We start from the raw sequence: 72,089 nt of genomic DNA, 5'->3' as shown, positions 1-72,089 counted from the left end.
TTGGAAAGCTTCATGAGAACACTGGAGAAAACTTTGACCGCATCTCATCCGTTCCATGCAAAGCTGGTCTGCCATTGACCACAGATAAATTATCAAGAGTCTGGGAGAGAACAGATGTGGCCAACACCTAATTGGCTGCACCAACACTTTCTCCGTCTGCTGATCCTTTTTCCCCCTCCTGTTTCTCCTTGTTCTTCCTCTAACAGCAGCTTCTCTTTCTCCGCTGCACCAAGAAATCAGTGCAGTATCCATCACTGTTTTGTTGACCTTAACATGTGTCTTGCACATTACAAGCACTCGAAAGCTCTTTCCATCTTCTGCTGAGTGTTCCCTTGTGTCGCTGTACAAACTGTTCCTACCACCTGAAATGCATTCACATGGAATATCGAGGGTTCCTAACCAATCCCATTTTCTTCCCCTTATGAGTTGTGGAATTCGTGAAGCGTGGATGCATGTGTAGCAGTGAGTGCAGTGGCGGTTCTAGACCAGTTTTACTGTGGGGGCCAAGGAGGGGCCAGTGTTTAATCAGAGGGTCACATTAGCACATGAAAAAATGGCAAAGATGATATTTAAGCATTCAAAATCTTTGAATGTCTTGAAAAAGACACAAAATGACCAAAGAAAAGACACAAAATGACCAAAAAAAGACACAAAATAACCAAAAAAAGATACAAAATGAGAAGACAGAATAACCAAAAAAAAACCCACAGAAGACATAAAAATGACCAAAAATAGACACAAAATGACCAAAAAATAGACACAAAATGACCAAAAAAGACACAAAATAACTAAAACAGACACAAAAAGACAAATAAATGACACCAATGACAAAAAAGACACAAAATAACTAAAAAAGACACAACAGCAGACACAAAATGACCAAAAAAAAGACACAAAATGACCAAAAAAGACACAAAATGACCAAAAAAAGACACAAAATAACCAAAAAAAGACACAAAATGAGAAGACAGAATAACCAAAAAAAACCCCACAGAAGACATAAAAATGACCAAAAATAGACACAAAATGACCAAAAAAGACACAAAATAACTAAAACAGACACAAAAAAGACAAATAAATGACACCAATGACAAAAAAGACACAAAATAACTAAAAAAGACACAACAGCAGACACAAAATTACAAAAAAAAGACAAAAAAAAGACACAAAATTACCAAAAAGGACACCAAATGACCAAAAAAGACACAAAATGAGAAGACAGAATAACAAAAAAAATGACAGAAGACATAAAAATGACAAAAAAGACACAAAATGACCAAAAAAAGACACAAAATAACCAAAAAAAGAGACACAAAATAACCAAAAAAAGACACAAAATGAGAAGACAGAATAACCAAAAAAAACCCACAGAAGACATAAAAATGACCAAAAATAGACACAAAATGACCAAAAAAGACACAAAATAACTAAAACAGACACAAAAAAGACACATAAATGACACCAATGACAAAAAAGACACAAAATAACCAAAAAAAGACACAAAATGAGAAGACAGAATAACCAAAAAAAACCCACAGAAGACATAAAAATGACCAAAAATAGACACAAAATGACAAAAAAAAGACACAAAATAACTAAAACAGACACAAAAAAGACACAGAAATGACACCAATGACAAAAAAGACACAAAATAACTAAAAAAGACACAACAGCAGACACAAAATTACCCCAAAAAAAGACACAAAATGATTTACAAAGACACATAAAGACATGAAAAGGATTCAAAATGGAAATGGACAAAATAGCCCTTTAAGACTCCAGAGAGTTAAACTATTATACAATGTAACATTCTGGGTTCCTTTTGTGTACAATGAGATATTGTTAGAACAAAAAAAAGGTTAGAATTGTTCCATTGTTCATTGTTATAAATTGATCATTTTATTATTAATTTCACACAGGGAGGCCCCTGTGGAGAACCACCACTGAGTAAGTGAGATAGGATACGGATTCATAGTTGTGCTGTGATGTCACAGAGGAATTGGGAGTTAAAAGTAAGCACGCCGTATCGAATAAGGAAGACAGGGAAGGAAACGAATCCTTGCTCTTTCACCAAAATACACAAACTTTATTTCATTTTGTCAGTTCGCTGTGAAGAATGAACCAAAGATATAAATTGTATAAACAGAAGTCGCAAATAGCAAAGACAAGTGTCTCCTGTTTGTGTTTTTTTTTCACATAATGTTCTGTAACAAGTCTGCAGGTTTCTTACCACACACTCTGAAGAAATAAACTTAAAAGCTAAAAAGGGATGTTGGACTGCCTCTCCTCTGGCACACACAGTGATAAATGTGGATGAAACAGGAGAACATTTCTCAGGACACAAACAATGCCATCTGTCTGTCTTGCTGTCAGTCTGGCTGGAAAACAGCCTCCAACGTACACAAAGGAAGTGTTTGGTCTGGTGAGGAGAGTTACCCGGCACACTGGAAAAAAGGAAAAGTTGGGTGAACTCAAAATTTCAAGGCAACAAACTTCGATAAAATTTTAAGTTGGACAATTAAAGTAAATATTTTAAGTTTTGTTTTAGAGTTTGCTCAACTCTGAATTTCTCTGGCACGATTGTATAACGCTGCTATGAAATGTTAGCTAATGTTGCAACCACAATTTTGAGTTAGCATTGATACGCTAATGGCTACTCTTGTAGCTGTAACAAGCAGCGCCGCTAGCATCAGTTAGCCGCTAGCATCAGTTAGCCGCTAGCATCAGTTAGCCGCTAGCATCAGTTAGCTGTGAAATAATACAAAACCTTTTTTTCTTCATAAAGTAGCAGCTAACTGATGCTAGCGGCTAACTGATGCTAGCAGCTAACTCCTTGGCAAAGTAGCTTGCTAAGCTTCAGTTAGCCGCTAGCATCAGTTAGTCGCTAGCATCAGTTAGCTGCTAGCATCAGTTAGCTGCTAGCATCAGTTAGCTGCTAGCTTTCGCTAATGACCAAATTTCACAACAAAGAAATAAGAGTTATCAGAACATTATTTCCATTTTGCCTCTCATACTTTATGAAGAAAAAAAGGTTTTGTATTATTACACAGCTAACTACTTGGCAAAGTAGCTTGCTTAGCTTCAGTTAGCCGCTAGCATCAGTTAGCCGCTAGCATGAGTTAGCCGCTAGCTTTCGCTAATGACCAAATTTCCCAACAAAGAAATAAGAGTTATCAGAACTATTGTCCCTTGTTGTGAACCCCAACTTAAAGATATAAGTAACAACAACTCACCAACTTGTTTTTGAGCAGACAACTGGCTTCCTTTGTTGTGCTAACTTACATTATTGCCCTAAATGTCAGTAATTTATATTTCCAAGTTTTACCAACTTAAATCACTGTTTTAGGCCAAAAAATACAAGTTGGCTTTTTTGCAGTGCACTCCGTTCAGCTCCGATCAACGCTGGCACTTAAGACTCATCTGGCTTGGATTTGAAGAAAGATGGTTGACCTTCTATTCACCAAGAGCCCTGACACAAGCTGCTGCTGCTGCCAGTGCAGGGTGTGGACACATATGATGGCTTATGAAGGGCTACGTAGGCCAGATAAAACCACATCTAAGCATTTCGGTAAGTCTGAACAAGAGGCAGAAAAAGGTTCAAGAAAAGTTAAGATATAGTCATTTAAGTCACTGACAATTGAGAGCAACATTTGTCTGATATGAGCTTGTTTGTTGTTTTAATCCCTCCATCTGTGATCTGCCCGAACATGCCCGATTTTTTTTTTAAGGTCTATGAATAGATCAAGACAGGCTACACTGTACATGAATAATGGTTCAAGATGTTTGGTGAAAATTTTCCAGTGGATCTGCTCAGATTTTAGTCAAATGAAGCAAACTCTTTGCCAAGTTAGTGATTAAAATCAATAGAGACTGCAGTGGTCTGCTTGCAATAACCAGGCATGAACACACAGAAACCAGACTTCAAGGATCCCGCTGCAGCAGCAGATTTAAGGCCAGAAAACAGAAGGAATCTATAAAACCCCTGAATGCTCAGCTGATTTTAGCTGATCTGGAAATGCTGGTTGCTGTAGTGCTGATTTCTGAGATCCACTATAGCTACTTATGAGGGGAGAAGTGGAAAAATATAGGAATCCAAAAGCCAATTAAAAAGTATTGTGAATAAGTTGAAACCAATCGTGGTCAGTGTATGGGAAAGTTACTTTTAAGACTAATCACTTACTTTTCTCAGTTACTTACTACTTACATTACTAAGTTTCCCTTTATTCCCTTTATTATAAGTTTTGCATTACCTATTTAAGTGCTTAAATGCTGTGATGACTTCTGTTGTAAAGAAATATCCACATTACCAACCAATCTTATCAACAGAAAACATGGAAAGCACAAAAGCTTCAATTTAATGTATTTATCTATTGATCATACAAACCATGACCACAATATAAAAAAGTTAACTCTTTTAGAGTTACATTTTATATGTCCACTTTATTTACTCCTACACCAATTTACATTTGCTTTAACTCATTGTAGCTTAATAGCTAATCTCATCGGTTTATACTGTACGTTCAGTTCTGTTAGCCATTTAGCTCAGCAGCTAGCGTTAGCTTCTCGATAATTGTGCATGTAATAAGTGTAGCGTATTAGTCATGTTGGCGGCAAGGCTGAATAAGAAAAAGTACTGCGTTACGTTACTCGTTACAACAAAAAAGTAATCTGAGTACTCTAAGTTACCCCCAACACTGATCTTGATTGACTTTTTACATAACAGCAATAGTAACTTATATAATCGCAGTGGAAGACAAATAGAAATAGTTTAATTAATTTTGCTACAGCTGGTTGCAATCATTTTGGAAGTCAGCTCTGTCTCCACTGTGTCTTTTTAGTCTTTTTGGTCACTTAATGTCTTTTAAAAAAACACACAAAATGACCAAAAACTTATTTTGTGTCTTTTTTTGTCATTTTGTGTCTTTTTTTGGTCATTTTGTGTATTTTTTGATCATATTGTGGTCATTTTGTGTCTTTTTTTGTCATTTTGTATCTTTTTTGGTAATTTTGTTTCTTTCGCAGTTAGCCTAGCTTAGCAAAAACACTAGAAGCAGGAAAAAAAAACTGGTGGCCTGGATCTATCTAAAGAAAATAACAAAGTACACTTTTTTCCCATAGACTCTTTGTGAAAAAGACCAGGACACTTGAACACTCGAATAGCCCTTATTTAAATAATTGTGTCATTAAAGTTGTAAAATTGACTAATAGTTGAATCAGTTGTCAGCTCCGCCTACCTTCACCACTATCGCTCTTTCCCAGGAAAGCGCCACAGAAAACCAGTTTGTAATACTGCGAATGAAAGGGCTTTCTTAAAATGTTCAGGTTTTGGAGCTGTTTGTCAAAAACCAGCTTCATCTTTATCCAAGCTTATGTTTCTAATATATTAAACATTCAGTGCATGTCATGGAAATGATGAGACAGAAGAACCTGTCGTTGATTGTTGCTGTTATTTTCCATTTCTGATTCTTTGTTTATTTGCACAATCAGTGTTTTCCTCCTGCTGCGTTTGGTAGAATCCCCTCTCCAAACGGATAATAAAAACATGGCAGTTGCGTTTGCTGGAACATTGTGATCTCCTCTTGCTGACAGCTTGTTTACTGTCCATGTTCTCCGGCCATGTACTGTATTTTATGTAATGCTGCATTTGAAAAATACTAAAGATGTTTGAGATTTTAAGAAACTGGCTGGTCCTTCATATGAACATCTGCGCTGGCCAGACAGGACTTATCTCTGTTGGAACAGTGCATTAAATATTGCTTAATACTACAGTCCGTGTGTGGGTGTGTGTGATGTCAACACCTGTTTATCTCGTTATTTGGCGGGCGTTTCCTCCAAAATAAGAGCTCCAAATGGACACTAACTCACTACACTTGACTGATTTCATCGGATGTTTTAAAAGAAACATGCTTGGTGACTTCATTCATTCTCTCTTGCCATTTTTAACCCTTTGATGCATAACATGGGTCTCATTCATTTCCCATGTTATTTAATGCTGCTGTGTGTTTCTGTGCTCTATCTTTTGATATCAACTTATTTTATGATTGAATATTCCAAGTATTCTTCAAATATCTTGTTTTTGATAACAACAGATCATTATTTCCATTTTGCCTCTCATACTTTATGAAGAAAAAAAGGTTTTGTATTATTACACTGCTAACTACTTGGCAAAGTAGCTTGCTAAGCTAACTACTTAGCCAAGAAGTTAGCTAAGTAGTTAGCTTAGCAAGTTAATTAGCCAAAAAGTTAGCTAAATAGTTAGCTTAGCAAGCTACTAAGCTAAATACTTAGCCAATAAGTTAGCTTAGTAGTTAGCTTAACAAGCTGCTTAGCTAAATACTTAGCCGATAAGTTAGCTTAGTAGTTAGCTTAACAAGCTACTTAGCTAAAAAAAAATGGATATGGGTCATTTTTCACCCATGTTGTGCATTAGAACAGGAAAAAAAAGGGATTTTATTAAAAAATTAATAAAGGAAAACATAAAATTAGGATGTATGATGATAAAAAAAATAATTGAGGAAAACCTGGAATACTGAATGATGAAAATAATTTATTGCAAAGATATAGAACATAAAAACTCATACATATCGGGTCACTTTAGACCCATGTTGTGCATCAAAGGGTTAAAAGAAACATGCTTGGTGACTTAATTCATTCTCTCTTGCCATTTTTAAGCAATATTTTACATACTCTCTTCCCCTAATATCATCACCACATTAGCGCATAAACACTTCCTCGGACGTCCACAGTGGCACATCGGACACAAACCAGTCCTTGTTAGAGACGAGTGTCTCTGCCATGTTGAGCTGATGATGCCATGGTGAAGCTGAGCTGGTAATGTCTTTACCAGTCAGACACTCTCAGCCAAATGACACCCGAGAGCTTTGGATGGCCTGGTAAAGACATCACCCGTTTTACAGCCAGTCTGAATGTTTCCACTAAAGAACTCTTATATTCTCACCATATTCCACACTGCAAAAAAGCCAACTTGTATTTTTTGGCCTAAAACAGTTTTTTAAGTTGGTAAAACTTGGAAATATAAATTATTGATATTTAGGGCAATAATGTAAGTTAGCACAACAAAGGAAGCCAGTTGTCTGCTCAAAAACAAGTTGGTGAGTTGTTGTTACTTATATCTTTAAGTTGGGGTTCACAACAAGGGACAATAGTTCTGATAACTCTTATTTCTTTGTTGGGAAATGCGGGAAAGCGGTGAAATTCGTTCATTAGCGACAGCTAGCAGCTAACTGATGCTAGTGGCTAACTGATGCTAGCGGCTAACTGATGCTAGCGGCTAACTGACGCTAGCGGCGCTGCTTGTTACAGCTACAAGAGTAGCCATTAGCGTATCAATGCTAACTCAAAATTGTGGTCGCAACATTAGCTGACATTTCATAGCGGCGTTACAATCGTGCCAATTCAGCACATTGCAGAAGTTAGCAGAAGTAAGGATTAAAAGTTATTACAATGTAAAATTATAAGTTAGTACAACTTACAGTTGAGTTGACAAAAATCTGAATTCAGAGTTGAGCAAACTCAAAACAAAACTTAAAATATTTAGTTTAATTGTCCAACTTAAAATTTTATCGAAGTTTGTTGCCTTGAAATTTTGAGTTCACCCAACTTTTCTTTTTTTGCAGTGCAGAAGAACGTAAATCTGCGTTGAGTATAAATAAAACCAGCGTTCAAACAAAATGCATGTGAACAAATCTAAATGTATGAATTCTCTTAAAATCATTGTCCAACATCTGAAAAGGAGCTTTTTGAGGTTGAGGCTGATACAAATTTGGCATTTTCCTATTTTCATGTCAACTCCAAAGCCACTTGGTGCAAACACACCTGGGTGGGAATAAATCATGAATCTGTGAAGTCTTTTTGATCTCAAACCTGCTGCCTCTTGATATTCAACCTCGATTTAAGCCAAGCTTTGCAGAATAAATGTCATTCAACAATTTACTGCACCAACATTCCTTGAAATCATATCAAATCTTTTGCTCAACCCGTCACATGATGGCTGATAAATATTTTAAGACAAGACAATATGAATAGATGGAGCAGAAGGACTGGACACTCCCTTTAATTTGACTTGGTTAGACATTAAAATGTGTGTCCTCTACATTGGGTGTTGGCCTCCACATCTGTCGTCCCTTGTGACTGATTTTGTTTGCGATTTTCATTGACAGGATCTCAAGGCAAAGCCAGGGGAAGAGTGTGTCCGGTTTGGGGATCTCAGGATTCTCTCTCTGTTCTTTGCAGATGATGTGGTTCTGTTGGCTTCATCAAGCCTTCAGCAATCAGCACCAAGTCTGAGGGTGTAGCAAAATAATAGAAGCAGCTTGTTCACTGCAAAAAAGCCAACTTGTATTTTTTGGCCTAAAACAGTGATTTAAGTTGGTAAAACTTGGAAATATAAATTATTGACATTTAGGGCAATAATGTAAGTTAGCACAACAAAGGAAGCCAGTTGTCTGCTCAAAAACAAGTTGGTGAGTTGTTGTTACTTATATCTTTAAGTTGGGGTTCACAACAAGGGACAATAGTTCTGATAACTCTTATTTCTTTGTTGTGAAATTCGGTCATTAGCGAAAGCGAGCGGCTAACTGATGCTAGCGGCTAACTGATGCTAGCGGCTAACTGTCTCTTCTTGTCCACATTTTTTAATGGCTGTATTTTACTTAACTAACTCATTCAGTATATGGTTTATTAAAATTACTGAGGTTACAGTGAAGACAGCGCTTCATTCATAGTGACTGGTTTTCAGACAGTAATATGCTCTATTTACAAAAAAATGTCAGCATTATATAATGCAACAATATTGCAACTAGCTTCAGCACTATACTGTGTTTTAGTCGACTGTAAAAATAAATGAAATGCAGGATTTTACTGTAATTCAGTATGTGGTTTTATCACAGTACCATAGTGTAAAGTAGATAACAGTAAGGGAACATACTGGCAACCCTGCTGCCAGTATTTTACTGTTAATGTACAAGACAATTGTTTACAGTGTAGTGCAGGCATCGGATCAGGATGCTTTCTTGGCACATCCCATCAGAGGTGTTTTTTGGACACACCCACCTTGCAATATAAACTTAGGAAGTTATAGAGAGATTACATATCTTGTCTGATCTTAGAATGCTTCAGGGTTTTACAGGAAAAGCTGAAAATCATAGTTCGGGAGAGTAGCATCTGGAATATCCTGGCAAGCCTGCTGCTCCTAAAACCCGGCCCTGGAGAAGTGGAAGTGGATGGATGTTTAGATTGTTCAATGTGATATAAAGCACATTTTTAACCCATAAGAACACTTTAAATCTTCTATAATCTCCCATATTCACCTTTATTCTTTACATTAACTCATTAAATCCCGAACCGACGTATACTCAACACCCTGGTGTGGTGGTCATGTGACTGTGACAAGAAGTGACTTCTCCAAAATGTGAAAAAGTAACTAATTTCAAAAAGCCTATTTTTTGTTACGAGGCTAAATTTAAACCCATTTAACAATTCTAACCCTTTAATGTCCTGTATTTACATTAACTTTTGTTACTTCAAAACAAATCTGAAAAAAGTGTCTTAAACAGCACTATTAATGTCACAATTTTGATAAATGATGTGGAGATGCAAAGAAAAAGGCACATTTGTGTTTCTGTAAACAGAAAATGGTATTTATGTTTATGGTATTTCTTATTTTAAAATTTAAAAAACGCCCAATGTAGCGTATATATGTCACATCACAGATCTTTGACATTTAGGGGTAGAATTTAAAAAACAAACATTGTAAATGTGCTCTATGTGGTCCACTTGGTCTGTGGTATATCCCCCATAATTTTCCTAGGATAACTGGGTCTGGGTTCTTATGAGTTAAAGTACAAAGGTCACTAACAGGTCATGAAGAATTCATTTTGGCAGGATGCTCCAATTCACATAACACTACTATTAGCTTACTGCAACAACACTCTACCATCTTATTGTACAGATCTGGCAGCTTGTTTGAAGGCCTTCATGTTCATATTCACCATGTTTTCTTTGTTTACTGGCTCCTGCTGCTGCTGCTATCACTAAAAGCTTTTATACATCACGTTTGTGTCTCATGCTCACGTGCAGAGTTCCTGCAGCACGTCAAAGTGCATCGCCGTCTTTAATTTCATAATATGTGACGGGAGTGATTCTGACAGAATCTGTCCTGTTTCGGAGGATTCTCCACCCTCACAAAACGCTGACTAAGGTGGAGCCTTTGCTTCCCGTATATGCTCTGTCATGATGGATTAATGCAACTTCTCAATGGGGGGACCATCATTTAAGTCTGGACCATTAGAGATCATGTCCGCTTTGCTGACACTGGGGAAAATTTGTGTTTGAACACACCGTACAGAGGAAATACACATAAAAACTTTATGTAAGCAAGGAAATGAGCTGCAATGCAGAGTAAAATATACAAATGTGGACAAGATGGTCTGTGTTTTTCCCCAGGGTAGATTGAAACTGTAGAGGATACTGTTAATAAGCAGAAAACATATTAATAAAAACAAGATTAAAGGAATCTCAGGAAGGTTTTAATGTTGAGAAAACTGATTCTTTGCAGCTGGAAAATAAATTGCAGTCAGCTTCTCACTTGTAATGTTCCACAGTACACTGTAAAAAATAATCTGTTTAATTTACGGAAAAATACCGGCAGCTGTGGTTGCCAGAACTTCACCGTAAAAATTACAGTGAGTGGGTTTTCTATTCTAAATTTAAATGTAAATATCAGCAAAAACAGTAATTTAGACTGAATATTCCCGTTATTTTTAGGGTAATTGTCTCATTCATTCACACATCATGGTATTTCTCCATAAATTTAGCATGAAAATATTATATTTTTACAGCAAAACTGTGTGTTTCTTCCAGTTTATGACAGAAAAAAGTAAAAGTTTTGTGCTATTCTTCGATTTACGGTAATTAAAAGTGTCCAATACGGTGAATTTTTGATTTTACGCTCTATTTCTGATGTATTTGACATTGTTATTTCTACAAACATTTTTTATAGTGTAGGTTTGCCTTGATGCTGAGTGCTTTGATGGTTTCTGAATCCAGCAGCTTCCTTTAACACAGAAGGTACAATTACAAAACATGTGTCTGATGTTGGGTAACAGTAGAGAACCACAAACTGAAAAGTCTGAATAATTTCCACCACAGATCTGTAAAGAATCAGTTGTGCCTCATGAATATACAATGTGAAACTTTTCCAAAGCCCTATAGGCTTTAGATGCCTATTTTTCCATTCCTGTGTTATTAATAACGGCTCTGGCAGGCTATAAAACCGTCATAAGACATATAGCGTAGCATTCTGGCAGGTACACAGTTTTGGGGGGACGTTTAACACTACACTTTGTTTTGTTTCCATGACTTCTAATTATAAGATCGAGGAGAAAATGAAGATATAAAGATCTCAAAGTTCTTTTCATTTAAAAACCTGGCAGCTAGCGGAGTTGCTGTTTCAACCCAAACGTCTCTGGGAGGGTCGCAAAGCTCGCTTTGTTGGCAGACAAGAGAGCTGCTTGGCTGCTCACCTCAGCCCAGTAAATGAGAAACAGACTGAAATGGAAAAAGAAAAAGAAAAATGCCCACCAAACACATCCAGACCCATGCAAGAGATTAATGAAGTCCCCTGAACGCCCCGTGAACACTTGTACTTGGTGCAGGGCTTCACTAACTCTGGATTGCTGCAGATTTGTGGACATGAGTAATGAGAAAATTATGTTCCGCCACAATGAGAGGATTATTTGGCAGCAGCACAGATTCCACACCAAATGTTTATGTGTTCGTCTTATAAAAAAAAGGGCTAACTGGCAGCTGGGCTTATAGAGGAATAAAGCCGCTTTTGGTCAAGGTTACAATTAGAGTTGGGTACCTCAAACCACATTGGTTAGAATTAAAGTTAATGACGTAATTAAAGAAGAAAAACAGTTGGTCACTTTGACCTCCGTGCTAAATTTTGTGTCAATTTACTGACTTTCCTTTAATTATGCGTCTTCGATATAAGCCTTTTGTGGTGTAATATGTTATAAAATCTATTCATTCTTACTGGAATAACTGCTTGAGGTTGTGAGAATTGAAAGCGTGGCTTTTTTCTTGTTAATCTATGGTTTCATCAAGCTAACACCTACCAATAGATGTCTGTCTGTTCCTCTAATAAGCCTTAAATTCTGATTTAATTTCAGTTTTCGTCCTGGATGAAGTCCCAATAGAACACAATGGGCCCTTACTTCAGTTCCACATCCTTCATCTAATGTTTAGGTAGTATGTAGAAATATTAAAATATGATAAAGCGGAAATAACACATTTTATTGCATGAGAAAAAATGTGGTCTTTCCCTTAAACTGCATGTTATCAGCATGTAAGTAAAGAAGAGTCATTTTTTATTCAGATATCTTAAAATCAGAGGGCCGCTTTGAAAATGGTTGTGATTTTCACTGGAAAATGTAGAAAATGTAAAATGTAAAAATTCAAGCACTGCTTTAAAGACGGTCCTCATCCTTAACCCTTTATCAGGCAAAGAACTATATTTGGTAGTTAGAGTCAGGTAATATTTTGAGAAAAAAGTTGCAAATTTACTAGATTAAAGTGGCAAATCTGCGTGAAAAAAATCGCAGATTTACGAGAAAAAAAGTGGGGGAAAAGCAACTTTTTTCTCCCAGATTCACCACTTTAAATCTCATAAATCTGCACATTTTTTTTCTCGTAGATTTGCCACTTTAATCTCATAGACTTTTTGTATTATTACAAATTTTATTTTATTATTTATTATTATTTTGTATGTAATATCCTCCAATATTCTCTAGGGTTGAAATTTGGAATTTGCAAGTATTTCAATGAGTGTCCTATTAAGGGTTAAAGTGGTGAATCTGGGAGAAAAAAGTTGCTTTTTTCCCACTTTATTCTCGTAAATCTGCAACTTTTTTCTAGAAATATTACCTGAAGTTACCAAATATAGTTCTTTGCCTAATAAAGGGTTAAAACAAACTTTAAACTGAGTATTCATGCTCATCACTTCTCCTGAGGCCTTTTTCTGGCTCTTGTTTTACAGTAATTCCTCAACAGGTAGAACTACAAATTGAAAAATGCTTTCAAATACCCCAAAAAATAAACGTAACTGAGAAAGAAAACTGCACACTCCAAAGTGGAAAATTGCCTTCACTGCTGCACACGAACTGAACTGTAGAAGAGGTAGAGCAGATTCTTCCAGGTCCACATTTTTACAGGCAGGTTGCCTGTAAAAATGGCTCCAATTACAAAATGGCTTTGTTTTGAATTGCTGTCTGTAATAACAATTCCAGTCATTTGAGAGGATGGAGAGATTGTAAAAGAATCATCAAGAGTTTGGATGAAAAATCCAACAGCAGAGACACATCGAATCACAATCAAACGAAAGCAAACATTTCCTGAGATGTGGACTGAAAAATTCAATGGACTTCATCCACATCCTATTGATCCATGCTCATATCAAATTAACAAGATGTGATTTGGTTAATGACTTGATGCAAAGGAAGAATGCATTCCTTTTAAACATTTTTTAAAGACTTTAAAGATTTAAAGTGGCAAATCAGCGCGAAAAAAGTCGCAGATTTACGAGAAAAAAGTGGGAAAAAAACAGTTTTTTTCACAGATTCACCACTTTAACCCTTAATAGGACACTCATTGAAATACTTGCAAATTTAAAATTTCAACCCTAGAGAATATTGGAGGATATTACATACTGCCAGAATGTGTAAAAAAAAAACAACATACAATAATAACAATAATATTTTGAGCAAAAAATCTACGAGATTAAAGAAAAAATGTGCACATTTGTGAGATTTAAAGTGGTGAATCTGGGAGAAAAAAGTTGCTTTTTCCCCACTTTTTTCTCGTAAATCTGCGACTTTTTTCGCGCAGATTTGCCACTTTAATCTAGTAAATTTTTATATTTTCTCTAAATATTACCTGACTCTAACTACCAAATATAGTTCTTTGCCTGATAAAGGGTTAAGGATGAGGACTGTCTTTACAGCAGTGCTTTTTTTTTTTTTTACAGGCAGGTTGCCTGTAAAAATGGCTCCAATTACAAAATGGCTTTGTTTTGAATTGCTGTCTGTAATAACAATTCCAGTCATTTGAGAGGATGGAGAGATTGTAAAAGAATCATCAAGAGTTTGGATGAAAAATCCAACAGCAGAGACACATCGAATCACAATCAAACGAAAGCAAACATTTCCTGAGATGTGGACTGAAGAATTTAATGGACTTCATCCACATCCTATTGATCCATGCTCATATCAGATTAACAAGATGTGATTTGGTTAATGACTTGATGCAAAGGAAGAATGCATTCCTTTCTGGTCGTGCTAATAAGACGGCATGTGTGGACTGAAATTCCAGCCCAGCCTCGCAGCATATTTCGACTTTACGGACTGTACGCCCACTCATTCCCTGCAGATAAAGTTCAAAATGCATAAAGGTTTGAGCTGGCACAAAGAGCAGGGAATAGTCTGAATAAAAGAGTGGGGTTTGGTTGAAAATCATAAAAAATCCCTCTAATAATGAGGTAGTTAGAATTAATTTGTTTGCAAGCTTCCTTTTTAAAAATATAATGCTTTAGCAAATATTCCACAAAACTCCTCTTGTTGTTCATAAACCTAATCCCACTTCCACATTTTAAAACCATGCAATCACATTAAATCAGCACTCTAATGCCATAATAATCAGCTGCCAGGCAGCTGTGTTTGACTAGGTATTTATATTGAGACTATGTGAAAGATTTTATTATGTGAAGGTTGCAGTGGGCAGACAGAACAGCCTGAGGACCGCACATTAACTTATTAGTTCTTACTTTTCTACCTTTTATTCAACAGACGAGGTTTATAAATGCTCAGATGTGTATAATAACCCAGATATTTCCCGTTTCTTTTAAACCATGCAATCTAAATTAATCAGTTTTAATTCTAACGCTGCTCACCAGCCAGGCAGCTGTGTTTGCCTATTTCGAGGATGAAATGTATTAAATGAAACGTAATTAAAGCTGTCAGACAAATGTAGAGGATAAAAAAACTACATTATTTGTCTCCGAGATGTAGTGCAGCTATTCTCAACTCACTTAATGTCTTTTTTTGGTCATTTTGTGTTTGTTTTTTTGTCATTTTGTGTCTTTTTTGGTCATTTTCTGTCTTTTCTGGTCATTTTCTGTCTTTTTTGGTCATTTTGTTTCCTTTTTTTGGTCATTTTGTTTCTTTTTTGGGTGATATGAACTGTGCGTGTGAGATTGTGTTCGCGACTCAAAAAGGTTGAGAACTACTGATGTAGTGGAGTAGATGTTCAAGCATAAAAACGTACAGAACTTGAGACTTTTTTTGGTCATTTTGTGTTTGTTTTTTTGTCATTTTGTGTCTTTTGGTCATTTTGTTTCCTTTTTTTGGTCTGCCTGAGGACTGCACATTAACTTATTAGTTCTTATTTTTCTACCTTTTATTCACCAGACGAGGTTTATAAATGCTCAGATGTGTATAATAACCCAGATATTTCCCGTTTCTTTTAAACCATGCAATCACAATTAATCAGTTTTAATTCTAACGCTGCTCACCAGCCAGGCAGCTGTGTTTGCCTATTTCAACATATCCCTCTCCTTTATTACAGGGTGCGATGTAAAGTTGGCCAGTTGGGAAGTGTTCCCTCTTTCACTTTGCTTTCCGCCGAGCAGGAGTCTCTCACCATGGAGACAAAAAGTCCTGCCGGCACTGAATGGCCACGTTTATACCAAAACACCACTTGAGCGAGTGTTTCCGTCTCCTGTGTGCCCTTCTTTTTTTTTTTTTTTTTTTTTTTCTCGAGCCATGTGGGGCCGAGGGCTGAGTGAGGAGGAATAGTGAATGACAGAGTTGCCTCCCTGAAAAGGCTTTTCTTTGTGTGGGTGTACATTGTTATGACAATAGGTGATGACTGTTTCTTTGGGTTTATGGAGATGCTATTCAGGACTGTTGTCTTTCACCTTCTCACTCATTCAGCGGGGCTCATTTGGAGTAAATTCCTAAAAACACAAGGAACAGAGAGTGTATAAAAAGGAGATGTGGTGAACATCATTTGTGCTGATATAACATGGATCTCACTGTGTTTTCCACTGGTGGAATGTAACTAACTGCATTTACTCCAGTTCTGTATGTTTTTATGCTTGAACATCTACTCCACTACATCAGTAGTTCTCAACCTTTTTGAGTCGCAACCCCCAATTTAACATGCATGTTGTCCGCGACCCCCGTTCACTGAACACAATCTCACACGCACAGTTCGGATCACACAAAAAAGAAACAAAATGACCTAAAAAAGGAAACAAAATGACCAAAAAAGACAGAAAATTACCAGAAAAGACAGAAAATGACCCAAAAAGGAAACAAAATGACCAAAAAAGACACAAATTGACGACAAAATGATTAAAAAAAGACACAAAATGATTAAAAAAAGACACAAAATGGCCTAAAAAGACATAAAATGACCAAAAGACACAAAATGACCAAAAAAACAAACACAAAATGACCAAAAAAAGACATTAAGTGACCAAAAACACATCAACACATGAACACTTTAACACAGTGGAGACAGAGCTGACTTCCATAATGATTTGGCGACCTCCAGAAATCATCTCGCGACCCCAATTGGGGTCCCGACCCCAAGGTTGAGAATAGCTCCACTACATCTCGGAGACAAATAATGCAGTTTTTTATCCTCTACATTTGTCTGACAGCTTTAATTACATTTAATTTAACAAATTTCATCCTCTTCTTGTCCAGTTAATAGATTAAAGGACACTATTATATTATATTTATACAACATTTAAGCAACTTTTTTTCTCCCAGATTCACCACTTTAAATCTCATAAATCTGCGACTTTTTTTTCTCGTAGATTTGCTACTATTTTACTCTCTTACACATATCACTGCAGTATAATTGGCTCTGGTACAACTTCACAGTTAATACTTTTACTTTAAGTACTTTGAGGACATTTTGTTTGTATTAATTGCATGCTCTTACTTAAAAAGTGGTTTTGAATGCAGATCTTTCACTTATTATTATTATATTATATTATTATTATTATTGGAGATTTTTCCCAGTGTGGTATTATTTAGCCTTCATGTCTATATCCATTTTACTGCCCAAATGAACACTAAGGGTCAAGTATTGGATGAATAATGGTGCCGATGGGAACAACACGGCCTTCGATACTTTGACTCTCCAGTTAAAAATCTTCACTAGGCCACTAATGGCACAGGGACTGGTTTTATCCTGCAGTAGTGGTTTATCAGACTGGCACTCATCTCACCTCAAACATGAAAAATACCCTTTAAATCTGGCAGCTAGCTGGCTTAGCTTAGCGTGTGTGTGTTGGAGAGTGTGTTTGTGTGTGTGTGGCCCCTGGTGACTTAAAGGAAAGGCTGTAAACAGTGAAGCAAACCAAACCGACGGGATTCCACCAGTGTGATTATCATATGAATAAGTATCAACACACAGCCTCACTTTGATTGGTCCAAATAAGGTCATTTCCCACAGTACCCCTGGCACAAAACCCAATTGTCGGCCTGTCACTGGCATCATTGGTGCTTCTACTCTGAGTGTGTGTGTGTGTGTGCGTGTGCAGGGTCTGTTTTGTTCATCAAGGCTGAGACATCCCACCAGAGATGGGAATGACAGAGTCACTGCTGGTGAATTACTTAGAGTCTGGGATGGGATTAGTGCGTACTGTCCTGCATTCACTACTTTAAAGTCTTCCGCTAGTCTGACATTGGTCTGACAAGCATATGACGGACCAAACTGTCTCTTTGTGCAGGAATAACATAAAGATATAATGCAGGAAACAGGTAGATTAGGTATTTTAATGTTAACATCTGGAAGGATTATTAAAAAGAAGCATGCAAAATGCAAATTTTGTGGCTTTTTTTGCTGAAAAATCCAACTAATTGAACCATGCTTGGTCACTGGAGACTTCATTATGTGCCATCTGGCTTCACAGTTTCACACATGCAGCAATCCAGAGTCCATCACATAACCCTTCGCTGGCAAATAGAGCCACATCAAGGCTCCCCTTGCACCGACTCTCTAAATGAAACATCATTTTAGCTCGTTATGGTGAAGTGGAGCTAGCTGACCACAAACGGCATGCCGGGTCATTCTCGGTATATGAGAACATGACGAGGATTTTTTTCCCACAGTTGGTGACTCTGCTGGTTTTACGGTTGTCTTGTTACAGTATGTTAACTATACGGCTAAGGAGAAGAGGGCTTTTGATGGAAATGCCGCCCCTTTCTGTCCACAAGCAGCTGATATAATATTGGAAGGACAACACACGTCTGGCTGGCCTTCTCTTTAAGCAGGAGCTGCCATTAAGCAAGGCAGCAAGGCTGCACAGAGGCCACCACTTCTCTGCACTGCAAAAAAGCCAACTTGTATTTTTTTGGCCTAAAACAGTGATTTAAGGTGGTAAAACTTGGAAATATAAATTATTGACATTTAGGGCAATAATGTAAGTTAGCACAACAAAGGAAGCCAGTTGTCTGCTCAAAAACAAGTTGGTGAGTTGTTGTTACTTATATCTTTAAGTTGGGGTTCACAACAAGGGACAATAGTTCTGATAACTCTTATTTCTTTGTTGGGAAATTCGGGAAAGCGCTGAAATTCATTAGCGAAAGCTAGCGGCTAACTGACGCTAGCGGCTAACTGACACTGCTTGTTACAGCTACAAGAGTAGCCATTAGCGTATCAATGCTAACTCAAAATTGTGGTCGCAACATTAGCTGACATTTCATAGCAGCATATAAAGTTAGCATATAAAATTAGAAGTTAGTACAATTTACAGTTGAGTTGACAAAAATCTGAATTCAGAGTTGAGCAATCTTTATGTTAAGATATATGCATATCTTTAAGTTGGGGTTCACAACAAGGAACAATAGTTCTGCTAACTCTTATTTCTTTGTTGTGAAATTCGAATGCTGGCGGCTAACTGATGCTAGCGGCTAACTGATGCTAGCGGCTAACTGATGCTGGCGGCTAACTGATGCTAGCGGCTAACTGATGCTGGCGGCACTGCTTGTTACAGTTACAAGAGTAGCCATTAGCGTATCAATGCTAACTCAAAATTGCAGTCGTAACATTAGCTGACATTTCATAGCGGCGTTACAATCGTGCCAATTCAGCACATTGCAGAAGTTAGCAGAAGTAAGGATTAAAAGTTATTACAATGTAAAATTATAAGTTAGTACAACTTACAGTTGAGTTGACAAAAATCTGAATTCAGAGTTGAGCAAACTCAAAAACAAAACTTAAAATATTTAGTTTAATTGTCCAACTTAAAATTGTATCGAAGTTTGTTGCCTTGAAATTTTGAGTTCACCCAACTTTTCTTTTTTTTTTGCAGTGTGTCCAAATCATCACAAAGGCCATTGCAGTAGGATTACAATCAGTAAATGTTTTATGGATTAGTGGAAAATTTGAGCTTGCTTAATATTTCTTTGTGTTTCAGCTCGTCAAATGCCGAAAACTGAAAGTGCAAGGTGTTAAAACAAGATGTTTATCTAGACGCCCCCCGAGGCCACGTCTTTCATCTGAACCACACCCCAAACCACCGAGCTTCTATCATCAAACCTGTCCACACCTCAAGATATAACCCGTAATGGCATTTTTACATCAAAATAAATGTTTTGCCATTAACATTCTCATGCGTCATTTCACTTTAGGGCATCACTGACTGACTTTAATGACTCTAAAATGATTTTGTTTCTGCCCGATCATTCGTAACGCACTAGTAAGGACAGAGTTTGCGTGAGAGTGGTAGTAAGTGGTGTTCTGAATGGACCTGTAGTAGAGGTAGGCTTAAAAAAATTGTGAGGTTTAAATGAAAGCAAAGGAAAAAACGTTCTCTTTTACAGAAAAGAAAATGTATAAATGGTAGGCAGCGTGCCAAGACACAGAGAGATACAGTGGATATATCGAGGTTAAACAGAGCGTAGATGGAGCCTCCAGCTCTCTGGAGAAAATTGTGTATATGTGTGTTTGCATGTTGAGTGATGAGGCGATGAAGTCCTTACAGCATGTCTGCACAGGCAAACAGACCTGCGGAAGTTCCCATATGCCTCTATATGTTTTTCCTTTCATGCAGTAACTTATCACCAGTTATGTCTTCAATATAAGCCAATAACGGGGAAAAATGGTTGAGATTTGGGGAAATCCTGTTAAAAATCCTGTTATAAATTATCTTGACATGTATTAAAGCAACATTATGCCACTATTTAACCAAAAATCTAAATCATTTTGATGCTACACTGACTTTGAAATACGGAGAATGTTTCAATCCTTTGAGTCGGTACAAACTGCTGCAAGAAGTGGTTTTATGGCACTCACACACCACTAACTATGTCACTGATCTTTATTTTTATGGAGAAAATATTTTTGTTATTTGTTTTTTTTGGTCAGCTGATGAGCTCCTGCTCTACACTGCAAAAAAAGAAAAGTTGGGTTAACTCAAAATTTCAAGGCAACAAACTTCGATAAAATTTTAAGTTGGACAATTAAACTAAATATTTTAAGTTGGGTTTTTTTTGAGTTTGCATAACTCTGAATTCAGATTTTTGTCAACTCAACTGTAAGTTGTAGTAACTTATAATTTTACATTGTAATAACTTTTAATCCTTACTTCTGCTAACTTCTGCAATGTGCTGAATTGGCACGATTGTAACGCCGCTATGAAATGTCAGCTAATGTTGCAATTAGCAATTTTGAGTTAGCATTGATACGCTAATGGCTACTCTTGTAGCTGTAACAAGCAGTGCCGCTAGCATCAGTTAGCCGCTAGCTTTCGCTAATGACTGAATTTCACAACAAAAAAATAAGAGTTATCAGAACTATTGTCCCTTGTTGTGAACCCCAACTTAAAGATATAAGTAACAACAACTCACCAACTTGTTTTTGAGCAGACAACTGGCTTCCTTTGTTGTGCTAACTTACATTATTGCCCTAAATATCAATAATTTATATTTCCGAGTTTTAACAACTTAAATCACTGTTTTAGGTAAAAAAAAATACAAGTTGGCTTTTTTGCAGTGTAAGGATATCATGGCAGAGGCAAAGAGACTTAGAATAAAAAAGGAGAGAGTGACCGAGCACGAGGCCGCCAGACAGCCAAGACTGGCTTTTAGGGTTCAGCGAGAGCTCTGTGAAATTATAGGACAACAAGCCGGCCTTCTTGCTATTGGATTAGTTATTGATATTAGCTGTCATGCTATGTCATGTGTTGCTGCACTTGCTTGATATTTGGCTGTGTTAGCATCATATTTCTAACAGCGATGTAGAAGTGCATTGCACTGAAATTGTAGGGGTGGTAAATTGCAAAAAATCCCAATTCGATGTTGTTTTAAAGTCTATTTGAAATGGTATCCCCCTGATATGAAGCACACATTTCAAGCCTGTCACTTCTTAAGGCAATTTTCTGCCCAGAGAATCACAACTGTCAGCATCGACATCACTGCGTTGCCTTTTTGCTTTTGGCAAATCTTCTGGGATTTACAGCAAAACCCAGAGACACAGAGGACACACGTTGATATGGACCCTTTGACCTCCCTCTGAAACATATTTTCTTCAAAGCGCAGGTAATCAGAGTTGTGAACCTCTGCTCACATCTTTTCATTCTGTCTACTAGACACAGGATCAAGGACATTTACTTTTTTAAAGTGGGTTTTCAGGTAGACACACAAGGTTTAAAGTCTGCCTTTGATTCAAGTCTTTTTCTTTGATTTAATTCTTTCTCTTCAAACTTCTGTCCTTCTCTCCTTTTGTTTTTGCGGTGGGATATAAGGAACAACTGAGATCAAAGATGGCTGTGTAGCTCAAATTCACACATTTGTTAAATCACACTTTATTTCAATAAAGGTCTTCCACTTTTGTCTACCTGAGGAAGATCAGACGGATCAGTTTCAGCTACAAAGACTCTTCTGAGGCCACCCGGTAACCACACTGCAAAAAAAGCCAACTTGTATTTTTTTGGTCTAAAACAGTGATTTAAGTTGGTAAAACTTGGAAATATAAATTATTGATATTTAGGGCAATAATGTAAGTTAGCACAACAAAGGAAGCCAGTTGTCTGCTCAAAAACAAGTTGGTGAGTTGTTTTTACTTATATCTTTAAGTTGGGGTTCACAACAAGGGACAATAGTTCTGATAACTCTTATTTCTTTGTTGGGAAATTTGGTCATTAGCGAAAGCTAGCGGCTAGCTGATGCTAGCGGTACTGCTTGTTACAGCTACAAGAGTAGCCATTAGCGTATCAATGCTAACTCAAAATTGTGGTCACAACATTAGCTGACATTTCATACAATCGTGCCAATTCAGAGTTGAGCAAACTCAAAAACAAAACTTAAAATATTTAGTCTAATTGTCCAACTTCAAATTTTATCAAAGTTTGTTGCCTTGAAATTTTGAGTTCACCCAACTTCTCTTTTTTTGCAGTGCAGGAGGTCACAGGTTTACATCTCCACTATACGTCTTTGTCTCAAAAACAGCCACGTGTCACGGCAAAACCTCCTCCTCAATCTATTATAAAGAGGCCTGCTTTCCATCATCTGCAAGATATTGAAGGATGCAGTCACATTTCTCTCCTCTCTATCACATTTTTGGGAAAAAATGCCAGGTATGATCTCATGGTTTGTGTTGGACACCTGGTTTGTAATGTTGTAATCCTCCTGGCCTCTGACCTCTTTCCATGCTAGTATTTTCCTCTTCTCCTTCCTTCCATCTGTAGACTCAATTCAAGCTTCAGCTGAGTCTGTTAAGGATTATTTTGCACCCCAGGCAACAAAATGCGTGTCAGCTCGGGTCATTATTTTGTACAAAAACCTGAAAAAGCAAAGTGCTTATCCATCCAAAAGAGGAGTCTTATTGAGACAGAAACGGACAGTTTGGACACACTTGGGGCCTCCACTTGTGTGGTCTGCCCTTTGCCTTCTGCTGGGAAAGACCGTCAAGTTGAGGGAGGAAAAGCAAGACAGGATGAAACCTGCTCTTCTGCTATCTGATCCTCAGCTTTTTCTCTGTTTTCTCTAAAGAGGAGTCTTTCTTGTGTGCAAAATCATCCAGCTATTGTCCTCTTGATCTGAGCAGGGATCAAAGTCAAGAGTTCAAGAAGAGAAATGCTGAAAAACGGATTATTTTCGGAGCTTTTCCGATCATATATGATTGAGACAGATTGATTCAAATTGATCTCAGCTTGGGGCTGCACGGCAAGGTTATTATCGTTAACGAAAACTAACGAAATAACGAAAACTAGAATTGAAAAAACATTTTTGTTAACTGAAATAGAAATAGAAATGAGAGCTTTTTAAAAAATGATAACTAACTGAAATTGTATTTTGTGGTTACAAAACTAACTAAAACTAACTAAAATTATAGTGGAAATTCGTTTTCGTCTTTGTCAACATTTTTCATCCGTAAACCTTTTTGGTTGATAAGAAATCTATTTCATCTATCTGGTTTTATGACTTAATAAACTTATTGTGGCTGAGATGGATCAGACAAAAGAAATAAAGGAAACATTTATTGTGACTTTTTTTAATCTGGCACCCAACAAATACCCCATTACAAAAAAACTAAAACTAACACTAAAACTAACAAAAACTAAACTAAAACTAAGCATTTTCCAAAAAATAAAAACTAACTAAAACTAGCAAACTCACTCTAAAAACTAACTAAAACTAACTGAATTTGAAAACAAAAATTCACAACGAAATTAGAACTAAAACTAATGAAAAAAACAAAACTATTATAACCTTGCTGCACGGTCATTAACTTCAGTTTATGACACCAATCCAAGACTGCTGACTGTGTGGAAATTACAGACATTTTTAGAGGTATCAAAGCAGAACTAAGTCTGGATCGGACCAGGAATAGATATTACTGATATAAAAAATGCTTTATCCATGTATCATCATTTCCATCCAAGGTTGAATAGCTGGTTTAATGACCGAGAGGGAATTACAACTAGGAAGCAGATAGAAGCAAAGACTCGTTTGCCAAATCGACACATGGTTGATGATGGAGACATTGGCTAATGTAGAAGTTAAACTTGTGACCTTCCTGCAACAGCATGACACAGTCTCTCTAAACACTTAGCCATCCCGACGCCTTCCACTCAAGATAAGAAGAGGTTCACTTGGGGTTAAAAAACAGTCTCTCCCCCCCACCAATCCCCACCCGTGCTCTGATTAGAGCCAGCTTGGCAGGTCCAATCCAGACAAAACACTGTCCAGATTGTAAGGAATTCTGTTTATTAGAGCAGTAGTTCAACCTTTTTGAGTCGCGACCCCCAATTTAACATGCATGTTGTCCGTGACCCCCGCTCACTGAACACAATCTCACACGCACAGTTCAGATCACCCAAAAAAAGAAACAAAATGACAAAAAAAAGGAAACAAAATGAACAAAAAAGACTCAAAATGACCACAAAATGACCAAAAAAGACACTAAATGACGAGAAGACACAAAATGACAAGAAAAAAGACACAAAATGACCAAAAAAAGACACAAAATGACCAAAAAAAAGACTCAAAATGACCAAAAAAAGAAACAAAATGACCCAAAAAAGACACAAAATGACCCAAAAAACAAAACAAAATGACCCAAAACAGACACAAAATTACCCAAAAAAGACTCAAAATGACCAAAAAAGAACATTAAACACAGTGGAGACAGAGCAGACTTCCTAGAAATCATCTTGCGACCCCAATTGGGCTCCCGACCCCAAGGTTGAGAATAGCTGTATTAGAGAATGAAAATAGTACATTTTTAAAGAGTAGCAAACTATTGCAATTAATCCACGATTTACATCCACTGCTAATGTTCAAGGACAATGCAGGAAGTATTTATTAGGACTTTGGTTTCCCCATGAGTGCCATCTGTTGCCACCAGTGGGTCAAAGTTTTTGTTTAGCCAATGAAATATTTCAACATCTATTTAAAACTTCAGTGAAATGTGGTCAGGACAAAATGTAATGACTTTGATGATCTCCTGACTTTTCTTCTAGTGTTGCAATGAGGTTCACATTTATGGTTTTTAGTGAAATGTCTGGACATTATGAGGTAAAATTTAGTCCAATAGTTTAGTTTTGCAGGTATTTCTTCATAAACCAGTGACATTTCCATCAACCACAGATGTACTTTGTGTTAAGTTATAATTAGCAAATCACCATCTATAAGCTATTACACTAGCCTGGCTAACACCAGACTAATCTCAAATGAGATTTGGTCTGGAAACCAACAATGCATTTCTCCGTAGAGGAGGTGTGGTTTACGATCCAGTTCTCGCTTTCTGCAAGATTATTTATTTTCACGCTTTATTCCCCCTCATGTCATTCAGCCACACACATCCACTGATTTTATGGGCAATAAACAAGCTGCTGGGGGTCTCTGGGGGCTCCGCTGTCCCCCGGCTCGTAGCCAGATCACCACCGTTAGCGGCTAATAGCTAATAGCCCCACAACAGTAACGCCGTAACGGTAGCGTAACGCTACCGCTATTAGCCCCGCTACCGTAACGCCTGTGATCTGGCTACGAGCCGGGGGACAGCGGAGCCACCGAGAGACCTTTCACCTTTAAACTTTCGCTCTAAACTATTTAAAACACCATCTACAGCTAAAGAGAATATTGCGTCTGCTGCAGCCATGTTGGATCCGTAAGAAAACTACAAGCTTCCGTCTGCCGGGTAGTACGATATTATAGTCATCGTCTTGCCGTCCCTCCCCGCTCTGTGATTGGATCCCTAAAACAGGGCTAAGAAACCTCTCTGGTTTCCAGACCCCTTGGCAGTTCGAAATGAAATCGAGTGCGCAAGGCAGTCTGGGTATACCCAGGCTACTATTACACATGCACTGCAGCCCCAAACTAATCTAGACATTACCAGGGGAACTGTATGTAGGAACACCAATGTCAGAAACAGTTGCACACGTTAAACAGACTCTACCCAGCCAGCTCCCTAGTTAAAATCAGTGTTATGTCTGATTTAGCCCATGTGTGAATGGAGTCACACACCATCTGATGTGTCTTTACCTACAAATACGCCAACAAATGTCTAACTGAAGAAGCATTTGACAGTAGGTGCCAAAGTCGTCAGTCATAAACAAAGTCTCTTCCTGTATTTTGAATAAGACCAAATTACCAACAAGCTGCGTGCGTCATAGTTTTGCATTATTTCCTACTTCCTGGGCGCTCTTCCCAAGTACCAGCCTTCGCCTGAACTAAACGGAGTACTTCCAGTCTGACATGGACAGTCTCCTGTTGTGTGCTACATGTGTGAAAGGGAAACTATGGACAATGTCCAGGCCTGACTCTTTGGACATTGTCTGGGATTAATATGAGAGAACAGCTGGTGAATATGGTAAAAATTAGGGTGTTAGCATTGTCATTGTTAGCATGCTAACTGGGCTCAGTACACCGCTGTGACTACAGACTCACAGGGGAATATAGTTGTTACAGTTACAGCCATGCTAGTTGCTCTAATCTTAACTATATTATACACTGTAAAAAAAAAACCTGTTGTTTTTAAGGTAAGCTGTGGTTGCCAGAACTTTACCGTAATAAATACGGTGCAACTTTTTCTAATATTACGGTAAAATGATTGACAAGAAAATACTTTATAAATGCTGCATGAATTAAAGATTTTACCATTAAATATTACAGCATATTGTGTTTAGTACATGTAACAATTAGAAAAAGTATTTTCGCTAACTTCTGCAATGTGCTGAATTGGCACGATTGTAACGCCGCTATGAAATGTCAGCTAATGTTGTGTCCACAATTTTGAGTTAGCATTGATACGCTAATGGCTACTCTTGTAGCTGTAACAAGCAGCGCCGCTAGCATCAGTTAGCCGCTAGCTTTCGCTAATGACCGAATTTCATCGCTTTCCCGCATTTCCCAACAAAGAAATAAGAGTTATCAGAACTATTGTCCCTTGTTGTGAACCCCAACTTAAAGATATAAGTAACAACAACTCACCAACTTGTTTTTGAGCAGACAACTGGCTTCCTTTGTTGTGCTAACTTACATTATTACCAACTTAAATCACTGTTTTAGGCAAAAAAAAAAATACAAGTTGGCTTTTTTGCAGTGCACTGGTTAAAACGGAGCGAGGTTTACTGGGAGGAGGTGCCAATCTGAATAGATTAGACAAAAGTGTATGTGTGTGTGCTTGTTTTTTCCTGGGGGTAGTCAGTATAGAGGCTGAATGAAGATGAATGACAGAGTGTGAAAGAGGGAGAAAGAGTTTGTGTGCAGCGTTCTCCGGGACCTATCATTACCAGATGTCACAGTGAGGGTGGCTGCCAGCCGAATTACTGCTTATTGCTTTAAACTCCAACTCTCTGCCTCTTTCTCTTCTCCTTTATTCTTTTCCCTTTCCCTGTCTCCCTTCTCCTGCACTCTCTCTCTCTCTCTCTGCCGTTTTTTTTTTTTTTCTTATTCGTCCTCCCTTCTCCATTTCCAGCTGTTTTTGGAGCGCGCAGAGAGAAACGGGGGAAGTTTCTCCACCAATTGTTTCGGTCCTGAGAGGAGCTCAGCGGTCGGACCCTCCCTCCTTCTATCTCTCTCCCCTCTCTCTCCTCTGTCTCTCTTTCTCTCTCGCCCTCTCTCTCTCTCTCCTCCCCTTGTTGTGACAGAGCACACCTGCTTGATCTTGGCTGCACGCGCTCCGAGTCCAATTACCCCATAGGCCCTCGCAGCCACTTCAGTCTCATCCCCCCGACTCGACTGGATTTTTGGGAGTCAAGCTCATCTCGCACACTTCTACTCTCTTTGCCTTGCTTCTACTCAGAACAGGTAGGTTAATACTTTAACTCTGGAGAAAGGAGAAACGTGGGTAATTATAGGTGAAGTGAGGTTAGAAATAAAGAGTTGGGTTTCATTTTTAAAGACATAGAAAGCAATTCTTGTCTCTTTTTGCTGGATTGTAATTTTTTAACATGACAAACTGTGTTATTCATGATTTAAAAGTCACATTATATGCTGATGATGTAATGGTAATTTTATATCTATATAAGATTATATTATAAGATATAAGATTGTGTCTTTTGCAGTTTGTTAAACTCAATTTGAAATCTTTTCATTCACTCCTTCATACATTCATGTGTGTTGTGTATATTCCGGATATGTTGCCAGGTCTTGTTCCCACAGCTCTCTTGGCTTTGTGATGCGAGACCTTTAATCATTTCCAGTCCAATCTGCATTCAGCTCAGTGAAAAGAGCGGCGGCTAGGGAAGGGGGTGTGGTAGAGCAGTTGATGCTGGTACCTCACTCCTCTGCCAAAAAAACCCCGATTCTCCCGGCCCATCGTTAATCTCCGAGGTATCCACCGAGTGCCATGTGATGTTTTCAGCACTTTCTCAGTTTACAGTTTCAGCTTGCAGTTTTTTACTTTGTTGCTTTTCGTGGCAAGTGTTCCAACACTTGTTTGTTGATGGTTTGGATGCATCCCATATGGAAGTGCATTCCTCAAGCTAGTTTTGTGACTGTGTTAGTTTTATACATGGCAAGTGGATGAGATTTGTAATGCTTACATAAAAGACAAGAGGTTTAATGATGGGAAGGGCAGAAAATCTAGTTGTTTGCTTCTTCTTTTTGCTAACGTCAGTGGAAAATGGCTTTTGTTGCACTAATTTGTTCCTTTTCTTTGTCTTGTTTAGCTTTCTTTTAGTCTCTTTTGTTTCTTTCCCTGTGGCGTTTGGGCAGTCTACAAACAAATGAGGCAGGAATGAGAAGGGAAAAAAAGCTGAAACAACAATGATGATTTCTGTGTTGATTCAGCCCAGTATTGCTTGTCAGGACTTTGATTTGGAAAAGTTGTTTCTGCTGCTTGTCACACTTTCCATTCCAGCAGTTCATTTGAGAATGAAAGCAGAGCGTTTTAACCCCAATCTCTTATCTGTCTGCTGTGCGGCCCTGTTTCTTCTCAACGTGATCCTTCTCTGCCCACAGTGGCGTTTGCTGCTGGTGTTTTCACAGGAGCGGAACAGAAACCAAATTGCTAGGGGCAACTAAAAGAGAGAGGCTTTGAAGAGGAGATGAAAAAAAGCTGTACCTGGCAACACACAGTGTCATTAATCCCATAATGGTACAGCTTCCTCTATCAAAGAGAGGTCTAAAGTCTTCCCGGCAAGCCACCACACAACTCTCAGCTAACTCATTACATCCTTTTTGCCAGCAGGGAAAAAAACCTAATAAGGCTCAGCTGCAGTGAACTGCATTGAGTGGACTGGAGTGAAACTGAACAAGGGAAAAAGTGAGACAAACAAAACAGAATGAAAAGTGGGACTCTTAGAATAGAATGGAGGCTAAAAGAGGCATAAACAGTGTACAGAAATACACTCAGAAGAAGCAATAAAAAGTGCTTCAGCGTTCATACTTTTGAGTTCAGCTCGGCAGATGTTTAACATTTCAACCATAAATAAGTGAATGGAAGGTTAGGAGGAGACAAGGTCCAGATATGCACTCAGGGGCTGCATTTTTTCCATCTGGGCTTCAACTCTCTGGGTCAAAAAGAGCAAAAGAACAATGGAATTGAATGGACATCAGCCATGAAGACTTTTTCCCCCCTTTTTTTTTTTTTTTACTCAGTTCCACATGTCAATCCTGCTGGCCAAAGTTTTAAGGGTCAGACAGAGAAAGAGAAAGAAAATACCATAAGCTATGGGAGAGAAGCCGGGGAAAGGAAGGAAAAGAGCACAAAAAGGGAGGAGGAGATGGAAAGAGAAGAAAGGGAGAGAAGGTTGGGCAGTTCGTCCACGTCTGAGCAGCGCAGACTGTTGATAATGGGACTGAGGTTGATGGCAGGGGGACAGCTCTTCTCATGGAACAGCTGAAATGTGGTTTAACCGCTCGCTGGATGTCTCATGCCACGGCTCCAAACAACAGGCATGCTTTAAAGACCCTAAAATGATCTTTCAATAATACTTATAGCTCTGACACTTTTCCCTCCCATGCAAACATTCATAGACGGCTATTTTCCAACACTGATCTGGCGATATTACAACAGCGTTTTGGCTCAGGAATTGTTTGTTGGCTGTGTCTTTGCATATTTTCAGATACACATGTTCTCACTCACAAAATCCCCTGATATATCAGAAATATGTTGGAAATAATGACCACTGACTCCTCATACCACTGCTAAAGGAAGAGATAATGAAATCACTCTCACACAAATCATTTTTTTTCGTTTCAACATTATTATTGATCATGTAACTGCGTGGGAGGAGAACTCACATTCATTTGCTGATGGGTTAAAAGGGCCACACGTGTTTTAAACGTCCTGTGGCCTTGTAAATACCTTCCAGTGATTCATTGCTGACAGACGCTCTGCAGAGGCAGACGCAGGCCTGGTGAGAGTTAGAGGAGGAGGGAGGAGGGTGGAGGACAGGATGGTAGCTGGTGTTCTGCTTTATATTGTGTTCTTCATTGCAACATGGTTTGATTTGCTAAATAAGTTTCCCGTGGTGCTGGAGTCTGCTTGTCATGCTGCTGAAGTTTGAGTGAAACGTTTGTTGATATGCTAATGTTTCTGCGGGTTTCTTATTGATTTTCTGAGCTCGAGAGTTTCAGCGACAAAGAGGAGAAAGTGACAAAGCAAATGGAGGGAAAATTACTTTACTCCCTCATGCGAGCGCTGCTTCCTGTCTGGGAATCATTAGTAATGCTGGGGCCAGACTTGGGGGAGAGCAGAGGGAGGGAGGGAGGGAAGAGAGGGATGAGACAAAAGAGGGACACAGGAGAGTTGACAAGATGCCGCCGCTGCAGGAAATGTCAACCTCCAGCCCTTTTTTTTTTTCTTGGTCAGGCATGTGATGATGAATTGCAGACATGAGGAGAAGAAGATGGAGCTGATCGTTCACCTTTTATCTCATTTCATCTCCGTTTTCCGGGATGTGTAGATTGTAAATCTTTCGAAAATACAGTAAACTTTGTCACAGCTGCTTGTGCTCTTTATTCTATTTTTTTATCAATCTTTTCTCTTCCCTCAATACTTCCATGTGCAGTGCTTCAACAGGCATCTGCTGACCATTCAAAGACCTTTAAAGCTCTTGAACCATCATTTCAGTTGGGTTTGTTGTCCTAAGTTGCCAATTATTGAAGTCCAGCGTTAAATGGCATGACATATTAAATGTGAACTATTCTCATTTACAAATGAAAATGCCCAAACTCAAAAGACACCAGCCTTTTCATGCATTAGGTCAAACATAAAATGGTCTCACTTCATCAGAAGCATTTTTTTTGCATGGTTTTTAAAGGTCAATTCGTAGGAAACTACTGCCAAATGAGCTCTGATTAGTGTCAGTCTACTTCTTGTGAATAAAGCCTGTCCCATTTTCATCTAGTAAACAGGCAAACAGCCACACCACGATGTGAAACTGGCCACGTTCCCCCAATGAAACCACACCAAACTGATACGATGGAAAGAACCAAGGAGAAATTAGTTTAGAATGTAAATGTTTGGTATGAATATGTGGGCATTTGGTTTACCGGCTCCAGACTGTTTTAAAGGGACAAAATAACATTTAAAAAATGCAAATTTTCCTCTTAACATTAGATTCTTAGTGTCAAAGATATCACCTGTAGAGTTGTTTGACGTCTCTTGAATATAATAGAACTAAATGGAACTTCTTTTGTGGTGCTCAAGATGCCAAAAAATACATTTGAAAAACAGCAATATCTCTTTCCAGAAATCCGGATTCAGTTACTGAAGATGAATCCACAGACCTTGTTGTGAGTGTGTGAGAGATGTTTCATCTTACCTGGATGGCTATTTATCAATCTAGATTGTTTTGGTTTCACCATGGAACTAAAGGCATTTCTGATTTATTAAAGTTTAGTTTGACCTGTCCCTTTAAAGGCCTGTCGGTAAGTTATGGGTTCAGCACGGTCTGTTAAAATCATTAAAAACAACTGCAAAGATCTTTCAAATTTTAATCTCAGAAGCCTATCAAGTTTAGGAAAAAGACAATAAAAAGTCTCATCCTGTTTCCTAAGCTGCAGGGCACTACATGAATCACTTTATAACATCAAGGTTTGACTTCCAGCTTGATGTGATCACTAAGAGTCTTCTGTGGAAATAAAACACGATGAGCGGAATATCTTTCATCCAATAACAGAAGTCTTCTTAGAGGGGATCAGAAGTGCTGATAGTGGTGAGATGCAGCGTTAGCATGGTCAAGTCATGTTGCAGCACGCTCCGCTGGCAGCCCTCTGGCTCTAACACACACACACACACACACACACACACTCCTGCGTGTGTTTGAGGAGCTTGTTTCATGTGTTCAGTAGATTCTTCAGGTGTGTGTGTGTGTGTGTGTGTGTATGGGGGCATCAGGCCGTCCTGCAGGGCCGGTGGACACATCTGAGCATAATGAAAGCAGCAACGCCCCGAGGCCCAGCAGGTTGTCTCATGCATCATTCTCACAGGTTCATACCAGCTGTGAAAGCTGCGAATAACCGTGAATTTCAACTTTTAAAAAAACATTTCAACATTCAACCGTAATCCCTTGTTCTGTGTTTTGAATTTAATCCAATCCAATCCAATCCCCTTTATTTGTTTCGCACATTTAAGCAACACAAACGTCTCCAAAGTGCTGTACATAAAATCAACAATAAAACAAACAATTCCATATACCAATCAGCAATAAATAATAAGTGTATAAATCTAAAATGATGCCATAAATAAAACAATACAATCAAACAGATAAACATAGTAAAATAAAATAAAAGACGCAGTTAAAAGTAGTAAAATAAATAAAAGACACAGAGGACCACAAATTTAGAGTGACCTTCATGTTCACAGGAAGGCCTTTTTCTTGACCGTGTTTCCATTATTTCACCTCTTTAACCCTATAAAGCCAAGTGTATCATATTTGATACATATGTTTTTAAGACACTCTCATCATCAGTGTGATATTTTCTTTTCCTGAAAAACCTGATGAATACATCAATTGATGATTAAAAAAACTGAGCAACAAATTTCACAAAAATACCAGATGTAACAAAAATGATTTGCTGGTTCCACTGGTGGATCCGTCATTGCTGTGTGAAAACTTTTATATGGATGGAAAAAAATATTTTGTATGTTTGAGGAAAATGTTAAAAGGAAAGTCAAAGTTTTATTTGGTTAAAAATATTAGGTTTTATGTGATTATGTTAGTTCAAGAAAAGCAAATTGTGAGCAACAAATTGCACAAAAAGACCTGATGTATCAAATATGATCCAAATTAAATTCATATATGAAAATTGATATTGAATTTTAAAAAATGTTAGCCGGTTCAACAAACACAATTTAGAATTTTCTGGCAATTCAGGCTTTATAGGGTTAATGTTGATGCAGAATGGCTTTCTGAGCCAAGACCAATGATGCATTCACATGCCCTGTGCATGATCCAATTTCCCAAGTTGGGAAGTCTTTCCAATGCATGAACGCTACAAATGAGATGTGATATTTTGGTGCTCGGATCACTAAATGACACATTGTTTGCTGTTTTAGAGCAAAGGAAATGAATCAGGTGAGCCTAATTTAGCTAATCTAATTTTTCCGATTATTCGGAAACCACTTGAATGCAGCAAAACGGTCTCACAATGTTAACCAAATTGAAAATATAATTTGTGCATCTACTCTGTGACTTGAATCAACTCCAGTATGTAGTGGGTTCTTCCTTGGCCCATGCTGCACCCTTCCACCAAGTTTCTTGAAAATTAGCTCCAGCAGATTTCCTAAAATCCTGCCGACAGACTAACAAACAGACACATTGCACCAGAAACATAACCTCCTCCTCGGCGGAGGTAATAAATCTCTACAACGTACAATGCCCTCTATCTCCACATCCCAAATCCCCTAAATCCTTAATTATAAATATTAATACCACTTACGGTTTATTCTGCAGTTGTGGTTACAAATTGCTATTTAATGTCCCCAACAATAATCCCCTAAAATCCCTTATATTCCCTTTTCCTGGATTGTTTTCAAAATCTTGTTTTGGTCTCATCACCAACAACTCCTGGGCTTGATTATGACTCAGAGTAGCAGTAATTCTGCAGCCAGTAAATGCCCATAGAGCTTAGTACCAGATCACTCTGTTCTTCTATATGCCTGTCTGGCTCACATTAAGAGCTGCTGAAGCCTTTATGGGCAAAGGTTGATGGATTGATGGCAGGACACATGGAGGGCCATCTGAAATCCTGCACCACTGCACATGTGCATGTATATCTGTTTCTGTGCTGGAGGCCGTGGGTCAAAGCAGGAGATAAGGTTCAGTAATCGGCCGTGAAACTTGTGTTATTTGTGAGCATTGCCGTTCCTCTAAACAGAGCAGCTAGACGGGCTTTGAAGATAAATCTGAATGTTCCAGTCTGCAAGATGTGCCAGATGTGAGGAGTTCACAACCAGTGGTGGAAGAAGTATTCAGATCCTTTACTTAAGTAAAAGTATCAATACAACACTATGAAATGACTCCACTACAAGTACAAGTCCTGCATTCAAAACTTACTTAAGTAAAAGTACAAAAGTATCAGCATCAAAATGTACTTAAAGTATCAAAAGTAAAAGTACTCGTTATGCCGAATGGACCCACTCAGATTGTTTTATATATTCTAAATACCTTATTACATAATTTGCATTGATGATTTTATGTAAGCAGGGTTTTAATTTTGTAAAGATATGGCTCATTTAAGTACTTAATATACTGTTATAAGATTTAATAAAATAAAAAAAGTCCAATCACCTTAAATTGATCATATGTTTTGTGTTGAATCTGGACCTGAAAAGTAACTAAAGCTGTCTAAAGCTAAATGTAGTGGAGTAAAAAGGACAATATTTGCCTCAAAATGTAGTGGAGTAGAAGTATACATTTACAGAAAATAGAAACACTCAAGTAAAGTACAAGTACCTCAAAATTGTACTTAAGTACAGTACTTGAGTAAATGTACTTAGTTACTTTCCACCACTGTTCACAACACTACTACCTCCTATGAAACGTGATAAACTGACTTCCAAATACTTTCCCGTTTTGGCAATTAATGCATCATACTACGGGACAAACTCATCTGGCATCCACGCAGGATAAAAACAAGCCATCAAAGGTTTCTACAAGCTTCTTTTTTTTTAAACCCAGGAGTGCTTCATATCCCTAAATCCAGAATGATGGCAGAACGTTGCTGCCAAGTCTGCAGACAAGGTTTTCGTTGGATTGAGCTTCAGCTGCGCTTAGATAAGAGAGTCTGACACGGCCAAGATTACTCACTAGTCTGTGGAAGACTGGAACAACGTGTACTCTGGATCTACTGTATGTTCAGAGCGGAGCTCTTTGTTTCAACGCCTCCCACTCCGTGTTTCCAAGCAAAGACAAAATGGCAAAAGTTCTGCATGGAAAACTGCATCTACACATCAAACATGGTGTGATTATGTTGGACTAAAGGACTAAAAAAACTAAAAACATGCAAATATACAGTGAAATGACAGAAAGTAAGTAACGATGCAGCATAAAAGCATCATAGACATGCACATACACTACTGGTCAAAAGTTTTTTTCCAGAATTTAATTGAAAATTATACAGTTTAATGTCTCAGTGTACTCTGAAATTAATGCACATTTGCAACATTTAAAATTCTTTATTGAGCATGATAGTGTTTTGAAAGTAAAAAAAAGATTCAAAATCGCATTTTATGTTGGACTAAAGGACTAAAAAAAGACACAAAATGACCAAAAAAGACACCAAAAGACACAAAATGACTAAAAAAAGACACAAAATGACCAAAAAAAGACACAAAATGACCAAAAAAGACACCAAAAGACACAAAATGATTAAAAAAAGACACAATATGACCAAAAAAAGACACAAAATGACTTACAAAGACATGAAAAGAATTCAAAAATGGACAAAATAGCCCAAGACTCCATAGAGTTAAGTTGTTAACCCATTTCTTGTTCCCTGAAAAAGGCCTACTTGCATAATTCTGAAACTATCTACTGTATGTTCAGAGCGGAGCTCTTTGTTTCAACGCCTCCCACTCATTGTGTGTTTCCAAGCAAAGACAAAATGGCAAAAGTTCTGCATGGAAAACTGCATCTACACATCAAACACGGTGTGACACAATTCCAGACTCTTAAATGCAGACTTATGAAATCACCCTTTTGAATGTTTTTCAAGTTTTTCCACTTCATAGCAACAGAACAAGACTATATAAAAGAGAGAAAAAAGGAACTTTAAGAGGCAGAGCTCTCTCTTCCAACACAATTCCCCTCTGAAAGGAAGTGATTTCAAGCTTGGTCATACTGTATGCAAGCACTGTAACCACTGGACTGGAGCTGTACAGTGTGTCAGCGTGGTGGCAGTTTTGTGGACAGAGACTATAATTACTGCTTGTGTTGAGTCCCTGTGAGCCGTGATCCCGTGACCTGCTGTAACCCTAACCTGGCTTCACACTGCATTAGCATAAAGCTGTTCTCTCTCAGTCTCAAAGACACACACTAGACTTTTTTATTTACTACTTTTAAACTTTTTTACATAGAAAAGTGCACAAACAACTTGTGCACTTGCTTTCATACACTTAAAGCTCAAACTATGGCTTCATTCACACCTAAAAACATGCAAATATACACTGAAATGACAGGAAGTAAGTAACGATGCAGCATAAAAGCATCATAGACATGCACATATACTACTGGTCAAAAGTTTTAGAACACACCAACTTTTCCAGAATTTAATTGAAAATTATACAGTTTAATGTCTCAGTGTACTCTGAAATGAATGCACATTTGCAACATTTAAAATTCTTTATTGAGCATGATAGTGTTTTGAAAGTAAAAAAAAGATTCAAAATCGCATTTTATGTTGGACTAAAGGACTAAAAAAAGACACAAAATGACCAAAAAAAGACACAAAATGACTAAAAAAACACAAAATGACCAAAAAAAGACACAAAATGACTTACAAAGACATGAAAAGAATTCAAAAATGGACAAAATAGCCCAAGACTCCATAGAGTTAAGTTGTTAACCCATTTCTTGTTCCCTGAAAAAGGCCTACTTGTATAATTCTGAAATGTACATTATTTTCCAGTTTTGGTTAAGCTTACCTTTTTTTACCGGTAGTGTATAAAAGTGCACAAACAACTTGCTTTCATACACTTAAAGCTCAAACTATGGCTTCATTCACACCTAAAAACATGCAAATACACACTGAAATGACAGAAAGTAAGCAACGATACAGCATAAAAGCATCATAGACCATATGAATCAGCCCGGATTCCCTTTCAGCTCGGGCCAGCTGATGGTTTTGGGTCAGTTTCATCATCCTGGTCATGATGTTCAGGTCAAGGTCCGCTGCAGACGAGCTTCTCCAAAATCATTTGTTAGCAGCTGTGGCTAAAAATCCGCCCTTCAATTATTGTGGCACCAAGAGGGAAGGAGCAACGTTTGGCTTTACGCATGACAACTAGATTGCTGGGTCCCTGAGACTCTATATATGTGTGTGTGTGTGTGTGTGTGTGTGTGTGTGTGTGTCGCTGTGTAAAAGGTCAGGGAGTTTTGTGGATCTGTTTGACTCTGAGAGAGTGTGTGGATGTGTCAACTGGTTTGTGGTTGTGTTTAGAAATAGAAGACAGCAGAAGGAAGCAGGATTCTCCATGCAGAGACTCTTAAAGCTCTAATGGCAAACAAATGATTACTGTGATTTATTACTTTTGAATAGAAAATGGTGTAGAGTGGCTGCCGTGATGTGTAACACTGTAAAAGCTCATGCAGATGTTTCTTATGCAGCAGGGAAAGCAGCTTCTGTGTCTTTTGAAAAAGCAAATTACATGCATGCATAGTATTATGGTGTCTAGATCAGTGGACCAACAGCAAAACACCAATAATACTCTTATAATAATGTACTGGACATTTTTAAACAGGGGTGCTTCTCCTGCAGGGGCTATATGGACAGATAGAAATGAAAGGTGACTGGATATATATTTTATTCTCTTTCAATAGAAGTAACAACCACTCTACCAGCTGAACCACAGCTGCCACTATACAAACATAAATTGAGTTTGTTAAAACAACTAGTTAGGAAGCAAAAAAGCTTGTGCCAAAGCTGAAATAATAAATAAAACACACACATAAATGAAATGGTTTAAATGGATAGCTAAACATGAATAAATGGTGACTAAATGATAACTAAAATGTATGAAAAAATAGGTAAATTACCATAATGTTAGACATTTGAAAGTGTTTGGCAACTTGTTAAGAGCTAAAAATGGATAAATAATTGAAATATTTAGCTAATGATTAATGGTTGCAACATCCAGCATGGTGATAATGTAAACTGACCAAAAACACAGTTTTCATATGGTTAAAATGCTACAATACTGAGTGTGAAATTCCAGTTTATAATGTGGGTGTACATCAGAAAAATACATTTTGCAAAGTGCTGTTATACGGTAGCAATCTCAGAATAAAAGATATCTAGATAAAAGATATTGAGGCAACTGATTAGCAACTTCAGACGCGAGAATGGAAGTGGATTAGAGAGACGACATCTACGACTAGATCGGTTCAAGTAGCCAGTTTAGCAAAGTCAGTTAAGCTACTAAAAAGCTGAGACTGTATTTTGTCTCTTTTGCTCTCCAAACAGACTGTTTCCATGCTGTAAAAGCTCAAACGGGATATGTCATTCTACTTGGACTACAAACAGAAACAGGGGTACCAAATGATGAGGAAAACAAAATAACTTATCCCAAAAGTACTGAGTCCTATTGTGTCATTTTCTCATTCTGGTTGGTGCTAACCCTGCTGCGTCACCTTTCACCTTGTGTCTAAAACAGAGCCGTTAAATAGCTCTTTTGACCAGCCTCACTAAATTGTTTCACCCAAGTGTTTAACCTCCAACTCTGACCTTTGACCTTTTGCATCTCTGGACTTGAATCAATGTCTTGTTGTGTCTTTCTCCCCCACTGTGAAAATGAATCCTCTCCCTTCACAGTGAAAGAGAAATAAACATTTGGAGCCAGTACTGTAGTTTGAACACTAATCATAGACTGACTATTTTTAAAATGCATCCACCCAAAGCGTTTTAATTGTGTCGTGTCGTCCTGCAGGCTCCCTGATAGCAGCACCATGAGGTCAGCCTGTCTCTCTCTGCTCCTGGTCACGGCCTGCTGGGCTCTGCCCTTTCGCCAGTCTGGCTTCCTAGACTTCATGATGGAGGATGATGCTGGATCAGGTTTTGAAGAGGGACCGGTTTTGGTGCCTGGCCGCGGCGCCCAGCCCGAGGGACCCAAGTGCCCGTTCAGATGCCAGTGCCACCTGAGAGTGATCCAGTGCTCCGACCTCGGTAAGAAAAGGCTCCGCCCACAAATCAGCCATCTTGGTGCCACATGAAGCCCACAATCAACCAGAAATATTGACTCAGTCTGACTTGAATCAGTCTGACCAGTTCACATGTGGCATTAGAAATCATTTCCAAACACATCTCATGTCTCACTTATTCACTCTGTGCAAAATATCCCACATTTTTCTGAATTTGAGTCCATTTTATGAAGCTGAAACTATAATGTGATTGTCTCCCGATGGTCCTCTGGGACCTCCATTCAAACAAAACAAAAGATTCACTTGACTTGACATGACCAGAAAAAGGGAACAAAATGACCCAAAAAAGACACAAAATGATCAAAAAAGACACAAAATGATCAAAAAAGACACAAAATGACCCAAAAAATAAACAAAATGACCCAAAAAATAAACAAAATTACCAAAAAGACACAAAATTACCAAAAAAAGGAAACAAAATGACCACAAAATGATCAAAAAAGACACAAAATGACCAAAAAGACACAAAATGACTAAAAAAAAGACACAAAATGACTAAAAAAAAACACAAAATTACTAAAAAAAGGAAACAAAATTACCAAAAAAAGGAAACAAAATTACCAAAAAAGACACAAAATGGTCAAAAAAGACACAAAATGACCAAAAAAGACACAAAATGACCCCAAAATTACCAAAAATACACAAATTGACCACAAAATGATCAAAAAAAAGAAACAAAATTACCAAAAAAAAGACATTAAGTGACCAAAAAGACTAAAACACATTAACACATGAACACTTTAACACAGTGGAGACAGAGCTGACTTCCAAAATTATTTGGCGACCCCCAGAAATCATCTCAGGACCCCAATTGGGGTCCCGACCCCCAGGTTGAGAACAGCTGCTCCAGAGAACACGACACCGATGATGACACCTTAACTACTCACAGACGCTGTCGGCCTTATTTCACTTCATTTCCTGTAACAATTATATGATTGGCCCTTTGTGGATAAACAGTTTTTTAAACAGCGGAGGAGATTAAAGGTTGGTTGGGGTATTTGGAAAGTCCTGAAGAAAACTTCCAAAACTTGTTTCTCAATGTAAAACTTACTCACCAAGACTGCAATTACTTAGTCAGCAACAGTAACAACAGTTTACTTCTTCTCCTCTCGGTTGTTTGGAGCCGATCCACTCTGTTTGTCTAGTCTGAAAGAAATAAAGTAAAGAATATACAGAAGTTTGACTCCGTCAGAGAAAAGTCCCTGACCTCATTTATTCTGGTGTCTTCACCACGCAGTTGGGTTTGATAGTTTCTTGGCTCTGGTTTTATTTTGAAAGGATCGGCACAAGCTTTAAGGAGGCAGATCAAAGGGAACAGGAGTGACACAGATGGATAAAATAAAATAAAGGAGGAGTAGAACAACAAGCAGCTCATAAATATTGTTTAGTCAGCTTTATGTGTGACACTACAAGGAGAAATTATTGTTTTTCACATGAACTGGTCAGTTTTGAGGTGTTGGGCGTCTTCTTCTAATGTAAAAAAAAAACATCCGAAATACATATTTACATGTTTATTTATCTACACTTTGTCTATTTGCTTCTGTAGATTTCTCCTTAATGTTTAAATCTGTTGATGAGGCATTCTCTAATGCTAATTTTTGGTGAATTAACTCAAAACACAAATCAGAAAGTTAGTATAATAATAATAATGGAAGTAATCGATGGAAGTTTTTCATGGTCATTGCAATTTAATTTTTTCACTGAACAGAATCTCACACACACAGTTCAGATCATACAAAAAAGAAACAAAATGACACAAAAGACACAAAATTACTAAAAAAAGACACAAAATTACCAAAAAAAAAGGAAACAAAATGACCAAAAAATACACAAATTGACCACAAAATGATCAAAAAAAAGACACAAAATGACCAAATAACACACACAATGACCAAAAAAAAAGACATTACGTGACCAAAAACACATTAACACATGAACACTTTAACACAGTGGAGACAGAGCTGACTTCCAAAATGATTTGGCGACCCCCAGAAATCATCTCGCGACCCCAATTGGGGTCCCGACCCCCAGGTTGAGAATAGCTGCTTTAGAGGGCCAGGGTTTAGACAGTGAAATGAAAAAGTGTTTATGGATTGGTGATATGTTGTAAGCAGAGCATGCAGACAGACAGACAGGCAGACAGGCAGACAGGCAGACCCTGTGTGGCTCAGCAGAGAGAGAGACAGTTGGAGAAAGTGATGTTCAGGAACAGAACCGGTTCCATTACATCAGTCCTCAGCCGGGCCCAGAGACGCAGCTCCACGAGGAGGCTCAACTCCTGCATCAGCGCCTCCATCTGCTGCCCAGACCTGCTGGCCTGCACACACACACACACACACACACACACACACACACACACACACACACACACACACACACACACACATTTAAAACCTATATGTATATATTTGGGCTCTTGAGTCTGCTGGCCATCCCGGAGACCCTCCTGCTTTTGTAGATGTGGATTTTTCTCCATGTGTCTGCAGCTGGCAGGGTACACTGTAAAAAATGTCTAACTGCTAAAACAATCTTAAACGGGAAATCAACAGTGCTAATACAATTTTACCGTAATATTACAAAAAGTTGCACCGTATTTATTACGGTAAAGTTCTGGCAACCACAGCTGTAAAAACAACAGGTTTGTTTTTACAGTGTGACAGCTCAAACATCCAAGAGAGAAAACATTTAGCCTTTAGGGTTCAAATGAGTTGTGATTATATTCGCCAGAAAGAAGTTTAGTCATCCACAGACTGGAACAACTGCATGTTGTGGCACAATCAGCAACTTCCTGATTAAAAATACATCTTGTACAAGCAGTGATTGTGTAAGGTGTGGAGCAATAAATCCAAACTTACTCATATCCCACGAGGAAATCAGGCCTTCGGTGATTCAGACACGAAGAGCGCCAGACATGAGGAGAGAGGACATTACATAAACACTGTCATTAATGCTTCGCTTAAAATGAGTCCAAAGCAATCATACGCTTCACCTCCCAATCACTTTACTTAAAAACTGGCTGATTAACAGTGACTGTAATTGTGGCGGGGAGACTTCCTGTTTCTCTTGTCCACTTCCTGCCAAGTAAAGTGATCTGCTGACCCAACCGTGACATCCAAATCATTTCTTTTGCAAGAGTCGGTTCATGTTATCGTCATCATTGCACTGATTTACAGAGATAATCATTTTATTTGATACACATTTTACATGCATATTTGTGTATGTTTTACATTTGACACCTGGGTGTCGCTAAATGCATTAAAAGATAGGAATTTCTATTAAATTTCTATATTTTTTTAATTTATTGATATAGTAGATTGAGTTGCGACCACCAATTTAACATGCATGTTGTCCGCGACCCCCGCTCACTGAACACAATCTCACACACACAGTTCAGATCATACAAAAAAGAAACAAAATCACCAAAAAAAAGAAACAAAATCACCAAAAAGACACAAAATTACCAAAAAAGACACAAAATTACCAAAAAAGACACAAAATTACTCAAAAAAGAAACAAAATCACAAAAAAAGAAACAAAATTACCAAAAAGACACAAAATTACCCCAAAAAGAAACAAAATCACAAAAAAAGACATAAAATGACAAAAAAAGACACAAAATAACCAAAGAAAGGAAACAAAATGACCAAAAAAGATACAAATTGACCACAAAATGGTCAAAAAAAGACACAAATTGACCAAAAAAGACACAAAATGACAAAAAAAGACACAAAATGACCAAAAAAGACACAAAAAAGACACAAAATGACCAAAAAACACACAAAATGACCAAAAAAACAGCTGCACTAATGGACATATTTAAAAGTGTTTGATTCAATGCAAAACTTTGCAGATGCTATTAAAAGTATTTTAAAGGGCATTCCAACATTTAAAGTTTGGTTGCTCACAAAGAGGATTCAAAAGTGAGCAGTCCGGGCTGAGAGTCATTTAGAGAAAACCAGAATGTGTTTCAGTATGGAGGTATACAGCGTGGTGCTGCATGATGGTGGCGACCACAAACAGCTGTGCCGGTTTGTGGCTCGTCCAGTGCCGAGCTGGAAACGCTGACAGAGAAGCTGATCTATGTGGACGTAATGTTTGGGAACAGAAGTCGACACGAGCTTTCAGGACAAAAAGCCTCCAGATGTACGTTCGTATGTGGACTGGAGATGCATGTTAGCTTCTTTTGTTAAACAGTTTATCCTACGCCTCTTCCTCTGAAATGTAAACTGCCCATTATGAACGCAGCAGTGTATTTTTTATGGTTACCACGGATGCAGCAGAGCGTATACACCGTGCTGTGACTCCCAGCTGTCTTTACTCAGGTTTTTTCACTCCAGATGCCATTTTCTGTGTCACATTAGCCATGACGTGACAAAATAAAGTCCTGAGCTCAGTGTCCAGGTATGCAGGCCCTTACTTACTGCAAAGGAAATTTGTTTTAAGGTCTTTCCACCATGTGTGCCTCAGAGCACATCAAATACTTCTCTGGTCCCTTTGGAATGTCACTATAAACCCATTCAGCTCTCTGCCATCCAGACTTTATGATCCATGCTCCGTTAACAAAGCAGACGTTGTTATTAGTGTCGCTACTGTAAACGTGGTTTCTCTTTCCTGCTTATCCACGTTTCATTCTCTGTCATAACAGGTTGTGACCCATTTCTGCCTGAACATTTTTAGGTATTTTCTTTGGAAGTGTTCTCTGGGCTTGCAAGGACACAAATGTTAGGACATTTCAAAATCGATGACACAGATCAGCTGAAAAAGGAGTTTTTCTTATTCACTGCAAAAAAGTCAACTTGTATTTTTTGGCCTAAAACAGTGATTTAAGTTGGTAAAACTTGGAAATATAAATTATTGACATTTAGGGCAATAATGTAAGTTAGCACAACAAAGGAAGCCAGTTGTCTGCTCAGAAACAAGTTGGTGAGTTGTTGTTACTTATATCTTTAAGTTGGAGTTCACAACAAGGGACAATAGTTCTGATAACTCTTATTTCTTTGTTGTGAAATGCAGGAAAGTGGTGAAATTCGGTCATTAGCGAAAGCTAGCGGCTAACTGATGCTAGTGGCTAACTGATGCTAGCGGCGCTGCTTGTTACAGCTACAAGAGTAGCCATTAGCGTATCAATGCTAACTCAAAATTGTGGTCACAACATTAGCTGACATTCATAGCGGCGTTACAATCGTGCCAGAGAAATTCAGAGTTGAGCAAACTCAAAAACATTTGTCCAACTTAAAATTTTATCGAAGTTTGTTGCCTTGAAATTTTGAGTTCACCCAACTTTTCTTTTTTTGCAGTGTTGTACTGTATCTACTCTTCAGGCACATGGGATGCCATATACACAAATAGGAAAAACAATAGGACAAAATAAGAAAGTATTTGGTATCTATGAACTTAAGAATAATGTCGCTTTTATCAGTATTCAAAGTCAGGATTTGCATATCATATTAAAGATGTGCAACTTCATGTGACATTGCATATAAAATAAATGCACACATATGCAGTGTAAAATAATACTTCATTTGGAAAACATTTTAATGAACACAATTTTTAGAACACATTTTCCTCATTTTTCAAAAATCCTGACACTGACTTTTGATAAAAGTGACATTTTTCCTGTGATCCATATATACAACATATTTCCCAATATTGACATGTTACACATGGCATGCTATATACAGAAAGAGGAAAAAAAACAATACTTCAAAATAAGAAAAATGCTGTATGTCTAAGAGGAGCATGATATTATTTGGTGTCTATGAACTCATGAAGTTTCAAGGTTTCAAATCTAAAGTACACATCAAAAATATCCTTAGGTACTTTTTGATTGGATTTGATAGACAGTAATGGCAGCAGAAGCAAACAACTGTCATCAGACTTTGATTTTGATGTTGCTCAACTCTGATTGGTCATGGAAATATGTGACATCACCTTTTTCCATCTGCACAAACTAATGACAAAAACAAAAACACAATTACAAATATCTCTCAAGGGAAATCATCTAAACGGAGGATTTTGGGTTCATTGTTTTAAAGTAAGAACTATAAGAAAATATATCGTAGAGCCGTTAAGTCCTCAGTATGCAGTTTAAACTGACTGTCAAACATCATGGAGACAAGGACGTAACCATTAAATATCCGTTTCCTGTCGAGGTCAGACTGTGGTTAACCAGAATCACCTCAAACTTTCCCCATTATTCATCACTCTGGTGGATTTATTGCATCAGACCCTTCTGATTAAACAATGTGTCATGAACCTTTGTGTTCAGGTCTGAAGGTGGTTCCTGGGGACATCCCGGACGACACCACCCTGCTGGACCTGCAGAACAACAAGATCACAGAGATCAAGGAGAACGACTTCAAGAACCTCAAAGGACTGCATGTAAGAGACACTTCACTTCCTGCTGCAACGCTTCATGTCTCAATTACTCAAGTTATATCTTGTTCTCAGCCCTTTGAGCCCCAAAACAGTTTCAGGACATTTTTTCACTTTTTTCTCACTGTGGCCTTGTTTTTCACTGCAATACATAAGTTCTGCAGCTTCATGGAAACATCACAAACATAGCTAGAAGTGGAAAATATATCTATATTTTGTGCAGAATAACACAGTTATAATGCCACAAATCATCCAAAAAAGAAAAAACAAGTTAAATTTCTCTAAATAATATTCTAAAATAATGATTTTAAATTGAGTCCATATATGGAACATTTGTCAAAGTCAGGATTTGCATATCATATTAAAGGTGTGCAACTTCATGTGACATTGCATATAAAATATAATAATAATATATGCACACGTATGCAGTGTAAAATAATACTTCATTTGGAAAACATTTTAATGAACACAATTTTTAGAACACATGTTAAATTTCTCTAAAAAATATTTTAAAATAATGATTTTAAATGGAACATTTGTCCAAGTGTTACCAATTGCCAATTGGAGGTGAAATTGAGGCTACACATGTTGAACAATTTACATTTTTACAACCTCTACTTTAAACCTCCCTCTCCTCTCTGCTCCATGTAAACAGTCTGCAGTTCAGCTGAAGATTTACTGAATTTTTGTCTCGTGACTGTTGTTCTCAGCCAAGTCTGTCATGGCTTCCTAGTTGTGCTGAAGAGTGCAGAATTTAATGATTTTTACAGGATCTAATTGGTGTACACGGTTTATTTTTGGTAGAATTTTAAATGAGAAATGTAGATTAAAGTCAATTTGATTAAATATCACTATTTTAAGGATATATTGAAGCGTACGCCAAGTATGATTCATTCAAAAAAACTCCTGCAATTTCAAAATCTGACAATCTTTCCTGTTTTTGCAGTTTCTGTGCATGAGAAATTGTGTAATTTTGGAGATTTTCAAATTAGTTTCAAACCTCTGGGCAGTTGTTTTGATGATTCATTAACTATGAGGTTGTTCCCGGTTCGTTCCGCCTTCATTTCTTTGAAACGAGGAGTCACACTTTTGTGTAACATACTGTAAAATATTACCGCCCCAAGAGCAATTTATCATTCTAAAAAACATGAACCCCACTTCACCTCCTGAACCCAAACTTTCTTCATCCTGCACTCCCCCAGTCACCAGGTGCAGGGAAACTATTCACCCGAAGGCCTTGCAGCCTCACGCCTTCACACTCCCAATAAATACCTGACAGAGCTGTTTCCACTCTAATGGAAATGGAAAAATATATCGTAGAGCCGTTAAGTCCTCAGTATGCAGTTTAAACTGACCGTCAAACATCATGGAGACATAGTCTAGACGGAATTGTCCAAAAAGTGAAAGTGAGGAGCATTTATGGGTACAAGTCAGGAACTGGCCTACTTTACTTATTTCAAGGGTGCTGAATCCAAAAAAAATGGTTTCCAAGCGAAATTTTGAGTTTTTGACCTTCTCATTTGCATATCAAAATGGTGGCCGTTGGTCGTTGGACCATTTCCCCAAGTTTTTTTGTAAGTAGGCAATCAAAGATGAGGAAATTAAGTTTCTGGATCTATAGTCTAGAGTCAGAGCAAGGATATATTGGAGGCTCAGTGTCTTTTTTATGTATTTATATATATATGTGCAAAATACCAACTTTTAAGGTGAAATTAAGCATTATTTGTGTCATTTTTTTAAGGCTGACATAAATATTCAATCAATATCACTTTTAAATGTTCCAGTTGGTATTTTGCATATATATATACATAAAAAAGACACTGAGCCTCCACTATATCCTTGCTCTGACTCTAGACTATAGATCCAGAAACTTAATTTCCTCATCTTTGATTGCCTACTTACAATAAAACTAAGGGGAAATGGTCCAACGACTGAGCAAGATGGGCAATTTGGTGGCCATTTGATACAAATTAGAAGGTCAAAAACTCAAAATTTCGCTTGGGAACCATTTTTTTTTGGACTCAGCACCCTTGAGATATGTAAGGTAGGCCGGTTCCTGACTTGTACCCATAAATGCTCCTCACTTCTTATAGGAGGCCTTTATTCTGAAATCCGTCTAGACTAACAAGGACGTAACCATTTTAATTCGAACCCAAACTTTCTTCATCTTCCTCCATACGTATATATCCTGCACTCCCCCAGTCACCAGGTGCAGGGAAACTATTCACCCGAAGGCCTTCACACTCCCAATAAATACCTGACAGAGCTGTTTCCACTCTAATCTAACTGGCCTCTCAAGGAAATGCACCACATACTTCACATTGCCTTATGTCTGCCTCTTCCTCTGAATATGCATTTGGGAGATTTGTACTTGAACTTGGACCTCCGTCTTGACAGCACAGACACCTGGTTCAAACAGCTGCAAACTCATGTCTTGTTTTCAGAGAATCACATCTGGAAAGTGCAGATTTTTTAACTGTCCCATGGTGCATTTGTTGCAGGAAATGTTTGAGCGGAACAGTGAAAAGCCACAAAATAAAGTTCAGATTCCATAACAGTTGAATTCTAAACAGTGATGAGAGTTTAACCCATAAGAACCCACGGTGACACCCATGTAACAAACACTTTAAATCAGGGGTCTCAAACTCGCGGCCCACGGGCCAATTGTGGCCCTCGTGACGATATTTTGTGGCCCCCACCTTGATATGAAAGTTTAATGTGAGTTTTATATGAATGGCTCTTTACAGTGTTGTGTGTGGAAGGTCCCTTTAACTACTTTTTTTGGTAATTTTGTGTCTTTTTTTTTGGTAATTCTGTGTATTTTAAAGTCATTTTGTGTCTTTTTTAAGTAATTTAGTGTTTTCAGTCATTGTGTGTCTTTTTTTTAATAATTATGTGTCTTTTTTGGTCATTTTGTGTCTTTTTTTTAGTAATTTTGTGTCTTTTTTGGTCATTTTGTGTCTTTTAAAAAAATAATTTTGTGTCTTTTTTGGTAATTCTGTGTCTCTTTTTGGTCATTTTGTGTCTTTTTTTTTTTTGCTCATTTTGTGTCTTTTTCAAGTAATTTCAGGGTTTTTTTCTGTCATTTTGTGTCTTTTTTTTTAGTAATCTTGAGTCTTTTTTTTGGTGATTTTGATACGGCCCCCAGGTCATTTAAGTTTGAGACCCCTGATTTAAATATTCTAGAACAGAGTCTCAAACCCAAATTACCTGGGGGCCACTGGAGGCAGGAGGACCAAAATTACTAAAAAATAAAAGACACACAATGACAGGAACTAAATAACTTAAAAAAGGCACAAAAAAGACACACAAAATGACTTAAAAAAGACACAAAATGACCCCAAAAGACACAAACTTTCTTAAAAAAGGACACAAAATGACACAAAAAAGACAAAATTACTAAAAAAAAAGACACAAAATTACTAATCATAATATAAACATAAAATTACTAACGGTGATATATCCCCCATAACTTTCCTTTATGGATAACTGGGTGTGGGTTCTTATGGGTTAAGTGCAGACAGAAAAACAGCTGCAAAGACTCCAGACGGAGGAGATAAAACAGTAAAAAAAGCTCTTCAATAAACAATATTTAACCCCAGAGTCTCCCTCCTCTCCCTGCAGGCTCTGATCCTGGTGAACAACAAGATCACCATCATCCACGCCAAGGCCCTGAGCCCTCTGACCAAGCTGCAGCGCCTCTACCTGTCGAAGAACATGCTGAAGGACGTGCCGGCCAACATGCCCAGGAGCCTGCAGGAGCTGCGCATCCACGAGAACGAGATCACCAAGATCAAGAAGTCCTCCTTCCAGGCCATGGCCCAGATCATCGTCATGGGTACGGAAGCAACATCGCTTTTAGAATTTTTTAAAAAAATGTGCGTATTTATGTGGATGGCAAGCAGGTTGAAGATCAGCACAAACAGCTGGATTCTATATCTGCATCTCCAGATCCAACCTGGTCTCACAGGAATCCGTGAAATAGTCACGGAATCACTCAAATTTCCATGAAACTGACACGGATTTCGCTACAATGCAAGTTAATGCCAGTCATATCCCGTGGCTATTCCAACATACAAAGTGATTATGTACATTCACTGAGTGAATATTTAGAAAATAAAACATATATTTCTCGCTAGAAATGTGATCAAAATCCATTTTTATGCAGAAACTAAGTCAAAATATTGATTTTTTTTCACTAAAAATGAGGGAACTGTCCGACATGTTTTTTGTTCTGACCGCCGGGACCTTGAAAGTCACGTGACTTGGAACAAACCAATAGGAACAAATATCCATGGAATAGCCACGGGATATGACTGTCATTAACTTGCATTGTAGCGAAATCCGTGTCAGTTTCACGGAAATTTGAGTTAAGCGAATCCGTGGCTATTCCACGGATTCCTGTGAGACCAGGTTCGCAGATCATAGGTGGAATGTAACTAAGAATATTTACTCAAGTATTTTCAGTTTTATGTAACTTTATACTTCCACTTCACTACATTTTGAGGCAAATATTGTACTTTTTACTCCAACTACTCCACTACATTTAGCTGATAGCTTTAGTTACTATTCAGGGCGAGATCTAACAAGAAAGACATGATCAATTTAAAGTGATTTGACTTTAAACACTAGCATCAGTTGGCCGCTAGCATCAGTTAGCCGCTAGCATCAGTTAGCCGCTAGCTTTCGCTAATGAATTTCACCGCTTTCCCTCATTTCACAACAAAGAAATAAGAGTTATCAGAACTATTGTCCCTTGTTGTGAACCCCAACTTAAAGATATAAGTAACAACAACTCACCAACTTGTTTTTGAGCAGACAACTGGCTTCCTTTGTTGTGCTAACTTACATTATTGCTCTAAATGTCAATAATTTATATTTCCAAGTTTTACCAACTTAAATCACTGTTTTAGGCCAAAAAACACAAGTTGGCTTTTGTTGCAGTGCAGTGTGTTATCCGTCCTTTTACTAAAGGTAGAGATCTGAATAGTTCTTCCACCACCGCTCCAGATTACACGTCTGGACCACCGGCGGTTCAGACACAAACACGTTATTTGACGTGTAAGCATCCAGAGAGGAACTATTGGCAGCTTTCTGTGTGGTTTAACTGTCTGTAATGACACAGAGAGGCGTCTGTTCATTCAAAAACAACAATGGCCGCTCCTAAAGAGTCAGGATGACCGACTACACCATCTGAATCTGAATCTATAAACCTGATTTATTCAATAAAACGGCTAAAAACAGCACTGAAGGATTTGTTTTTGCATAAAATCTGTTTTCGCTCCTCTCCGTGATAGACAGATGGTTCCTCCAATCACCTGCCAAGTATTTTTTCCAAAACAATTTCCAGTGACTGCTTCTCTGAAACAGATCATCTGCTGTGTCAGGTCAGGTTAAAGAGGTGTGAGGTTTTGTTTTTCAGCAGCAGGACTTTACAGTCCAGTGATGAAAACATTTACATGGAGTGAAACCAGCGTTTTAAAGAAACTATTTCCACAGTCAGTGCTGAGTTTTCTAGCAATTTTCTGAAAAAAACGAACTTCTTCTAGCATTTGTTCAATGTTGATGACTCGGGAATGCATTTAAATATATTCATCTACATCAGGGATTCCCAAAGTGTGGTGCGTGGACCCCTGGGGGTGCGTGAGATGAAAAATGTAATGGCGGTCTGATAATGACACAATTACATTTTTTACCCCCACACAATAAAGACGTGTTATTAATTAATTAATTAATAAATACAGGCTATTCAATTTTGTGTCATTTATTGTTCATTTTTGCATCTAATTTGGTCAATTTTGCATCTATTTTTTGGTTGTTTTTGTAATTTTTACATGTATTTTTGGTCAATTTGTGTCTATTTTGATAATTTTGTGTCATCTTTGGTCATTTTTGCATCTATTTTGGTCAATTTTGCATCTATTTTTTGGTTGTTTGGTAATTTTTACATGTATTTTTGGTCAATTTGTGTCTATTTTGATAATTTTGTGTCATCTTTGGTCATTTTTGCATCTATTTTGGTCAATTTTGCATCTATTTTTTGGTTGTTTGGTCATTTTTACATGTATTTTTGGTCAATTTGTGTCTATTTTGATAATTTTGTGTCATCTTTGGTCATTTCTGCATCTATTTTTTGGTTGTTTTTGATCTTATAATGAAGCGTAGAAGAAGTTATCTTCTTGTTCTTGTATCATTTTTCCAGCCTGTGGTATGATGACGGGTTGTGTTAGCACCACGCTCATTTAAATTTGCAGCAATTTTTGTTCAACGCAGCTCAAAATATTATAACATTTTCCCAACTGATCTGCTTTCTGCCTCCACCTTTAATATGGCTATATAAAATCTTATTGCATTTTGTTTTTTTTGAAGGTGTGGGGGATTGGGGCAGTTGGGACATAGAAGGGGGTGCACGGCTGAAAAAGTTTGGGAACCGCTGATCTACATAATCTTGGTGGTGCTCCAGATTTTCCGAGGCCAATAATTCACCCAAGTCGACGGGTGAATGTTTTGCAAACACACAACCTGCCTCGGGTCAAAACTCTTCCACAGAATGAATAAAAGTCATTGTGTGTGTTATTCAAGTGGGTACTTGCATGGGAATGGTAAATTTGATTTTGGAACGGGAGCAGAGGGGAAGATCTCCAATGTGGAAGTGATGATCCTGCTAATGCATGATAACATGATAACACAGCATATGTCTGCTGAGATTATTTCTCCTTCATCCTTTAGAAATTTGACCCGTTAAACGCTAGTTTGCTATAATAATGCCACTGTTTTAATTTTTGTTGTTGTTTTGTTTTAAGCAGCATCATCAATTTTTATTTTTCCATAATAAAACAGAAATGACTATAGTGGAAACCAGTAAATTTGCATGGATTTGCCCATAAAGCAAACATGAAAAGATGGCTGAGTCTTGTGGAAAAAAAGTAAAAACCACAATTTTAAAAATGAGAACCAGGGCTCTGGATTGAACGCCTGATATAAAAGTGATGATGATTGTAGCAGAAAAAAAACCTGACTGTATTGAATTTTGCAAGGTGCTTTTTACTAATTATTAACTCGGCTTTCACTTCAGGGAGTTTATGTAGGAAGAAATGTCAGTTACACAGCTGTTTCTAACTACTTATGGAAGATAATCTTACCAAATTTGAATGTCTTCATGGCAAAACACTTGCTGCAAACACACAACCTGCCTCGGGTCAAAACTCTTCCACAGGATGAATAAAAGTAATTTTGTTTGTTATTCAAGTGGGTACTTGCATGGGAATGGTAAATTTGATTTTGGAACGGGAGCAGAGGGGAAGATTTCCAATGTGGAAGTGATGATCCTGCTGCAGACTGTACCAGCTGCTAATGCATGATAACATGCTAACACAGCATATGTCTGCTGAGATTATTTCTCCCTCATCCTCCTTCCTGCTTCTTTTCCTCTGCTTGTCATAACTTATCTCTAATTTCCCGTTCCACAAATTAAAGTGTCATTCTGTCATTGCTGAAGTAAATCTCACAAGTGTGGATTCAATCACTTTAAAATGCAGCGATAAGAGAATTATAATGTGTGACAAATGAAAAGGATGTGGCGTGGAAAACACACAACTAGCTTTTCTCTTGGCCAAGACTTTGTTTATTCATGACTCAGCTCGATGTTCCCGTAACACACCAGGACAGGAATTAACTTCATAGACGTGATGCTTTACTGCTGTTCTCTTTCTTTCCGTTCGGGCTTACAATTCTTTTTTTTTTCTTCTTCTTTTTTTTTGCAGAGCTCGGCTCCAACCCTCTGAAGAGTGCAGGAGTTGAGGCCAACGCTTTCGCTGACCTGAAAAGAGTTTCTTACATTCGCATTGCAGACACGAACATCACAGAAGTCCCCAAAGGTAGGTGGTATTAGTACTTTTACTTAAGTAAGAGATCTGAATACTCCCCCCAAACATCTATTTCCACAAATAATGCGACTGAATCCAGATTGAATCCAGTCAGACAGGGTCAGCCAGAAACAACCATCAAAAGAATGCATGCTTGGATTGAAGACAGCAGCGAAACAATGGACTCAATGTGAAAAAACACACAGACTGTACTGCTGATTTAAGTGTGGGAACATTTCTGGTAAAATGATACTTAATAGACTCGGGAACTGCCACTCCTTCATCACTAATCTGTTCTTTTTGAGCAGAAGTTTAACGTTTCAAGTTTTGTTTTTACATAAAAGTGGCTCCGTAATGTAAAATAAGATAGTAAGTTAGATGTTTCTTGTCATCATTTTGTGGTAATCTTTGTGTTTTGGGTTGCCAGGTCTGCCCAGCTCTCTCTCTGAGCTCCACCTGGACGGGAACAAGATCACCAAACTGTCCGCTAACAGCCTGAAGGGCCTGAAGAACCTCGCCAAGTAATACACATTATGATTTATGATTCACTTAATTACTTTTTTTGTTCATTTTATGTCTTTGTAGGTCATTTTATGTCTTTTTTTGGTCATTTTGTTTCCTTTTTTTGCATTTTTTGGTCATTCTGTGTCTTTTTTTAGTTATTCTGTGTCTTTTTTTGGTCATTTTGTGTCTTTTTTGGTCATTTTGTGTCTTTTTAGGTCATTTTATGTCTTTTTTTATCATTTTGTGGTCAATTTGTGTCTTTTTTTAGTCATTTTGTGTCTTTTTTTGGTCCTTTTGTGTCTTTTTTGGTCAATTTGTGTCTTTTTTTGGTCAATTTGTGTCTTTTTTGGTCATTTTGTTTCTTTTTTGATCATTTTGTGTCTTTTTTGGTCCTTTTGTGTCTTTTTTTAGTCATTTTGTGTCTTTTTTTGGTCATTTTGTGTCTTTTTTTGTCATTTTGTGTCTTTTTTTTGTCATTTTGTGTCTTTTTTGGTCATTTCGTTTCCTTTTTTTGGTCATTTTGTTTCTTTTCTGGTCCAAATATTTATACATCTTTAGAAATTTGATCCGTTAAATGCTAGTTTGTTTTAATAATGCCACTGTTTTAATTTTTGTTGTTGTTTTGTTTTAAGCAGCATCGTCAATTTTTATTTTTCCATAATAAAACAGAAATTACCATAGTGGAAACGAGTAAATGTGCACGGATTTGCCTATAAAGCAAACATGAAAAGATGGCTCAGTCTTGTGGAAAAAAGTAAAAACCACAATTTTAAAAATGAGAACCAGGGCTCTGGATTGAAAGCCTGATATAAAACTAATGATGATTGTAGCAGGAAAAAAACCTGACTGTATTGAATTTTGCAAGGTGCTTTTTACTAATTATAAACTCGGCTTTCACTTCAGGGAGTTTATGTAGGAAGAAATGTCAGTTACACAGCTGTTTCTAACTACTTATGGAGGATAATGTTACCAAATTTGAATGTCTTCATGGCAAAACACTTGACTGTATTTAGCAGGTTGCATTTTTTTGTGTTATTTCATCTTCCAAAAGTCTTAAAACGCCCCTCTGGAAACATGAAAACATGCATTTCTCATTCTGTTTATGTTCTCTCACAGTTTTTCTGGCTGTCTCATGTTTTCATGCTTCATGGTTGACACATATTAGCTTTATTTGGAACACCAGATCTGGTATTACCAGTTTAACGGATCTACTGTATAACAGAACTTAAGGCCTAAACAGTAGTTTTTGGATAATGAAAATAACCGGTTTGCTCATAAAATGTGGATTCACTGTGTTTATGAGATCACGGCTCATATTGAGCCAAAGACGACATACCAAACGAGAACAAAGAGGCTTTGATGCGTCATGAGGAGAGTATGTTGAGACAACATGAGCGAGGGATGGTCTTTGTTTTCTTAATTAAGAAGTCGTCTGGGGAAAGTAAAGGCCACAATGACAGATGGAGATTCTTTTCAGTATCCTCATTGAACCTGGTCTCACAGGAATCCGTGGAATAGCCACGGAATCACTCAAATTTCCGTGAAGCTGACACGGATTTCACTACAATGCAAGTTAATGCCAGTCATATCCCGTGGCTATTCCAACATACAAAGTGATTATGTACATTCACTGACTGAATATTTAGAAAATAAAACATATATTTCTTGCTAGAAATGTGATCAAAATCCATTTTTATGCAGAAACTAAGTCAAAATATTGATTTTTTTCACTAAAAATGAGAGAACTGTCCGCCATGTTTTTTGTTCTGACCGCCGGGACCTTGAAAGTCACGTGACTTGGAACAAACGAATAGGAACAAATATTAACTTGCATTGTAGCGAAATCCGTGTCAGTTTCACGGAAATTTGAGTGATTCCGCGTAAACAAAATGAGCAAAAAAGACACAAAATGACCAGAAAAGACACAAAATGACCAAAAAAGACACAAATTGACCACAAAATGACCAAAAAAAGACACAAAATGACCTAAAAAGACACAAAATGACCCAAAAAAGAAACAAAATGACCAAAACAGAAACAAAATGACCACAAAATTATCCAAAAAAGACACAAAATGACCCAAAAAAGAAACAAAATGACCTAAAAAGACACAAAATAACCCAAAAAAGAAACAAAATGACCTAAAAAGACACAAAATGACCCAAAAAAGAAACAAAATGACCAAAAAATGCACAAATTGACCACAAAATGACCAAAAAAAGACACAAAATGACCTATTTTGAGTTAAGCGAATCCGTGGCTATTTCACGGATTCCTGTGAGACCAGGTTCCCTCATTTCCGCAGCTCAGACTATTAGCTAAGGAGACAAACTCACCATCTTTTTCCCCACTTGTGCAATTTGTGTTCCTTGTTTTGCCACATTTCCACATCTCGATGCCTCATCTTCTTGCTGATTTCCCTTGCAGGCTGGGTCTGAGCTACAACGAGATCAGCTCTGTGGATAATGGCACCCTGGCTAACGTCCCCCATCTGAGGGAGCTGCACCTGGACAACAACGCTCTGACCAGCGTCCCTGCTGGCCTGCCCGACCACAAGTACATCCAGGTACACACTGCTTCCATTTACCGTTATAATTACTGTTTTTGTATATCCCAGCGATCCCCACCATGATCACAGGAAGATTGTTATTGCACCCATTTAGTTCCAGCAAATTAACTCTGCATGAGCATTGTAGTTATGTTTCTCATTTTACTTTACACACAACTCATATTCTCTGGGCCGAACCATGCTGGAAAAATTGACTTTGTTGCATTTTTTGCATTTGGTTTGTTTAGGTTCACACTGTCCGATTACAAGTCAACCAAGGCGTCCATAACAAAAGTCATGTGGATTCATTTAGTGTGTTTATGGAGTAGAGTGTTGGTAGCCTGTCATACTATAATGTTCCAGATTTTGGCAGTAGGGGGGACTATAAACAGACCTGATTTAAGGCCCTTTAACATCATCATTTCATTAGGCTTCTCAAGGCGAAGTAGCTGCTGCTTCCATCCCCTCCCCATAAAACCTAAACTGCGGCACTTTAACAGCAAAAAGATGGTTGACAGGTGTATTTTGTGTGCACCAACTGTACATTTTAATGGTCTCAGCAGCCATAACAAACCTAAGTACGGGAAGAAAGTTGTTTGGAGAAATTGCTCCCAGTAGTTGCTGTGCAGAACTGTATTTCTTCCAGTACAGATTTTGTGATAGTAGTGATATTAGTAACAGGATGTACCAAAAGACAACGCAACTCACATTAATTACACTATAAACTATGATTGTTCTATTTAATGTTGTGAAACTTGGGAGGGTTTTAAACATGTGGTTAAGTTTGTGGAACAGAAGTACTTGGTTACATTTAGGCATTAAACCGACTTGGTTAAGTTAAGAAAAAAGATTGTGTTTGGGTTGAAAGAAAACTAATTCTTAGTTCTAATGTTACATACAGAAGTTAACTAACAAGTTAGATTACACATTACTTTAAATCAGTAGTTCTCAACCTTTTTGAGTCGCAACCCCCAATTTAACATGCATGTTGTCCGTGACCCCCGCTGACTGACAAACAAAACAAAATGACCAAAAAAGGCACAAATTGACCACAAAATGATCAAAAAAAGACACAAAATGACCTAAAAAGACACAAAAAACGACCCCAACTGGGATCCCGACCCCAAGGTTGAGAATAGCTGCTTTAAATAAGATCAAACTTGTGGTTTCATACAGGACAAAACAAAGGTCTCCTGGGTAATATTCCCGGGTACTTTTTTTACCAATCCATCCACCTAACCTCCATGCCATGTGGACTTTGTTGCTCTTTATACTACATCATCACTATTAATGCTTTCTTCTCAATATTTATAATTACTAAAGCGACTAGAGGTCACCACCTACCAATAAATTGTCATTATTGGTTGTAATATGCTGTGCCTTCTGGCTCAGAATAATGAACTGTTTGAATATGAGGATATTTGAATAAAACAAGCAGTTTTGTAAGAAATCAAAAGAACACAAAATTGAGTGTGAGCCTATAAAAGCAACTATAAAATGACATAATAGCAGAAGGTTAAGCTTCCTCAAAGAGAGGACAAAGAGTCCAGTTGGGCTTTTATAAAACTCCCCAGAGGGACTTAATGAGGTGCTTTGTTTTGCACTTTTTAAAAATATTTTTAGCTTTTTTTCTTCTTTGTCTTCTGTCCTATGCCTGGTCCATTGTATACGATGGCAATTGTAAATCATTAGAACTTTTCTCCATCAATCAATCAATCAATCAAACTTTATTTATATAGCGCTTTTCATACATATAAATGCAACTCAAAGTGCTGTGTGTACAATGCTCCATGTTTAGTTTGGTGTTTTCTGGATCAAGCAGCTTTGAAATGTGTAATTAGCATTATATTGTCTGTCCCAGTGAGTCCGTGGCACTTCCCTTCTTTTGTATTATTTCAAGGATCCTTCTCATCCCCCTCAGTCCTGCATAATGAGCCACTGTGCTAAAACACAATGCTCAGCCGCAGGTTGTTTTTAGCCACCCTTGTGTTCATGTATGCTTTTTATGTGCTTCTGTTTTATATGCTTCTTAAACTATATGCTTCTTTAAACTGTACTTCTCAACTCCTAGTTGTTTTTAAGCATGATAAACCAAAGGAAATAAAGGCACATACCCATTACAAAAAAACTAAAACTAACACTAAAACTAATAAAAACTAAACTAAAACTAAGCATTTTCAAAAAATAAAAACTAAACTAAAACTAGCAAACTCACTCTAAAAACGAACTAAAACTAACTGAATTTGAAAACAAAAATTCGCAACGAAATTAAAACTAAAACTAATGAAAAATCAAAAACTATTATAACTTTGGTCCTCACTTCTTTAAAGGCTTTTTTGAGATTTCAGACTTTGTTTTAAGGGTTAAAGGTTGCATTATAATGATAATTAACTGAAACTGTATTGTGTGGTTACAAAACTAACTAAAATTATAGTGAAAATGTCCTTCGTTTTCGTCTTTGTCAACTTTTTTCATACATAATGAAGATGGATCAGACAAAGGAAATAAAAGCAAAATTTTCTGTGACCTCTTTTAATCTCCCACCCAACAAATACCCCATTACAAAACACTAAAACTAACAAAAACTAAACTAAAACTAAAGCATTTAAAAAATTAAAAAATACTACACTAAAACTAGCAAACTCACTCTAAAAACTAACTAAAACTAACTGAATTCGAAAACAAAAATTCACAACGAAATTAAAACTAAAACTTATGAAAAATCCAAAACTATTATAACTGCAATTGGTGTGCAGGAAGTCCTTTTCCAAATGTTTTCAGTTAAACATCCCAAAGAGAAAAAAAAAATGGCTTTCCTGGGCTGTTATTATTCATTTGGTGGCTTATGATTATCTTCTTTATCTGCTGGATTCTGGAACATGATTGCCATGCACGTCCCACTCAGTGACCAGAGGTTGTGATTATTTAAATCTCTTCTTCTCTAGGTGGTCTACCTCCACGCCAACAAGATTGCTGCTGTGGGAACAGGGGACTTCTGTCCTCCAGGCCTCAACCACAAGAAGGCCATGTACTCTGGCATCAGCCTGTTCAGCAACCCCGTTCCTTACTGGGAAGTCCAGCCAATCACCTTCCGCTGCGTCTTCGACCGCTCCGCCATCCAGCTCGGCAACTACAGGAAGAAGTAGAGCGTCCAATCAAACCGCCCCGCGACGCGACGCGCTCTCCCCGCCAGGAAGTGTGTGTTTGTAAATGAGTGTGTGAAAGTTTTCTAAGTGTGTGTGTTTGACCGCAGCCCCCCCACAACACTGACCCTTACCAACACTGCCTCCCCTCCCCCCCACATAATCCACCCACGCACTCATTTTTAAAACTCCAGTGGACATGGACCTCAAACACAACATATTATATAGTCAGGCGGCTTAGCTGAATAAAGGGGACACGCCGGATAAAAGCACCATACTTTTTTTCTACATGCTCTCTATCACCATAGGTTTCAATTTTTGGTAGGAGCCACTTCATCAAGATTGTGGATCGGAGATGGCATCCATATAAAATCTATGAGAAACGCTATATCTTCCAAGCCACTTAGAAGGTCAATCTTGGTGTCAAAATATACATTTTCTGGGTCAAGGAATCATTTAAAGCTATTGAGAATATCACTAGATGATTATTTGATCAAGTTAATTTTCACACAGACTGGTAGGCAACTCGCTTCAAGTGCTGCAGCAGGGAATCCTGGGTTGACTGCGAAATAAAATCAAGGGAAAGCTTTCATCTCATGTCAGATCTTGATCAACAAATTATTTACAGTGAGTCATCTAGTGATATTCTCAATAGCTTTAAATAATTCCTTGACTCAGAAAATGTAGATTTTGACCCCAAGATTGACCTTCTAAGTGGCTTGAAAGATATATCGGTTCTCATAGACTTTATATGGCTGCCATCTCCGATCCACAATCTTGATGAAGTGGCTCCTATACCAAAAATTTAAACCTATAGTGATGGAGAAGTGGAAAAATGTTGGTGCTTTTGTCCGGCGTGTCCCATTTCTCCTCAAATCTGGTCCTAAGCCGCCTGACTAATACCATTTTTCATTATTTAGCTTCAAGGTTGGTGCAACAGTAGTACACACACGGCTTACAGCAAACACCAGCATACTCCGGTGATGCATCACACACAGCACATCATTCATAGAAGCAGTTAAGCAAGCATTAATTAATATGTTCTGATCCCTAACCAAAAAAAATTGAAACCTCACTCAGTGGAAAATGTTATAAATCCCACTTTGATCTCGACCTTTAGCCATTGTATAAATTCTAAGAAAGCTGGCCTGTAGAGCAGGCAGCGAGGGGTTAACCTGTGTTTTACAATACCTTTAACAGCTGGTATACTAGAATGTACTAGATATTACCTGTGTACTAGGACTAGCATTACAACGCTGCACTCCTTAAAAGAACTCCGAGTTTCTATTTGTATTGTACTCAATTCAAGTAGAGATAAAAGCAACCGTGACTTCTATCACATTGTGATTTCTTGTGCTTACTTCAGTGTTGATTTAGTTCTGGGTTTTTGTTTTGTTTTTGTTTGTTTGTTATACAATTTTTCTTCGCTTTTCCTCTCCTGTTTTCCTCTGTTGTTCCATAAAAATAAAAAATAAAAACAAGGTGAAAATAGCTTATAAAAATGTAGAATAAACCATATATGTTTTCAACAGAAGCCATTCCCAAAGATTTATATGCATGCTCTAATTTTTTTATTTTTTTTTTGCTTTCAACTTGAACCTGGTGCTTTCTGGAATCTCTTGTTAATGCGTGTATGTATTTCTCTCCATGTCTCCCTGCCCTTTTTTCTCCTTTTTTTTATTTTTTAAGAGTCAAGTCAAATTGGATGGTGCATGTGGACTGGCATGCCCACTGCAGCCATATTGGTGTGAATGTTGTATGTATAGACGCTGTATATAAATGCTGTATAAACAAAACTCTCATTTGCTTAAAGGCACAAGCACTTACCATAGCTCAGACTTAATATATCGGCAACAAAAGGTGTTCCTCTTTTTTTTTCCGGAGCAGGGGCTCCAGCTAAGGTGTCCTGAATAAAATAAAAATACTAATGGAAAAAGTAGCCGTTTTTGATGGATGTAATAAGCAGAATTTACATTAATTTTTTTAATGATTTTAAGTGGAGATTTGTGCTCCAAGTCACTGGATGGCGCTGTTCAAGCTACAGCACAAATAAAGGAGGGCATCAGCTTCCTGGCACACAAGGTCAAGAGGAGGCACAGGTACAATGTACAGAAAAACAGGTGAGATATCTTAAATAAAAACACACACATTAGGTAAAGAGATCCAGGTGAAGTGGTTCTGCACATTTAAATGAGCTGTTAACTAAATTACGTAACTGTTCTGTCATGAAACACCTCGAAGCTGGTGTTAATATAGACATTTATTACCAAATGTATGTTTTTTAAAAAGGCATTTATTGTTTGAAAATGGCTCAACATGGTGCTTTACTGTTTTAACCCATTGACGCCTAAAACTGCCTGTAAAACCTCTGGGCGATTTTTTAAAATAAGCCCCTAAAACCTGAAGTTTTTCTGGAAATTCAACGCTTCTACTAAATAATAGATTTTTCAGCCTCTGTAGCAGATAGAAATGAAATTCAAAAAGTATTTGAGAGCTTATACAAATACTACAAAACAACGTATCCGCTTTCCAGGCTTCAATGGGTTAAATCCACCCTGAAACTTGAAAGTCTTGTCACATGGTGTTAAAGCCACCAGTATATCGCCCCCTGGTGGCCAGTGGCAGTATCGCTCATAAGCCACGCCCCCATTTAACATGAGCCAAACAAACAAAAAAATAAAAAGTACACATTAAATACATTTATTACAAAAATGGTTTCTTTCATGTCAGATAGTTTGGGTTGGTTTTTATACATTATTTGATTTTTATAAGCTTAAAATGGTGTTACATCACGACTGACAGCTGTGATGTCATGATTGGTCAGACGGGTGAATAGAAAAATAATCTCTATTCTTTGTATCCACCAGCTGATCACTAATGTGCAGATTGGGGACACTTCTTATCTAAAAACAACTTTGAAAAATACATAAAATATCAAATAAAGTCACCATGGTGCACTCAATCAAAGATATTCAAATGTAGATCATTATGCAAATTAATTATTTTATAATATATGGTCCTGTAAGGACCTGTCAAAGAAATTTCAACAGATATTTCATACGCTGAAGCTGCTTTTTTGGAATAAAAATCTTTTTTTTTTTAATGTGTTGGCCTCATGGTCACCTCCTAAATGTATCCATCACTTCTATCAGACACTTTATCTGCTTTCTTTTAACAAAGCACAGATTTCTTGTCATCTGGTAACAATAAGTCATATTACAGATGTTACAACACACCGTGGAGACTGTAGTCCTGTCAGAGAGTAAATACGAGTCTGACTCTCCGTGTGCGTAACATGGAGGACATTCATCAAGTTCAATGGCTCAGGTTATGAAATTCACAGAGCAGAGAGTCTTCTAGGGATCCGTTAGCTACTTTTTTGGCTTTAATTAAATCACTTTTATGGATGAAATCAATGATAGTGCCCAGGTTTTGCAAACTGCACTAAAAAAATAACATTTTATTAAGTCCCTCTGAGCCTTTGAGAACTATTTTTTTTCTATATATACACTACCGGTCAAAAGTTTTAGAACACCCCAATTTTTCCATTTTTTTATTGAAATTCAAGCAGTTCAAGTCAAATGAACAGCTTGAAAGGGTCCAAAGGTAAGTGGTGAACTGCCAGAGGTAAATAAAAAAAGGTAAGCTTAACCAAAACTGAAAAATAATGTACATTTCAGAATTATACAAGTAGGCCTTTTTCAGGGAACAAGAAATGGGTTAACAACTTAACTCTATGGAGTCTTGGGCTATTTTGTCCATTTTTGAATTCTTTTCATGTCTTTGTAAGTCATTTTGTGTCTTTTTTTAGTAATTTTGTGTCTTTTGGTGTCTTTTTTTGGTCATTTTGTGTCTTTTTTTAGTCATTTTGTGTCTTTTGGTGGGTTTTTTTTGTCATTTTGTGTCTTTTTTTGGTCTTTTTGTGTCTTTTTTTTGTCATTTTGTGTCTTTTTTTGGTCTTTTTGTGTCTTTTTTTAGTCCTTTAGTCCAACATAAAATGTGATTTTGAATCTTTTTTTTACTTTCAAAACTTTTTTTTTTTACTTTTTTTGAATTCTTTTCATGTCTTTGTAAGTCATTTTGTGTCTTTTTTTGGTCATTTTGTGTCTTTTTTTAGTCATTTTGTGTCTTTTGGTGTCTTTTTTGTCATTTTGTGTCTTTTTTGTCATTTTGTGTCTTTTTTAGTCATGTTGTGTCTTTTGGTGTCTTTTTTTGCTCATTTTGTGTCTTTTTTTGGTCTTTTTGTGTCTTTTTTTAGTCCTTTAGTCCAACATAAAATGTGATTTTGAATCTTTTTTTTTACTTTCAAAACACTATCATGCTCAATCAAGAACTTTAAATGTTGCAAATGTGCATTAATTTCAGAGTACACTGAGACATTAAACTGCATCATTTTCAATTAAATTCTGGAAAAGTTGGTGTGTTCTAAAACTTTTGACCGGTAGTGTATAAAAGATTGAATCATATTGCCAGTGGGTTACAACATACAGGACGTGTTCCAAGTGCAGCCTCCCATGTATTTTCTATAATCCCTCATCCTGTGCAGGGCTCAGGGGGTGGAGCCTTTCCCAGCATGCATTGGCCAACAGTCAGGGTGCATAACAGAATGTACTGTATACATTTACAGGACATATATGAATCTATATATACAAATAGACTGACAACGCTTTCAATTTAGAGCCTGAAGTCCAGCGTGTCAATGGTTTGTGGGAGGAAACCGAAAACTCTGAGGGAATAAAGTGACACAAACTCCATATCAGACTAATAGGAAGACAATATGAATCCAGTTGGGGGCTAAATAAAGTTATGTCCCAAAATAATCAAACGTACGGCAGATTAATCTGCGTCTCGCTGCCCTCTGCAGCCTCTCTCTCATATTGATGGTTTTTGTGGTCTGAGGTAAAAGAAATATTTGCACAAGGACCATTTCTGGCCTCTGGGCCACCAGTGATTTATAATCCTTCAGTCTTTTAAGAGACTGTAATGGGAATATTTAGGTTAAAGAAAAAAACCTAAAATGGAACTCCCGTGAGACGTGTGGTGGTCGTTTTGATGCTCTCAGAGATGTGATGGACTCGGACTCAAGTCGGGATTTGAGACACAAATTTGATGACTTTCTACTCAACAAAATAAATAAAAATACTTTAACTTTAGCACCAATGACTCTTGATTTGAAAATAATTCCCCCAAGCCCAAAACTTAGTCTCAGTCTGCAACAAATTATTTCATTTCCTGAATCACTGATATCAACACGAGTCATTCCCTGCAGGCTGCTACTTTCATTTCTGATACGACTTTAGTTTGAAACAATCTGAGAGCCTCCAATCAAGCTGCATGAAGAAGAACCACAAAGAACAAATTAGTCTAGACGGATTTCAGAATAAAGGCCTTCTATAAGAAGTGAGGAGCATTTATGGGTACAAGTCAGGAACCGGCCTACCTTACACATCTCAAGGGTGCTGAGTCCAAAAAAAATGGTTCCCAAGCGAAATTTTGAGTTTTTGACCTTCTAATTTGTATCAAATGGCCACCAAATTGCCCATCTTGCTCAGTCATTGGACCATTTCCCCTCAGTTTTATTGTAAGTAGGCAATCAAGATGAGGAAATTAAGTTTCCTCATCTTTGATTGCCTACTTACAAAAAAACTAGGGGGAAAATATATATCCACTATATCCTTGCTCTGACTCTAGACTATAGATCCAGAAACTTAATTTCCTCATCTTTGATTGCCTACTTACAAAAAAACTAAGGGGAAATGGTCCAACGACCAACGGCCGCCATTTTGATATGCAAATGAGAAGGTCAAAAACTCAAAATTTCGCTTGGGAACCATTTTTTTTTGGGAACCACTCTAGAAATAAGTAAAGTAGGCCAGTTCCCGACGTGTACCCATAAATGCTCCTCACTTTCACTTTTTGGACAATTCCGTCTAGACTAAATTACATTTTTTCAAAAACATTTGAGATTTTGGGGAAATTTAAGATATTATTACTGGCATTATATTTGGTTTTTAAAAAAGTGCATTATGACTTGTTTAGGACTCAAAACTCAGAGTTTATGACTTGGTTCTTGACTTGGGACTTGAATGCAAAGACTTGAGAGAGTGACTTACTTTCGTTTCGTTTATGTTTTTCCTCACTTCGTTGCATTCATTTTCCAAATTTTCATAGTTTTGACTTGTGTTAAGTCTCAGAAATGAAAATTTTCATCTGATGGATCATACGTTTTCTTAAGTGACACATAAGAAAAGTTAAATATTCATTTTTTTTTTCTATGTACCCCCAAAATGTTTATTTTTATTGTTATTGAGCAGTTGGTACTTAATATATAATGTATCAGTTCATTTCTGCCACCAAATGTTTATTTCAACACACTTCTTTTTTCATTTCTCTCATTTTTAGACACTCAACTATAATATAACTAACAAGAGAAATAGAACGTTTAAGATAAAGTAACCTCCTAAAAGTATTTAGGAGGAAAATGTGGAAAAAATAGTGTGTTAGGAGATAAATTATTAAATGTTTGTAAGGAATGAACAAATATAAAATTAGAGAGTCACTTTTGATCCTCTATAGAAAACTGCTCCCCTCACTTAAACTGTGTGGAGTTAAATTACAAATAATTCAAATGACCTACCCCCCAAAAAAAGAAGCTTTGAAAAAAAGAAAAAGAGCATTTAAGAGTTATGATTGGCTCCCTGTCTGATATGACTTGGCTCTTTCTTTTTTTTCTTTTTTCAGACAAGGACAGAGTGAAAAGCATCAGTGTTTGAGCGCTGGCTCTCATCCCAGCAGCTCACAGTCACTTTCATACAGAAACGTGAATGTTCTTCAACATGTTGCCCCCATGTGGTGGATATTAGCGCAACACTTTATATCCTTATCCTTTGCCTGTTGCAAAAGAACACGGTGCAACTTGATCTCAACAGACGTCTATCTCCTCTCCTGCAGACCATAAGCACTTAGACTTATTGCTTCAGGCTGGTTGCCAGTGTTTATGTGCACTGCGTTGTCTGCAAGATTTCAGTTAAAAAAGCTCGAGAAGAAGCGCTTTGGAGAAAATCAGTTGTGTGCAAATACATTTCCTTTCCATCGAGCTAATTCAGAGCATATTTGCACACACTGTGCACTGATTGCTTAGTGTGTTTTCACATGTACGTGTGAGAGAGTGAGTGTGTGAGAAGTGTCTGTCCTGTGGCGATTATGCAACCAGAGTAAGCTGAGCTGCTTCAGCGTGTCGAAAGCAAAAGGCTGCTGAGATCCTGCCGGAGAGCAGATGTGTCTCACATTCATCCAGAAGGTTTCTTCAAACCTGAGAATCCAAACGACTTTAATCAAACGTACACAGCAAAATCTGTAGTGTTGTTTTTTCAGTGTTTTTCAGTAATTTTGAGTTGGTGAGTGTCGATTTTGGGGTTGATTTAACACTTGTAGTGATCAAAAAGCTTCAGCTTGAGTTGATTTTCAGATTTTGTGACTTTGTATGTTCGGCTAAAGACAGAATGCTCTTTTAATGTATCGTAAAACAAAACAATGAATGTTAATTATCACATTAGTGAAAGGAAATAACATGATTTTAGGGTTAAAAATACACTTTGTGTCATAAAATAACATGATTTTAGGGTTAAAAATATACATTGTGTCATGAAATAACACGATGTATGTTAAAAATTACCACTCAAAGTGAAAAGGAATAACACAATTTGGAGTTAAAAGTGCACTTATGTGGTGCCATAAAACAACACCAAGAGTGTCAAATATTCAACACTATTAAAGAGTGAAAATATAAAAACAATTTTCATTGTGTAATTTTAACACAGAATCCGTGAGAACTACACTACTGGTCAAAAGTTTTAGAACACACCAACTTTTCCAGAATTTAATTGAAAATGATGCAGTTTAATGTCTCAGTGTACTCTGAAATTAATGCACATTTGCAACATTTAAAATTCTTTATTGAGCATGATAGTGTTTTGAAAGTTAAAAAAAAGATTCAAAATCACATTTTATGTTGGACTAAAGGACTAAAAAAAGACACAAAATGACAAAAGAGACACCAAAAGACACCAAATGACCAAAAAAAGACACAAAATGACTTACAAAGACATGAAAAGAATTAAAAAAATGGACAAAATAGCCCAAGACTCCATAGAGTTAAGTTGTTAACCCATTTCTTGTTCCCTGAAAAAGGCCTACTTGTATAATTCTGAAATGTACATTATCTTTCAGTTTTGGTTAAGCTTACCTTTTTTTATTTACCTCTGGCAGTTCACCACTTACCTTTGGACCCTTTCAAGCTGTTCATTTGACTTGAACTGCTTGAATTTCAATAAAAAACTGGAAAAATTGGGGTGTTCTAAAACTTTTGACCGGTAGTGTATATAAACTCAGAAAAAGTGTTGAATTTAACACTCTGTGAGCTGAATTAACACTCCCGATTTTGCTGTGTAGCCTACACACAAACACCTGGGCTTTTACCTGTCTGATACCTGTAATATGATGCTAAATTCTTCAGTCAAATCCGCCTATCAACACATGTTAAACCCTGTAATTACCCTGCATGAGATGTGATATGAAAACAATATACTTTATCCTTTAATTTAAAGGTGATTTGTGTGATACAGGGTGATTTAAACACAGAGGTCTGTTGTGTAAAGCAGATCTTCTCGTCTGATTTTTGTAGCACATGCGCGTCCATGAGAGGCAAGGTGAGAGAATCACTTGGCCTGCCTCGGGATGAGTCTCCTGGTTTTAAGCGCAGTGCTTACCATGACCACATGGTCGGAACAGAAGGTGGTGTCTGGGTGCTGTCTGAGTTTTTATTAGAAGCCTCTGTGTGTCTGTGCCAAGACGTCTAAGAATATCCTGTTTGCTAATATGCTTGCTTGGATCTCCATCTGTGTACCTCTGTAGCAGCATGTGTGTGTGTGTGTGTGTGTGTGCATCTCGGTTGTAAAGTTTTGCTCATGTGCTCGTGTTTATGTGTCTGTGTGCAGTGTTGACAAGGAAGAAAAATTCAGAGAAGCACTTATACATGTCCCAGATTGTTTATCATGTCAGTTTTTATCTTTTATGATCCATCTATGACGTGTATATTCAGTGCTGATATACTTATCCTGCAGGAATGTAGATGTTTACAACTAGAAAACAGATGAAACCTTAACATTTAAATAATTTAATGGTAAAGTTATGTTTAAAGAACCCCTTCTAATGCAGGAAAGATAATGATTCAGCTTCACAACGGACTGTATGAGTGTCTTGTATTCCCTAATGAAATATAGTTTAACATAAATATTGCATGGGGTCAAAAACAGTAATTAAAATGTAATCTAGCTGTTTTTACATAACCTGTAACGACAAAGATAACAGTAAGCTAATAGCCATCCATGCTAACATCTTACATTAGAGCAGAAAAATATGCTGTTCAAAGGGACAGTTCCCCCCCAAAATCTAAAATATTTTTTTCTTACCTTTAGTGCTACTTATTGACCAAACTACACCATTCATTTTTACCTCTTGCACTGTCTTTAGCACCAGTGGATGCATGATTTGGTCTTCACAGTGATACGGTTGACAGGTGTACACTGCAAAAAAGCCAACTTGTATTTTTTTACCTAAAACAGTGATTTAAGTTGGTAAAACTTGGAAATATAAATTATTGACATTTAGGGCAATAATGTAAGTTAGCACAACAAAGGAAGCCAGTTGTCTGCTCAAAAACAAGTTGGTGAGTTGTTGTTACTTATATCTTTAAGTTGGGGTTCACAACAAGGGACAATAGTTCTGATAACTCTTATTTCTTTGTTGGGAAATTCAGTCATTAGCGAAAGCTAGCGGCTAACTGATGCTAGCGGCTAACTGATGCTAGCGGCGCTGCTTGTTACAGCTACAAGAGTAGCCATTAGCGTATCAATGCTAACTCAAAATTGTGGTCGCAACATTAGCTGACATTTCATAGCGGCGTTACAATCGTGCCAATTCAGCACATTGCAGAAGTTAGCAGAAGTAAGGATTAAAAGTTATTACAATGTAAAATTATAAGTTAGTACAACTTACAGTTGAGTTGACAAAAATCTGAATTCAGAGTTGAGCAAACTCAAAAACAAAACTTAAAATATTTAGTTTAATTGTCCAACTTAAAATTTTATCGAAGTTTGTTGCCTTGAAATTTTGAGTTCACCCAACTTTTCTTTTTTTGCAGTGTAGTTCGGTAGAAAGAAAGTAATTTTCTACATGCAACTGCGATGTTTGGATTGTTTTAAGTAACCGGGGTCATTAGTCATGTTTCCATCAACAAATTTCTCTGCACATTTTGAAGATTTGCATGAGAAAAGCTTAATGGAAACACCAAAATTCAATCAAACTTTCGAAAATGTGCATAAAAGTTTTTGCGCTCTCTTAATAATTTGCTTAACGGAAAATGTAAACGCTTTTTCTTAATAAGTTCTGGCATATCTAACATTTAATCACATGACTGATCAGCTGTTTCTGCTCTGCTGGGAAACCCAAAAGAAGATGTGAACATCTCCCTGAAGACTTCTCTCCATTTTCTCTCGTGGGTGGCCAAAGTTTTCCGATCAGCAACCTCTTTTTTGTTGTTGTTCTGTCTCATCATTGTTTTTCCCATAATTCTCACAAAAGCTTTGTTTATTTGCTCTAAACCAGTCGATGGAAACAGTCCTAATTTGCATTTTCTTTAATGCAACATTTAAAAATTTCGCTTCAAATTCGTTTTGACTTTTATGGAAACATTAAAGTCTGAACGTTTTTTTTTCTCTATTTGCGGTGACACTGTCCCTTTAATTTATTCCTTCATTTGCTTCCAGTGCAGAAGATCTTGCACAAATCGATATCAGATGTTATTATAAGATGCAAAATGTGCAATCTAATAGGTATAGGAAAATTGAACAAAATTGCTTTGTTGTGAACATAATTTCTGATAATCTGTGCAGAAAGGATGGTAAAAAAAAAAAATCAAGCTTGAAACATAAGTGGGTTTAAACTGTTCTTAAACCCAAACCTCGGACATTTTATTTGAGGATGTCATGAATCACTTTTTAACAAGAACCTCGACAAAATTACAGTAATAGGGTGACTAAATTACGAGAAAAACAGTGCTAAAAGGACACATTTGACTGGTAGAAGAAGGATGACTAAGCGAAATTCATCAGAATGTGTTTCCCAGCCTCTACGGACCAGATCAGTTTGGAACGGCTTCACTCCGGTTCACAAAACCACTGCCAGGAACACAGCGAAGGCCACCAACCCTCAAAGAAACAAACACTGAAGGGCACATGTGGAATCGAGTGTACGCTAGTGGAAATCTTTCTCTTTTCCCTTTTATCTTGGAGGCAAAAATACATATTCTGGATGAGTGCTGTGTTCATAGTCCTCATACAAGAAGATAAACATCTTCTTGTCCAGTTCTGTGTTAGTCCCCAATAAAGAATAAACCAATTTCACATGTTCAATTCAACATTTAAATTAAATTATTGCATGTAAACAGTCTCAAGTTGCACACCACTTATACATGTCCCAGTTTGTTTGTCATGTCAGTTTTTATCTTTTATGATCCATCTATGACGTGTATATTCAGTGCTGATATACTTATCCTGCAGGAATGTAGATGTTTACCACTAGAAAACAGATGAAACCTTAAAATTTAAATAATTTAATGGTAAAGTTATGTTTAAAGAACCCCTTCTAATGCAGGAAATATAATGATTCAGCTTCACAACGGACTGTATGAGTGTGAGTGAGACAGTTCCCCCCCAAAATCTAAATCTATATTTTTTCCCTGTTGACATGCTGGACACTTCCGCCTCTTGGATTTTGGAGTTTGTGGACGTTTTGCCACAAACTGATGAGTCTGCTGTTGGTTCTTTTTTTTAATTTCTTTTTTTTTATTAAAGTATTTATTTAATTTTTAATTTTTCAACATATAATACAAACACTTACAAACAGCCAAGACAGACACCAAAAACAGACAGAAAAAATAAATAAATAAATAAATAAATAAATAAATAAAATAAAATAAAATAAAATAAAATAAAATAAGATTAATTAATTAAATTAAATTAAAAAAATATATATATATAAAATAAAAAAAATAATAATAAAAATAATCTGCTGTTGGTTCTGATGTTTCGGTGCTGGCTTTGGTTTGTAAGACATAGAGGTATCATTGCACACCATTTTTGTGGAGTCCGACCTTCTATCAGGGGAGTGTGTTGTGGTTTCCTGAT

At 37.3% G+C, this 72,089-nt stretch overlaps 1 protein-coding gene across 2 annotated transcripts; it reads left to right on the top strand.

The window, feature by feature from the left end:
* The first annotated feature begins 27,292 nt into the window (after window positions 1-27,292).
* Window positions 27,293-60,176, top strand: dcn (decorin). 2 transcript variants are annotated; one of them, XM_059326107.1, is made up of 9 exons: window positions 27,293-27,342; window positions 27,517-27,848; window positions 39,139-39,374; window positions 45,678-45,790; window positions 49,409-49,622; window positions 53,548-53,661; window positions 54,077-54,170; window positions 56,581-56,719; window positions 59,647-60,176. In XM_059326107.1, the coding sequence occupies exons 3-9, from the start codon at window positions 39,158-39,160 to the stop codon at window positions 59,845-59,847; spliced, it is 1,092 nt and encodes a 363-aa protein (XP_059182090.1). In that variant the 5' UTR covers window positions 27,293-27,342; window positions 27,517-27,848; window positions 39,139-39,157; the 3' UTR covers window positions 59,848-60,176. The 2 variants fall into 2 exon arrangements, with proteins under 2 accessions (XP_059182090.1, XP_059182089.1); XM_059326106.1 differs by lacking the exon at window positions 27,293-27,342 and having other exon boundaries at window positions 27,448-27,848.
* The last annotated feature ends 11,913 nt before the right edge of the window (window positions 60,177-72,089 follow it).

The sequence above is a fragment of the Centropristis striata genome, chromosome 22, assembly GCF_030273125.1.
Source record: "Centropristis striata isolate RG_2023a ecotype Rhode Island chromosome 22, C.striata_1.0, whole genome shotgun sequence".
NCBI lineage: Eukaryota > Metazoa > Chordata > Actinopteri > Perciformes > Serranidae > Centropristis > Centropristis striata.
The sequence above is the reverse complement of the archived record's forward strand: the minus strand, read 5'-3'. Positions and strand labels throughout refer to the sequence as shown.

What these genes read in the sequence shown, in the direction of transcription:
- dcn (XM_059326107.1), top strand. Translation starts at nt 39,158, where the DNA reads ATGAGGTCAGCCTGTCTCTCTCTGCTCCTGGTCACGGCCTGCTGGGCT. An exon ending in GATCCAGTGCTCCGACCTCG is followed by an intron (nt 39,375 to 45,677) that starts GTAAGAAAAGGC and finishes CTTTGTGTTCAG; the next exon opens with GTCTGAAGGTGGTTCCTGGG. An exon ending in GGCCTGAAGAACCTCGCCAA is followed by an intron (nt 54,171 to 56,580) that starts GTAATACACATT and finishes TTTCCCTTGCAG; the next exon opens with GCTGGGTCTGAGCTACAACG.